Source organism: Hevea brasiliensis, chromosome 10 (genome assembly GCF_030052815.1).
Source record: "Hevea brasiliensis isolate MT/VB/25A 57/8 chromosome 10, ASM3005281v1, whole genome shotgun sequence".
Classification (NCBI taxonomy): domain Eukaryota; kingdom Viridiplantae; phylum Streptophyta; class Magnoliopsida; order Malpighiales; family Euphorbiaceae; genus Hevea; species Hevea brasiliensis.
This window is the reverse complement of record NC_079502.1, coordinates 14,773,699-14,845,787: the sequence shown is the minus strand read 5'-3', so window position 1 is coordinate 14,845,787 and position 72,089 is coordinate 14,773,699. Positions and strand designations below refer to the sequence as shown.

General features: G+C 37.6%; 1 protein-coding gene and 1 pseudogene across 1 annotated transcript in view; both read right to left on the bottom strand.

The window, feature by feature from the left end:
• Positions 1-18,112: 18,112 nt before the first annotated feature.
• LOC110664961 (protein argonaute 16-like) lies at positions 18,113-51,632 on the bottom strand (annotated as a pseudogene).
• Positions 51,633-71,472: 19,840 nt separating this feature from the next.
• LOC131169331 (protein argonaute 16-like) overlaps positions 71,473-72,089 on the bottom strand; it is a 1,178-nt gene continuing 561 nt past the window's right edge. The window contains exons 3-4 of the mRNA XM_058128545.1: positions 71,791-71,987; positions 71,473-71,689 (exon numbers count right to left, since the gene is read on the bottom strand). Of these exons, the coding sequence (XP_057984528.1) occupies positions 71,473-71,689; positions 71,791-71,987 (414 nt within the window). The remainder of the gene's footprint in view (positions 71,690-71,790; positions 71,988-72,089) is intronic.

The following is a 72,089-nucleotide window of genomic DNA, read 5'->3' as shown; positions in this document are numbered from 1 at the left end:
TTAAGCTCTTGATGAGTTGGGCGACTGAGCAGCCGTTGGCCTGTAGCGCTGGACTTCTCCGAGAACCCGATTCCTTTCACGTAACAAGATTCAGTTCGGCCACCCTGTCCTCATAAAACTTCGCCCGCCCCTCAACTTGAGATATATAATCTTGAGCGAATGAGAGTTGGGATCGGAGGGAAGCCACTTCCTGATTTTTCTTCCCGTTCTCCTTGCCCAGACGCTGAACCTTTTCCCAAACCATGGTCTGATTCACCAGGCACTCCACGTTCAGGCTCATGGATTGAGTCAAGATATCATCAAGGCTGTTCGAGGATAGCCTGTCCCGATCCTCCCGAAGGAAGATGGAAGACCCCAAGACTTGGGCAAAACCGGGGTTCTCCCGAACAGTCCGGTTATTCTTCAGGGACTCGATTAGCTTTTGAGCGCCACGAGAAGAGGTCCTCCCAGAAGATTGAGAAGGACCCCTTTCTGTGCTTGGAACAACTGGAAGAGCCGGAGGCTGCTCTTCCAATCTAGGAGGAGATCGGACAGCTTCAGCGGTCGGCAGATCCGAAGGTTGAGGCGGGTCCCCTTGTACTTCCCCAGATTCATGACCAGGTGTTCGAAGCATTTCCGAACGCTTCATTTCCGGGAGATCTCTTTATCCTTCTTCCGCTTCCTAGAACCCTCACCACCCGCCATACCTGCACAAAGAAAAGGTCAGTGAGATCGCTAAGGTCCTGAGAGCTGAGATATAGAAAATACCAATGCCGAGGTCAGAGAGCGGAAGTTCGCGGTCTTGGCCGGTGAGCAGTTGAATGGTCCAATGGTGCAACTCGGCAGTCACCGCATCCAAACAAGAATACTTTTGAGTGGCGGCCAGACTCTTCAGATCCATCACTATTAAGCTTTCCTCCTGGTTCAGGGTAATATGCTTCGGAAGCAAAGGCCCCTGGTACCACCAGCTACGGGGGAAGTCCTCAAAGCAGCTCGGATCTTTGCTCCTCAGAATGAAGAAACGGTTCTTCCAATTCTTAAGGGATGAGGGCAGATCGGAAAAGAGCCCGCAATGAGGCTTCGCCTGAAAGAACCAGTGTTCGTCATCCTTTCGGTGAGTTAGTCTGTGCAGCTCGGCGAAAACCTTAGCCGTAGGTCTGATTCCCTTAGCTCGGCATAGACCTCGGAAGGCTACCAAGATCCGCCACGAGTTAGGGTGAATTTGAGCAATGCACGCTCGGTGAAGTTTTAGGACCTCCTTATAGAAGTCATCTAGAGGGAACCGAAGATCGGCCTTTAACTGTTCCTCGTACACCATAACCATGTCATTCTCTTCAAAGGAGTGATCGACACGAAGATAGCCGTGGCACTTGATTAGCTCGCATTTAATCAGGCCGAATGTTGTATTATTGGCTTAACGTTTGAATATCGGATACTCTAAGAACCGACGGTAGCTCATCTATAGGGAGAGTCTCCCTCCCTGAAACAGGTGCACGCCTTGATGGTATGATCCGCCCCGAGCCGAACGGAGACCCTAGGGGTTCAGTTGCGTGCTTGGCCCGACTACCTCTTCTTCATCTGGACGACCATTAGAACTGAATGGAAGGAGGGCTCGACGCTCTGACCTTCGGCACCGCTCATTTTCAAAAGGAATAAAGAACTTAAACTAAAAAAGAAGATCAAAGCCCTTACCGGAGTCTGATCGGCGTCGGAAGAACTTGAGAAAACGAGAGAACTTCGAAGTTGTGAGCAGGGGATTGAAAATGGAATGAGAGAACAACTGGCTAACCCTCCCACCCCTATTTATACTAGTCCGAGCATTTAATGCTCGCGAGGTTCTAGGCAACGCATCGATTGGTGGGACTCGACAGCTGTTCTGACACTTCTCTCAAATATCCGAATGTTCCGAGATCGGTTAATTGGAGATCGGCATAATAGGTTAAATATTTTGAATAAAGGATCAGTTAAGTGTCATTCAGGTAAAGAACCAGATCGGATAATCACATTAGAGATCGGAAAATAATCAATGCAAAAATAATAAGATGATAACCGACAAAATAAAGTCTTTATTTTCAAAAGATCGGATTACATCATTTGGGCGATCTCTAGGGATCGGATTACACTAAAATTGGATTACATCATTTCTGTGATCTCTAGAGATCGGATTGCATTGAAAACAAAATACATCATTTGGGCGATCTCTAGGGATCGGAATGTCACATTGTGACTGATCCAAAGGGGTGTCACCGACCAGAACCGAGGCGCTGTCGGAACACCCAATGTGGAGGAAAGCCGCTGTCGGAACACTCAATGTGATGAGAAGCCGAATGAACTCAGTTGAGCGACTCGAGATCGGTACAACCGAGGTCCGCAATACAGATCGGTCAAATCCAGTTCTCTCACCATCGATTAGGGTTATGCGATCACCGGATCGTAAATTTTCATTGGTGGTTAAAGAAGCTCATCGGAAGGGATCAAAACCACCATCATGGCCGGAACTTCCACCGAGTAGCTAGAACAGAAAAGTAAGAAGGAAGAGAGGAAAATCAGATGAAGGAAATGTCTCTCGATGTGGGTATATATAGGGAAAATGAGCATTTATTGTCGAGCGTAAAACGGCTTAACGCCTCGAGAATCAAGGGGAAATTAATGCTTTGACCAGACCGGACCAGAGAAAAGGAGAGATCAGAATAATAGATCAGAAGACGGGAGATTAACATGAGAGATCGGAATAGGAGCGTGTCAAGAAGAAGGATCAGAAGACAAAAGGAATAAGACAAATCCCAAATAACCGTTGTCAGAATCAGAGCCGAGGTAGTTAAAGCGTTGCAGGCGAGATCTCCGCCGCACTCCTAAGAATCGCCCGCAATGCTGACAGGTGCCAGGGTATGTCATGACAGTCCTGTATATCCCAATCCCCGCCGTCGATCTCACTTGTAAGGACAAATCCGGAACCCTTGGATCAAGAGAGAAGACGATAATACCAGCGCCTTTCGCTCTTAGCCCTCAGATCGTTTCGGACAAGAAGATTTGGGACCGTTAGATCGAAAGAAGAAAAGGACAAATATTCTGAAGAGAGATCTCAGCCTTTCATTTTGATTCTCTTTAATTCCTGGACATCCGATCATGTCCTTCGAAATCTTGACCCTCCATCTCCCTCAAAATAAATCCTGACCCTTCATGGGGAGCACCCGATTCCTATAAATACCAAAGATGAAAAACTGCTCAAGGACGGACGGACAAAAAGGAGAGGTCATATTATAGCGGAAGAACTCTGAAAACTTCATTTAGTTTGTTATTCCGCTACTTTGAAGTGTTGATTGGAAAAACTTTTGAAACTAGTTTTCTGAAGTGTTTCTTGAAAAGGATTCTGGATACTGGAACTCTACATTTCCAGTTTGTTCATTATCTGGTCACACCCTCACTTTCAGCCCTTTATCATCTCTGTTTTCATTCCCACTGTCTAAGCTAAACTTCATTCCACTCGGCTTTTATCTTAAACTGATTATAATTTAGCAGAGCTCCATTCACTTCCCGACGAACATCAGCTCTCAGGCTAATCAGTCCACTGTCTTATCTCTATTTGCCACCCCGTAGCTATTTCAGTAGATTTGGCTCCTCACAGGTAAGAGCTCATATTGCTGTTTTACTAAGTGTTTACATTTATTTTTCACACTTTCTTTGTTTCTTCTTACGTATGTGATTTTCTCCAAGTTCATTTTGTGCAAAAGGACCCAAAAGAATGTTACTCTCGAGTTATCTCTTTAGTGATTAGTCCATCATTTTATTAATCTTCGTCATGCAAGTTTTTCTGGTTCCTAGTAGCGTGTAAATGGTCAGGCAAGACGTAGGTAACTGCAACTTAGGGGTCTCTTTTAAAAGAGAGAACCTGAATAACGCGTCAGGAAGATAGCCAAACTATTAGGCTGACGTGAACAGCGATTCGATAAAGAGGTCATAAAGTGGAATAAAACCAAAATAAGCAAAACAGAATAGATCGGTCATTAATAGATATTGGTAAAATGAATACATGGAAGGTCGGTAAATCAAGCCTAGTTATCCCCATCTAGCCAAAAGGTATCGAGAAGCCTTATCCCCAGCATCTTTGAATGCCAGAATCCTTAGCTTTAGGCTCTTATGTCATACACCAAATTAAAATCCGAGATCGGAAAAGTCCCTTTCAGGCTCCTGTTAATCTAAAAGAGATCGGAGGAGAGTTCTTATCCGATCTCCCCTCAAAATTTTAATAAACGTTAAAAAGAGATCGGAGGAGAGTTCTTATTCGATCTCAACTCAAAAATTTTGATAAATGTCTAGAGGAGATCGGAGGAGAGTTCTTATCCGATCTCCCCTCAAAATTTTAATAAACGTTAAAAAGAGATCGGAGGAGAGTTCTTATCCGGTCTCAACTCAAAAGTTTTAATTAACGTCTAGAGGAGATCGGAGGAGGGTTCTTATCCGGTCTCCCTCCAAAATTTTAATAAATAACTTAAAAGAGATCGGAGGAGAGTTCATATCCGATTCTCGCACCAAATCTTAACCCGTACGCAAAATAATCTCAGAACTAAAAAATTCGTAACGTCAATTCACAAAGGTGGTCTCATTTACTTGTGTATCTGGGTGATCCAAATTCAGTGAGAAATCAAATGTTCCTTTAGCCAAAAGGATTAACATTTCCATTCAAGCCCTCCTAACTAATTTATAAAGAACGCAAAATTAAATCTACTTACCCTTATTAAGGGACGAGGTGGGGTGCCTAACACCTTCCCCACCCGTTTACGGACCCCGAACCTAGAATCTCTGTTTTGAAGTGGTTTTATTTTTAATTTATTTTCCCAAATGGTTTTCTTTAGTTTCCCTCAAAACTAAGGTGGCGACTCCTCACTTTTCCCACTTCGGTGAGTGATCGTCCAGGCGACCGCAAAATCCCTTGCGACACCAATTCTGCAGGTTTTATACACTAACTACAGGTCAGTTTTTGAATATGTTATGATCAAAATTTGGGTTTGGTTTCTTCATGAAAGTTGTAGGTCTATGTATCAGCTATCTACTGGTAAAATTTCAGGTCAATTGGACCTTTCTAGACTGAGTTATGACAAAATAAATAAATACTATTTATTTGGTTATTTTGCCCAGGCTGAATGCAACTCACCCAGATTAGGGCAATTTTTAGGTCAACTTGGTTTGGTTTTCTGGGCAGGGTTTCTTCACCAAAGTTGTGCCATTATGTGTCTAGTTTCATGTCCAACTATCCTTACACCAATTGAACCTATACAACTCCATTTATAGCTACCCAAACCTACTGGACTCACAACCAGTCCTGCAGGTCACCAAGGGCAGCATGCCTAAGTTCAACTCCAACATCCTTACTCACTTTAATTCCTCCTCACACACATTCAAATGTTCACTAATTGACCATTACAATGTTAACATACCCTTACATGAGCAAATCCTAATGTTGTTCAAGTGTCCGCATTTTCAAGGTTCATTCATGCATCACACTTGCATTTCACTTACTCTTACATGTTCAAGCACTCATCTCATGCTATGGGTAGGTCATAAATACTTTACTTCAAGTAAATTCATCAAACCCTAACCACCCCTAAGCTGCCAAAATTGTAGGGGCGAATATACATAAGTTTTATTTTGTTTTTCTTACAATTTCCATTTATCTCATGTTAATAAACATGAATTAAACAAGAATGGAAGGAGATTGGTCACTAACCTTGTTGGAGCTACTCCCAAGCTTGCCAAAACCTTTCTTTTTCCTCTTCAAATTGTTATCCAAGGCTTGCTCTAGTGGTAGGGATAATTTTTCATGAAGAGAAGTTAGGGTTTAGAGGTGATTTGGTGGGTTGTCTCAAGCTTGCCTTAAGCTTTCATGGAGGAATGGGTTAGGGAGAGGGAAGATGAGAGTCACAGCTGAAAATGGGAAAGGGAAGAAACCGATTGGTTTTTTCAAATTTTCAGTCCATTTTCTGCTTTTTAAGTGGTTTATGAACATGTGTCACAATGTGATTGGGTGGGAGTGCTTTAGTGACATCATGTGATGTCATAATTGACATTTTCTTTCATTTTCTTTTCTTTTCTTCTCTACTTATTTTCAATTTAATTTTTAGCAATATTTATTCACATTTTATGTCATAATAATTATTTATTTAACTGGACAAGTCAGCCAAAAATCACTTCTGAAGGTGAAATGACCAAAATGCCCTCCGTTTGGGTTAACAGACTAAAATTATTTGTACCAATTGAAAATTTTTTCTAAACATTTTCTTGGCATTTTAATGCCATAGAATCCTCAATGACTCTTCTCTGGAGTCTCAAAAATTATTTTATGAATTTTCTCCCGGGTCTAGGGCTCCTAGCTAGTTGTGAGAACCACAACTTCCCACTGGGTTATCCATCGCTAGGGCACCGGCTCATTTAACTTGGTTGTTTTTTATTTCTAAAATTTTTCCTAAATTTGTCTTATTAATATTTGAGTTAATTATAGTTCCTCACTTTAGTTTAAATATTTTTTCAGACGTTCTAGCTATCCAGACCGACACCGGTCACCGGAACAGTAGAATGTACGGAATGGATATATTGAGGGTGTTATAGAAGTTGTCTCAGTACCCGTTTTGTTCTGTCTAGCCAGTTTTCAGCTGTTGGAGGATCATCTGCCTTCTTTCCCAGAAAGTCCACAGCCCCATATTTTCTTAACTTTTCTATATGGGACTTCTAGTATGACTGCTGAAGTGGTGGAAGGGCCCTAATCATTTGTTTGAAAAATTCGGTTATTTGCTGGAATAGGGCCTAGGTGCCTCTTGTGCCGGAGTAGTAGGTTCTCCCCTGCCTCTAGCTTCAGCCATGGGTGAAGCATGACTCTCCACCTCTTCCTCAACGACTCTCTGCGATATCGGGTCCATATCCTAACCAAAATAACAAAAGACAAAAGGTCTGCATTAGTGTTACCTCAACACTTACAAATACAATGCATAATATGGACTCTATCAAAATCCAAAAATGCCTAAACCGTGCTCTGATACCACTAAATGTGACACCCCTTACCCATCTACAGTGTAGCCGAGCGAGGCATGTCACTTTGGGTGCCGGAGCGCCTTAACTTATCTTATTTCATTTCTTAATAATTTTATTTTATTTTATTAAGGTCAATTTATTAACCGAAAAAATTGACGGAGTTTCCCCCAATTTATTCATAATTTTGACGATTTCCACTTGTTAAAAGTCTCAACAATAATTTCAAATATGTATAACTTTTCTCAATCTCAATTCTCATTTCAATATTTCAAACTCAAATCTTCATTCATACATTTCATATATAATCAAAATGGAACTCATTCATAAATGAAATACTAAACTTCATTAATTTACATAATTACAAATAGTTACATAAGTCCATAATTTACATAGCAAAATAAATATCTAACACAAAATACAAAATACAAAATCTTTGATGGAGCCTAGTGGTCCTACCCAAAATACACTGTAGTGGAGGTGACACTGGACTCAATGCAGATCTAAACTCTCATCCAGTTTGAGGTCTGCTGGGCTCTTTATCTGTGTCTCCAGTACCTACGCGTGGCAAGAAGCGACGCGCCAAGTAATACATCTTAGTGGTGCCAATATAAAATAAAAATAAACTAAATAAATAAATATGCAGAAATTATTTTTTTATTTCATGCAGACTGAAATTTTGGTAATTATTAGTAATATTATTAATTTAGTACTTTTAATTTTCATTATTTGGTAATAAATTATTAAGACTCATTTTGGTTGCCCAAGTAACCTATACCAGTTGACTGGATTAGATAAACGGGTAAACTAGCACTGGGTACTAAGTACCTTAGCCGTCATACCATCGATCACATAGCGTCTCCAGGTGTGCAATAGAATGGCTAACATGCCATAATAATCATCGGGCATAAAGCCAAGTAAATCAAGAGTATCAAAATGGCCAAAAGCCATAATATCACAAAATAGCACTATATACCATTAATCACGAAATGGCATGAAGCCATATGCAGTACTGCTATCGGAACCCTATTAGCATGCCAACCTATCCAAACCAATCATTTTAGGCATACTAGGGCATGTTAACAAAGTTAATTGTTTAATTCTTTGCATTTGATGTTTTGTGATTACTATTTACCTTCCTATTCATGCAAAAATGTTGACTTTTTCATAATTAATAGGTATGCAAGTTCTAATTCCACCAAAATACCATATTTTCGATTTTACATTTGTTAGCATTAGTTGCCAATTTCAATTCAAAGCTCATTGGAAATAATTCCAAAAATTCAGATTTAGTCACTTGGGTTTACTGTTCCATTGGACTAATCTACAGTGGAAATTTGGCTAAACTTTCTTCATCAAAGTTGTTCCTTAATGTGTCTAATTTAATTCCTTTTTTAAATCACTCTATTTGGAGTTTTGTAAGTCATGTTATGACATTTTTACCATAAGTGACCATAGTCCATTTCCAGATTTTCTGGGCAAATTTGGTTCTGGCAATTTTGACAATCTACATTTGGTTAGTAATTTGAATTGGTTAAGGTTAGAATTTGGGTTTCTGTTCTACCTGAAAGTTGTTCTACATTGTCTATGCTTTCCATGGGTTCAAAAATCAGGTCATTTGGACCTCTCTACACAAAGTTATGGCCATTTGAACAAATACTATTCATTTGATCATTTTCCAGGTCCAGAATTGAGATGCCCAGATTTAGGCAAATTTTAGGTCACTTTAAGTTAGTTTTCTAGGCAGGGTTTTTGCATAAAAAATGTGACATTATGTTCCTAATTTCACCTCCAATTGGCCTTGTACCAATTGAAGCTACACAAGTTATGACTGCCCAAACATACTGGACTCAAGTTCAGTATTTCTGGCACAAAAGGGCAGCACACCAATTCATAATCCAATGCCACACCAAACTTCATTTTATGGTCAAACTATGCCAAAGGGTCACTAATTGACCATTAGAAGATCAATTCCACAACAATTTGGCAAACCCTAATTTTTTGCCACAAACCCTAACTTCCAAAGTTTCAATCTTTCACCACACATGGAAATTAATGCCTTAGTTCATATGCACTCATCAAACTCATCACAATTTAACCTTAATTTAAATGAAAACCATCCTAACGCTAACCTACCCATGGCTGCCAAAATTCTTAGGTATACATACATGTGGATTTCATTTCATTTTCTTGTAATTTTCTAACTCAAACTAAGTTCCTAAACAAGAATAAAGAGAGAGAGAGAGAGAGAGAGAGAGAGAGAGAGAGAGAGAGAGAATTGGCACTAACCTCTTGAAGCAAGATTCTAGGATTTTCAAATCTTCACTTTCTCTTTGTTTCTTGATAGCCAAACACTTCTACAAGGTGTGAGTTCAATTTTTAGTGAAGACAACTATGGGTTTTGGGGTAAGAATTGAAAGAAAATGAAAGCTTTTAAAGTTAGCAATGGTGGATGGTGAGTTGAGAGGGTTTGACCATCATGGAGAAGAAAGAAGATGAGGTAATTTTTTTATTTTAATTAATCTCTTTTTGTCTCTTATAAGTAAGCTTGCTTAATTTTGATTGGCTAAACACTTTTTAATTACATCATGCCCATGTCATAAATTTGATTTTTAAATTTTTATTTGTTTTATTTTCTTTCTTTTTTTATTCCTATTTCCATTTAAATTTATATCCATATTTATCCATATTTTATGACATAAACCTCACTTACTTGAATGGACAAGTTAGTCAAAAATCATCTCTGAAGGTGAAATGACCAAAATGCCTCTCATTTAGATTATCGAGTTAAAATTGTCTGTACCGATTTACAAAATTTTCTTAAGATTTTTTTAGTATTCTATTTCCATCTAAACCTCAATAATTCTTCACTGGAGTCATAAAAATTATTTTACAGGGTTTCCAATGGGTCTAGGATTGCTAACTGTCTTTACAGTCGCTTTCTATTAGGTCACCCATCGCCGAAGCTACGGCTCATTTAAACTTAGTGCATTTCATTACTTAAAATTTTCCTTAATTTTTCTTATCATGATTTGGGTTATTTACAACTCTTCACTCTAGTTTAAACATAGTTTCAGACATTTTGACAGTTCGGACAGATATTAGTCAACGGAAAGTAGAATGTACGGACTATCTAAAGTGAGGAGGTTACAAAACCGAGAATATTCTATCGGTCATAATTGAATTAATTGGAAAAAATAAAATATATTTTTTATTTTATTAATTAATTATTAATAAAAATTTATTTATAATTTTTATTCATAAAAAATAATAAATAAATCGAATATTAATAAGATAATAATTATAAGTTAAATATTGTTATAAAATCATAAAAAAATATAATTAATATATTAATTAATAGAAATTCAATTATTTTGATTAGTACGGTTATTAAATCAAAAGTAACCGAATCGATAATTGAAAATTAAAAATTTTTATTATTATTAAAAAAATAATTAAATTAAACTTATTTTTATTGAATTACCAAATTTTATCAATTGAGTTTAATTATTGAGTTATAACTGAATGATATAAGCCACTACTTTACATACACTTTAATTATGTGCTTAGATGTAACATTTTCCATGTATAAGTAAAGTTTGAGTAGCGGTTATGGCAATTTCAGTTGTTTTTATAGCCAGGTGTTCCCATATAAGGGTATTTTAGTCTTATCAATATTATGTATGATGTAAATGCTTAAAACAAGGATATTATATATATATATATATATATATATATATATATATATATATATATATATATATATATATATATATATATATAATAAAAATTGTATATTAATCATAAATAATGAGGGGATGTTAACGTTTCAGTTTTATAATTAATTTTTATTAAATAAGGAAGCAATAAAGGAATCGCACGTGAAACAATGAATGTAACTTAATTTGTTTATGTGAATTTACTTTCTAAAATATCTTAACATGTTTTTATTAAGCAATATCTATTTCCACATCCGCATTTGCTAGGATTAATCAATTTAATTAATTATATATATATATATATATATATATATATATATATATATATATATATATTAAATTTTCTTTTTTAATAGTAGCTTTTTAAATTAGTTTATAGCGAAATTATACAAAAAAATATATTTTTCAATTTTTTATATATAAATTAATAGTAGTTTATATAATTAATTTATTTAAATATAATAATATTATTTTATTTAAAAATGGATTAAAATTTACTGATATTATTGGTCAAATAAATTTGACGATACTAAATATTTCCTAATTTGATAAGATTACAAATTTGGACTATTTTAACATTTAATTCATTGACCAAATTATCGTATTTATTTCATTTTTTTATTTCATTTCAGATAATATTTTTAATTAAAATATTAAACGCCTTATATTGGTAAATCATTAGTAATTAAATACTAAATATAATTGCAGTTAATGTTTTGAAATTAAAAATTAAGGAATATGATAGTGGATGATAACTCTATTTACTAATTATATATTATATGAAGTTTACTAGTTATATATTATATGAGAGTCCTAAAAGGGCTAGGTTTTAATGGCCTATATATATGAATAGTTAGTTAGCCATTATATAAAATGCATTGTAGAGAGTTCACGAAGTGGAGAGGTGTATCAAATTTCGAGAGTTTTGTTTGAGCGATTTGTGAGAGTGAAAAAAAAAATAATTAGTAGTTATAATTATTTTTCCTTGATAGTGAATTTATTGGTGAAGTAGGATTGCGCTGAACCACGTTAAATTTTGTGTTTTTTTATTTTGTATTGGTGTGATTTTTCACAATAATTATGTATTTGGGTAACTTAATATAGAGAATATAGGTTGACTTTATATTAATTGACTATAATATAATATTAATTTTAATTTGATTATTTTAATTTAATTCATAATTTATATTAGTTCAACTCTTTTTTTATAAAAAATTAATTTATTTTAATTTTCTTGTGCTTAATGAAAGGAGAAAAGTAAAATAAGAATAAAAATTAAAAGATTTGTGAATTAAAACTAATAATTCTTGAAAGAAATAACAAAAAAAATAGGGCAAATTAAAAGAGGATTTAAGAGCAATTGATGAAGAGATAATGGTTGATGAGAAGAAAAAGGTTTGGTGCATATCAAATGACTGAAACCAAAAGGTATTAAGTTTTTATAAGCAAAGAGATAGAGAAAATTCAGATCAGATTTAATTAGGGCATTAAATCATTATTAACTAAAAAAAAAGCTTTTTTTTTTAATTAAAAGAATTTTAACGTTGCTATTTAAAATATTAAAACTATAAAATATTAGCCATAAACTTTTAACAAGTTAGCCGTTACTTTCAAATTAGTGGCCTTAATGGCCATAAGTTATTCTTTTATTATTATTATTATTATTATTATTATTATTATTATGATTTAATGAAATATTAAAGGCTTTATATTGGTAAATCATTAGTAATTAAATACTAAATATAATTGCAGTTAATGTTTTGAAATTAAAAATTAAGGGATATGATAGTAGATGATAACTCTATTTACTAGTTATATATTATAATTGTTTAGGAAATACAAAAAAAAAAATTAATATTGACTTTTTTTTAAAATAATTTAAAAATTAATGGATAGACATTATCTTTAATAATTAGACATGCTTAGAAAAAAAAAATTCAATCCTTAATTTCTCACAAAAATTAAGTATCCCATGAAACTTGATTCTAATTTAGAACAAATATTTTAAAAAAAATTAAACTTTTAGTCATGGCAATAACTATAGAGTAATATGATATTTATTGAATTTTTTTGAAATTAAACATTTTTTTGTGACAAATTATCAGTAATTAAACACTAACTATTATTGCAGCAAATGTGCTTTAAAATATTATAGTAAACAGCTGTAGTTTTCCTTTAAAATAAATGTGAGTCTCGATTTAAAAGTTATTGAAGTTCTCAAAATAAAAATTAAGGAGCATGATAATAGATGATAATTATATTTAGTAATTAATTTTTTTTTAATATTTAAATTTGAAAGATCAAATTAATTAAGGATTATATTTAAAAAAAATTAAATTATATAATAGTTATATATTATAACTGTTTAGAGAATAAAGAAAAAATTATTATCAATAAATTTAATTAAAAATTAATATTTGACATAAATGTAATAGAATTAAAATGTGATAGGAAAAATTATCATTAATTTATACAAATTTAAAATGATCATTTTACATAAATATAATAAATTTAAAAATTTAAGTGAAATCCTACCTACTTGACACATGGATTTCCCTTCTTCTTTCTTTCTTTTTTTTTTTTGCCTTTTCCTTCACTCTAAGTTTCCAACGTTGTATACCCTTTCCTCCCGGTGCATTCATAATCAAAATATTTAAATGGGTTGTTGCTGCACAGAAAAAAAAAAAAAAAAAAAAACATAATATCGCTAACAAATTATCATATTAATATTTTATATTTTCTTTTATTATTAAATGTAATATAAAATATGAACTCATCATCACTAATAATTTAAATTAAGAAATACAAATTTTAATATTAAGAATTCATAACATAATAAATGAAAATAATCATTAAAACGGTAGCAATCTCCTTTAAGCAACACAACATAAAATGAACAAAAATTGGATAAAGAGAGAAAAGAGTGTAACTTCTCAAATTGTATTTTATGATGCATTTCAACTCAACTCAACTCAACTCAACTAAGCCTTTATTCCAAAAATTTGGGGTCGGCTATATGGATTCGCTTTCTCCACTCTGAATGATTTTGAGTTAAATCCTCAGAAATGTGTAATGCTTCTAGATCATGTTGTACTACTTTCCTCCAAGTCAATTTAGGTCTACCCCTTTTTTTCTTTCTATCCTCTAACCTAATGTGCTCTACTTGTCTAACTGGAGCCTCCGTATGTCTATGCTTCACATGACCAAACCACCTCAATCTCCCTTCTCTCAACTTATCTTCAATTGGCACCACTCCTACCTTTTCCCTAATACTCTCATTACGGACTTTATCTAGTCTAATATGGCCACTCATCCACCTTAACATTCTCATCTCTGCAACTCTTATCTTAGATACATACGACTCTTTCAGTGCCCAACACTCACTACCATATAACATAGCCAAATGTATGGTCAGACAAAGAAAATTTTCCTTTCAATTTATTGGGAATCTTACGATCACATAAAACTCCCGTGGCACGTCTCCACTTCAACCATCCGACTTTAATCCTATGACTAACATCCTCCTCACATCCCCCATCTACTTGAAGGACTAAGCCTAGATATTTAAAGTGATTACTTTGGGGCAGTATCACTCCATTCAAACTAACTCCTTTCCTATCACCAGTTTAGCCTACACTGAACTTGCAATGCATATATTCTGTCTTCGTTCTACTTAACTTAAAACTCTTTGACTCTAGAGTACTTCTCCAAAGTTCTAGCTTTCTATTGACTCCTTCTCGTGTCTCATCTATCAGAACAATATCATCCACAAACATCATGCACCAAGGAATACTCTCTTGTATATGTTTCATCAGTTCATCTAAAACTAATGTAAAAAGGTAAGGGCTTATGGCTGATCCTTGGTGTAATCCAATTGAGATCGGGAAATCTATTGTGTCCCCTCCCACTGTGCCCACAATAGTAGTTGCTCCTTCATACATATCTTTCAATACTTGTATGTACCTAATAGATACCCTCTTTTGTTCTAACACATTCCATAAGACCTCTCTTGGAACACTATCATAAGCCTTCTCCAAATCAATAAAAACCATGTGTAGATCTTTCTTCACATCTCTATATTTCTCCATCAAGCTTCTAATGAGAAAGCTCGCTTCCATAGTTGAATGACCGGGCATGAAACCAAATTGATTGAGAGAGATAGAAGTATCATGATGTAGTCGATGCTCCACAACTCTCTCCCACAACTTCATAGTATGGCTCATGAGTTTAATTCCCCTATAGTTTGAGCAACTCTGTATGTCTCCCTTATTTTTAAAATAGGTACTAAAATACTCTTCCTCCATTCATCAGGCATTTTCTTTGAGTTTAGAATCTTATTAAATAATTTAGTTAACCATGCCACTCACATATCTCCCAAATACTTTCACACTTCAATTGGTATTTTCATCGGGTCCACAGGCTTTACCCACTTTCATTCTCTTAAGTGCTTCCTTTACTTCTAAAGATCTAATCCTTCTAGTATAATTCACATTCTTTTCTATTGTTCTATAATCTATATTCACGCTATTACCATTTTGACTATTATTAAAGAGATCATTAAAATAATTTCTCCATCTTTCTTTAATGTCCTCATCTTTCACCAAAACTTTTCCTTCTTTATCCTTAATGCACCTAACTTGATTGAGATCTTGACATTTCCTTTATCTCCTCCTTGCTAATCTATAAATATCTTTCTCCCCTTCTTTAGTTCCAAGTTTCTCATATAACTTTTCAAAGGCATGTGCTCTTGCTTGACTAACTGCCTTTTTTGCCTCTTTCTTTGCTATCTTGTAATGTTCATATGCCTCATTATTATCGCATTTAGGTAATTTCTTATACCATTCCCTTTTTCTCTTCACTGCCTTTTGTACTTCCTCATTCCACCACTATCTCTCTTTTGAGGGTGGTCCATATCCTTTAGACTCTCCAAGTACTTTTCTAGCTACTTCTCTAATCTTTGATGCCATCTGTATCCACATATCATTGGCCTCCACATCCAGCTTCCACACTTCGGACTCGAGAAGCTCATTTTTGAACTTCACTTGCTTTACTCCTTTGAACTCCCACCACTTTGTTCGAGCTACGCTATTTCTTCTGACCTTACTTGAATTATTCCTAAACTTGACATCCAAGACCACCAACCGATATTGACTTGTTAAAGCTTCTCTTGGAATGACCTTGCAATCCTTGCATAGAGCTCTATTTGTCTTCCTAGTTAAGAGGAAGTCGATTTGGCTTCTATGTTGCCCACTTTTAAAAGTCACTAAATGTGACTCTCTTTTTATAAAGTAAGTATTTGCTAGTATTAGGTCGTATGCCATAGCAAAATCCAAGATGCTTTTTCCCTCCTCATTTCGACTGTCAAAACCAAAACCTCCATGAACATTCTCATAACCTTGTCTATCACTTCCTACATGCCCATTCAAATCTCCACCAATGAAAACATTCTCTTCATTCGGTATGCTTTGCATTAAATCATCCATATCTTCCCAAATCCTTTGCTTACTCTCACTGTCTAGTCCTATTTGTGGGGCATAAGCACTAACTATATTTATTGTTTCTCCTTCTAGTACTAGCTTTACTAGTATAATTCTATCTCCTACTCTTTTCACAGCTATTACTGCGTCTTTCAATGTTCTGTATATGATTATGCCCACTCCGTTATTGTTTCTCTCCTTTCCTGTAAACCATAGTTTGTACCCTGAATTACCCACTTCCTTACTTTTCTCTCCAACCCATTTAGTCTCCTGAATGCAAGTAATATTCACCCTTCTCCTTTCCAAGGTATCCACAAGCTCCATTAATTTTCCTGTAAGTGATCCAACATTCCAAGTACCAACCCTGATCCTCCTCCTATCCTGCTCCTTCCTAATTGGTCTCCTTCTATGATATCTTTTATTATTTTCTATGTCTATCTTGTGTTCTGTTCCACTATTTATTCTACTATCTGTCCTATGGACTAACTTCTTTACCCACACCCGTCCATGATGTGGGAACCCTTGCTCACTTAACACCACACCCGGGCGCCGGCATGGCGCGTCGCTTTCGGTGAACACCCTACACCCTTGCATATTTCTCACTACACCCGGGCTCCGATGTAGCGCGTCGTTAGTAGAGGATGCCCCAACGTTTATATCATTTGAATCCATATCATAGGGTGTGACGAAATTTTTACGCTGGTTGTCACCTACGGCAACCCTCCTCCTTTATCCGGGCTTGGGACCGGCTAAGCGCAAACTACTTAGGCAGAGTTATTTTATGATGCATTTCAATATATAAAATTTTAATTTTTTTTTAATTTTGTTTTAAATTTAATTTTTTGAGTTTATAATTTTTTTTTATATATTTTAGTATCTATGGTTTGTTACAATTTTACATAGAGATCCCCACCCACAAAAATTATAATTATCTAAACTCAAATTTGATTAATACTCAAATTTGTTTTAAAATTCGATTAAAATTTATTCTTAAACAACTCAAACTCAATCATTATTATTTAAAAAAATATCGAATCCATTTAATTTTACGTATTTTAATTAAAAATCTATATAAAAATTATTTTTTATTAATAGTTTATATTTTAAAAATTTAAAAAATTCTATAAAAAAATATGTTAATTTTATTTTATATAAAATAAAAATATAAAAATTTATAAATATTGTTATAAAAACATATATTTTATATTTAATTAAATATTTATATAAATGAATTTGGGTAATGAATACCCAACATATAAAATCTGAACTTGTTACGAGTATTAAAATTTCAATTCAATCCGCAAAGTATTTATATACTACCTAAACCTAACCATATTAGATTGGATTGGATGTCTGCAAAAACTTGACCATTGCCATCCCTAATCTTGCGCCCCAAAAAGCTTTCTAATTAATACGAATCAAATGAATGAAGTTTTGGACCTATAAACCTTTGTGGCAAAATTTTGGGCAAACCAACTTTCATTTGGGAAATGCAAGATTACTATCATTTTCCTTGCATTGAAAACTTCAAAAAGAGACCATCTGGTACAATTTTCACTGTAAAAAATCTCTAAGACATGATCATAGTGAATTTGTAAACCCTTCCTATCATCTTTTTAATTAAATAAAAATAAACACACTCTCTATTTATCATGATCTTCATGTAGATATCTTAATTTTAGAGAAATTTCATTGGTACCAACGATTGTAAAATATTATATTTTAGTTATTAAAAGAAACAGGATAAGCTTTAAGGAAACTTTATTATAATACTGTCATAAAGCATTAAGCTCCACAAGAAACAGTAGTAGTAAGCCTTAGCACACTGGCAGCTATAGCTAACAAATGCACACCTCAGCAGAAGAACATCGAACTAGCAGCATTCTTGTGCAACCCAGGCAGCTCTCGAACTGGACCCTATCTTGAAGAGATTTTAGACAAATTATCCTCAAACTTCATAAACTGCCCCATCTGTTGTGCAGCAAGGTTAGCATAAAGGAGCAACTGCAGACATTGTTAAGGCACTATAAATTATCTTGTTGAGTGCTGAAAAGTGCAGTAAAATTACCTGTTCTGATAGCGGTAGTACTCCTTTGGTTCCTGAAAAATAAGTAAATCCAATCAAATGATCATGGGGATGAAAAATTTTGCATTCAAATGATGGATGAGAAGGAATTCAAGCTTGAAAGCTTACACATAAGAAAGAGCATGGATAAGATTTTGCAACTCATCAGGAGAGAATCCAATCTCATCAAGCAAGATATGATAGTGTGTAGGCCTTGAAGTTCCCTATCATAATAATGGAGGAAAATAAAAATAATGCATACAAGTATGATTCATTATTAAGAAAACCGAGGTTATGCTCGCAGATGTATCAGATCACGCAATGTTTATCAAGCATCACTGTATGTGTGATAGAGAGAGGAGGCAGAATACTTACAGTCATGCTTGCATGAGCGCACAAGTAAAAATCATAGTTTCTGGGATGCACAATCTCTGTATCTACAACGGTCCCTGTGAAATTTTGTGGGGTATTACATCATGAAAAATAAAGAAATGAAAAAATATAAAAATAAAATAGCTCTGCAAACTAACTGACCAGAAGGAACATTTTCAGGGCTAATATCTTGAAATAGCTTAGTGTGGTGATCCTTCTGAGCAACAATTACTGTGAACTTGGGAACGTCTACCTCACTTTTAAAAAGATCCTGATAGGCCTGTAAAACAAGAAAGTTCATCAACTTGAAAATAACAACAATTGGAAAATTCTTTTTATATCTCCCCTTATCAGTGGGTCCTACAGCAGCCCACAAACTTTACAATGGAGCAAAAAGAACAAGAACAAGAACAGTATTACAATAGGCACAAATCTGTAGTAGAACCTTTAGGATCTGCTCCACTTCAACGTTCAAAACCTTACTGAACTGTGACTCAGCCACTCCATTCCTGAAAGCATCAAGTCGAAGTTCATCAACCAAAAGAATCCAGCAGTAGGAAACAAGTATATTTAAATAAATCCCAAATATATCTTATCTACCATAATTAAGTTCTAATTTGCTGTTAATAATGCAAATAACTAAACAGTTTAAATATAAAGAAAAAGATAATTTTAACAAGTAGAATAATCTTGTTCGCACCCATTAATTGTGCTTATAGGTGCAACATTAGATCTCATTGTTAAATGCGCAATCAAGAATGACAATTCTAAACCTCATATTTACTTTCTTCAGGTACTTCAAAGAGAATTTTGAATGAAAGGCACTGATTGAAACTGATAGTTGAGGTACTCTCAGGGCCACTACCAAGTGTTATTATCCCACCAAGGCATTGCCCTATGACGGAAAATAAACAAATTGACAGCAATCCATGTGTCGCCCAAATTTTCTAGAACCTAGACATTTGGAAAATTTCCCAAAAAATAAACAAATTAGAAGTCAAAGTATAATTAACATAATGCAGTGATACCTGAAAACAATAATGTGCTTTGGTTTGTTTCCATTGCTTGTATGACAGAAGTCCTCTAGCAGCTTCCTGCAACAGTGAAAAATTCCTCAACTCAGATGAGTGATAGAATCATGAAAACAACAATTCTTTGCAATGTTTATGTAAAATATTGATTATGGGACTATCTGATGAATTTAAAGACAGTTTTGCTGTTACCAGAAACCATTATTTCAATGGACCCAAGGACATAAATAAGGATTCAAAGGTTGATAATCTTACAAATGTGATGGAAATCTATTTACTACATTACCTCATCATGCCATCATCCTTCCCATTAGCTAAAGGGTTGTATAGAGCATCAATCATCTCCTTAGGAGATTGAGCTCTTACAGAAGCTCTATACATTGAAATATGTGGCCAATATAGAGATCCGACAACCTGAATACAGCAACATTATCAATACTGAGCATGAAAAAATTCATTAGAATTCAAATTTTACTGCGGCTACTGATGGTATATCTGATCGGCCAGGAAAGCCAAGAGACACGCCCATGCCCAAAATCATTGTAGGAGTATCTTTTATGAGGGGTATTTGCATGGAATCCTCAATTGCCAACAGATAATTAATTCCTCCAAGCTATAATAAAAGACTCAATTTTAACTCAATGTCTTAAAGTGTAAACAAATAGAGATACTTCATGGTCCTATTTTCAAGAAATACCTTAGAATTGATCTTAAGAAGTACATTGGTAAGATACTGATCATTCATCGTAGATGGATAAATGCATTGTGTAACAATGCCAAAATCACTGAGACATTTCTTCTTCCATGGTCCTGGGAGTGCAAGAGAACATATTTGTTAAGTAATTTCAATGAGTTACCCTAAGAAATGTAATACAGAAATAGATGACAAATATACCATAAATGTTAGATTTCTTATCTGGCAAGACGCACAAAATAAACTGGGTATCTTTCAGAAGCTTAGCTCTGTTCAGCATCTCAAACATATTTTCTACTCTATCAAGAGGTTTGTCTCCTCTAGATTGTGGGTCCTCCCAAATTGGGGTATGCAGGCTTTCAATTTGCTTCAGGGACACATATATAGGACAGGTATATGAGGGATAGAAACAAAATTTACAAAGGTAAAGATTGAAAATAATAATGTAATTCAAGAACATACTATGCCCATTCTCCTTCCACAGCTTATGAGATCATGACAGATTTTATCAGTATAACAGCGAGCAGAAAAGTTAACCACAGCCCATCGATCAATGCAAGTAGTTTTGAAAAGAGTCTACAATAGGAGAAGATTCAAATAACATTAGACATAATAGATGACAAATGAAATATAAAATCAGCAAAGTTCAGCCAAAATAGAGAGTCACAGTACCTTGTGATTGAAGTTCCACCGACCATTCCTAGGGAGAAAGTCTTCCTTGTTTCCTACCCTCAACTGCATATTACATACAGATGCATTTTATCAATTTAAATGCACAGAAAGAATCACAGATGGGGGGCGTAACAAGAAAAAGAAAGATTTACTATTGGAGTTTCAAGTACGCGACTGTCAACTTGCATCATTTGTCTTTCTATAGAAACACCACTTGCAGAAAGCAAAGAATCATCATCGCAACGGTAGTTTCTCACAGCCTGCCAAATGATACAAATACTTTTACATTAGTTAAGGCCACATAAAAATAGCATACAGATAAAAAAAGACTTACATCAATCACAGTTCATTTTCTATCTTGAGGGTTTTGTCTAAAACTTGCAACCAAAGATGCTCTTAGAGTTGGGGATAGAGCTTTTGCATAACGTTGGAGCGAAACAAGCGTACAAAGCTGCAACATAGGAAAAGCATAGGAAGTAAGACAAGATTAAAGCAACACAAGCTAAAAATAAGAATGTTGCGTAAGAAAATTCAGCATGCCTCTATTGGCAGATAGATTGGTTATTTAGTATTGCCAACATGAAGGCAAGGCAGACATGCAGAGTTGGTGAGTTCTATACCACAGTGTTTAGTAAAATACTCATACACTGTTATCTTCACAACCTGCGGCTCACCATTTGCACAATCATGGCTTTTCACTTTCATTGAAAAACTAGGAAATAAGAGCAAAGTTAGAGGTTCACAATGGATACAAAACGAAGAGTGACAATTCAAAGAAGGAAAAGGCACAGATGGCAAAGAACCACTTACTATTGCTCCTTGCAGACCTTTTGGCTCAAGCCTATAATTTTATATTCCGTGTTACGATGCCTTGGCTTAACTCTCAAATTTTTCAACATACTTTTGGCCTGTAGATCAATATATAAATGAATTTTCAACAACACAAAACTATGCTGGATTTTGCGGATGCAATTTAGCAACTTATTACCTTCACCCAGTCAATATAGCATGGATCCTGTACATTTTGATTAGCTTTCAGAAAATCAATCACTGGTCCAGGGGTTCGGAACATCATTGTCGACACCATATTTTGGCCGATCCCCGAAATCAATAAACTTTGAAACCGATCCCCAGCACTGAGTCTCTCTTTGCCAGCCAATCACATTTCTGATCTCTCCTCAAAAGGAATCGAATCAATACTAAGTCCCCATATCATTTAAAGCCTCACCGATCTCTCAAACCAATCGCCAAGTCCCCTGACTAGTCAATTACATTTCCGATCTCTCTTGTCAAACGAAATTGAACCAACACTAGGCCTTCATGCCACCAGTCTTATTACCGATCTCCCTTTTAAAAGTTTGGGGATAATCGTCTGATAAAGTTAAGGTTCCAATCCGGTTTAATGATGATTCCGATCTTAAGTGTTCAAATCAAATTTCCAATTTTAATCAAGTCCCATTTAGCGTTTGTTCTCAGCCGATCTCATGCTTACAATGTTTTCTGACCTCTTACACTTAGATTAATAATCACTTTTAGTTGTTGTTCTAATATGTTCAGACAATCAAGTGCTTATGCAACTTAGATATTTTCCGATCTCATCCAATCATTGAATAAAAAAAAAGGGAATTTCATTTCATTTCAAATTAAAATATATACAAGTCATTCGGCTGGAGGTGATGTTCTACATTTTGTTCACCCCCTCTCTCTCCCTCGGCCTCCTCCTCGCTATCCTCTTCGTCTTGGGGAACCAGGTCCACCATCCAGGAGAAGTCCTCCTCGGGATAACGCTTCCTGAGCTCGGCCAAGAGATCCCCATGAGCGTTCACATAAGCACCGGCCTCCCTTGTCACTGCCTCTTCTTCTTTTGCTTTAAGCTCCTCAGTGAGGCGAGAGACTTCAGCAGCTCGGAGTGCCTAAACCTCTTCAAGAACATGAGCCTGCTCGGCCAGCTTATCCTCATAGAATTTCATCCGCCCCTCAATTTCAGATATGTAGTTTTGGGCGGACAAAAGTTGAGATCGGAGGGAAGCAGCTTCCTGACCCACCTTCTCAACCTCCTGTCTCAAGCGGTGAGCCTTCTCCCGGATAATGTGTTGGTTCACCAAACTCTCTACGCTCAGGCTCATAGTTTGGGTCAGGATATCATCAAGGCTGTTCGGGGTTAGCCTATCCCGATCCTCCCGAAGGTAGATGGAGGACCCCAAGACCTTAGCAAAGCCCGAATTCTCTCGAACCGTACAGTTCTTCTCCAGCGAGTGGATCAGGACTTGAGCGCCGCGCGAAAGGGTCCTCACAGGTGGTTGGGAAGGACCTCCTTCCGCACTCAAAGCAACTGGAGGGGGTGGTGGCGGCTCTTCTTGACGAGGAGGAGACCAGACCACTTCTATGTCGGGGATCGGCTGTCCCGAGGGTCGAGACGAGCCTCCCTGTGTCTCCCCCGGATCATGCCTGGGCGTTTGAAGCAGCTCGGAATGCTTCATCTCCCGCACTTTCCGGGAGACCTCTCTCTTCTGCTTCCGGCTCTCCTTGGAAGCCTCGCTGCTTACCATACCTGCATAAAGAAAAGGTCAGTGAGATCGCTAAGGCCCAAAGATCAGAGATATAGAAAGTACCGAGGCCGAGGTCAGAGAGCTGAAGCCCGTGTTCTTCGCCAGTAATCAACTCCATTGTCCAATGGTGCAGTTCGGCCGTCACTGCATCTAGACAAAAGAACTTCTGTCTGGCCGCCTGATCTTTCAGTTCCATCACCATTAGACCCTCTTCCTTAGTCAAGGTGATGCGCTTCGGAAGTAAGGGGCCCTGATGCAGCCAGCTACGTGGGAAGCCCTCAAAGCCGTTCGGAATTTTACTCCTCAGAATAAAGAAGCGTTTCTTCCAATTCTTTAGGGAGGAGGGCAGATCGGTAAAGAGCCTGCAATATGGCTTCGCTTGAAAGAACCAGTACTCGTCGTCCTTTCGGCAAGCTAGCCTATGTAGCTCGGCGAATACCTTCGCCGTTGGATTGAGTCCTTTGGCTCAGCAAATGCCTCTGAAGGCTACTAGGATTCGCCATGAGTTCCGGTGAACTTGGGCTATGCACACTTGGTGAAATTTTAGAACTCCTTGAAGAAGTCATCAAGAGGGAACCGCAGCCCGGCTTTTAATTGCTTTTCGTATACCATGATCATATCATTCTCTTCGAAGAAGTGATCGGCTCGAAGATCGCCGTGACACTTAATGAGTTCGTATGAATCGGGATGAATGTTATACTCTTAGCTGAACGACTGCAGGTCGGTTTCTTGAAGGATTGATGCCAGCTCATCCATGGGAAGGTTTTCTCTACCTGAAGAATGCATTTGCCTCGAGGATGCTGCTTGACCGCGGGCTGGAATGGAGGTCCTAGGGGGTTCAGATCGCCCGCTTGTTCCGACTACCTCTACCTCATCTGACGACTATGAGACTTAAACGAAAGGGGGGCTTGCTGCTCTCTGAACCTCGGCGCCGCTCATTTTCAAAGAAAAGAGGAAATTTAAACTAAAAGAAAAATCAAAACCCTTACCGGAGTGTGATCGGTGTCGGAAGAACTTGAAAAAATGAGAGGATTTTGGAATCGCTCGCGAGAGGCTGAAAATGACATAAGGAAGTAACTGGCTGACCCATCCCCTATTTCTACCCGTCTGAGCATTTAATGCTCACGGTGTCCCAAGCGGCGCATCGGTTAGCGGGATTCGCCAGCCTTTTCTGACACGTTTCATGAATATTTCGGAGATTCCATAAAGAGATCGGCTAGTTAGAGATCGGCAGATTGAGATAGATATTTTGAATCACAGATTGGTTAAGGGTCATTCAAATTAAGAGTCGGATCGGGTAAATACTTCAGAGATCGGAAAATAACCAATACAATAATAATCAAATAAAAATTTTATTTCCAAAAGATTGGATTACATTGAAGGTCGGATTACATCATTTGGGCGATCTCTAGAGATCGGATTACATTAAAAGTCGGATTACATCATTTGGGCGATCTCTAGAGATCGGATTACATTGAAGGTCAGGTTACATCATTTGGGCGATCTCTAGAGATCAGCAGTACACCCTATCTAGTGAAGGCCTATGTCAAAGCCTAGTCTCGTAGCTAAATCAAAAGATGTGTCTGATCAGGAGACCGGCCATCGACATCGGATAGATGTACAGCTTAGATGGGGTGACTATGACTCTCATGAGCGTGAGAGAGATCGTCATCAATATTATCGCTCGGAACCGAGCCGCTGTCGGAACACCCAGTGTGATGAGAAGCCAAAAGAGCTTCGAAGGGTAGTCACCAGGGATAGGAGGGAAATTAGTAGTCTTCTCGCCCGAAATCAGTTCGCCGATTACATCGATCAACCAATTCAAGGTCAACACGATCGACATTCTCGATCTGGGTCGGTAAATTAGTCTAATTCTCTCACTGTCATCAAAGGTAGCCATAGTGATCTTCCGATCATCGAGATCGAAAATTTTCAGTCGATGAACAAGGTGAATAGCCAGAAAAAGATCAAAAGCCGCCATCATGGCCGGGATTGTTGCCGGAGTGGCTAGAACAGGAAAAGTGAGAGAGAAAGAAGAAAAATGAAATGCGGGAGGATTTCCCATCAGGGGTATATTTAGAGAAGGTCTGAGCATTTATTGCTTGCAGAAAATGAAGCGAACGCCTAAGAAATCGAAAGAATAAATGCTTTGACTGAACCAAACCAGATAAAGGAGAAGACTGGAGTGGGAGAGATCGGAAGAAGGGGCCTGGCATGAGAGATCAGAAAAAGATCGTGTTAGAAAGATCAGAAGGAAGGGGAGATCGGAAAGCAAGGAGAATAAGACAAATTCCAATAACTGTCGTCATAATCAGAGCCGAGGTAGTTAAAGTGTTGCAGACAAGATCTCCACCGCACGCCTCATTCGCAGAATCGCTCACATTACTGACAGGTGCCAGAGTATGTCATGACAGTCTTGTACATCCCAATCTCCACCGTTAATCTTACTTGTAAGGACGAGCCCGGAGCCCTTGGATCAAAGAAGAAGACGACAAGACCGGCGCCTTTTATTCCCAGCCCTCGAATCGCCCTGGACAAGAAAATTTGGAACCGTCAGATTATAAGAGAAAAAGGACAAAAATTTCTGAAAAGGATCTCAGCCGTTCATTCTGATTCTCTTTAATTCCCAAGCATCAGATCATGTCCTTTAAATTCTAAACCTTCCATCTCCCTCAAAGAAAATCCTGACCCCTTCATGGGGAGCACCCGGTCCCTATAAATACCTGCATGAAAACTGTTCAAAAGAGGACGAAAAAAAGGGTGGTGATTATAGTGGAGAGGCTCTGAAAATTGATTCAGTTTTGCTACTCTGCTATTTTTAAGCTAGAAAGACTTTAGAAATCAGTTTTCTAAAGTAATTTCTTTGAAGAAGTGTTAGACACTGGAACTCTTGATTTTCAGTTTGTTCATTGCTCCGCGATTCCCTTTCTTAAGTTTCAGTTCTGTTTTCATCACCTTTATATCCACTTTTATTTTCTGAGCTCAATCTCATTCATTATCATTTCGGTTCGACTACATGCTAACTAGGCATTCGTCATTTCAAGGCAAGCATTAGTCCCCAGACTATTAGCTCGCAACTCTGCAACATTCGCGACTCCATAGTTAGTTCAATAGGTTCAACTTCCTGCAGGTGAGTGTCTGAACCGTTGCCTTATCCAGTGTTCGTCTTTATTTTCTTTTTATTTATGCTCGTAATTTTCGTTAAAGTTTGTCTTGTGTCAGAAGGTCCCATGTAGGTGGTTATTCTCATGAGTTTATCTTTTGATACAACAGTTCATGTTATTTATTTATTCTTGGTCATTATTTATCTCCCAACGCGGGTGTTCGGGTTACGGGTAATGTATAGGTAGTTTGATAAAGTGCTGGTAGCAGTATCTTAACATAAGAGTTTTTTTTTTTTAAAAGTAAACGTTCGGATAATAAATCAGAGAGAGTTATGAAGTCAAACCACTAGACTAGCTCGAGAAGATGACTGGGCAAAGGTGGAGAGTCGGAGAAAAATTAAATTTCAGGCTAGCAAAGGGAACAGAGCAAATGTTGCTTGTCGAAAGGTACTGGTAAGCCGAGTACATAGGAGATCGGTAAAATTCAGTCCGGTATCCCCTATCAAGTCACAAGGTACCAATGAGTTAAAATAAGCCTAAATCGAGTTCCCAGTGTATTCGGATGCCAGAACCCTTAGCCTAAGGTCCTTGTGCGATACGATCGTGATTAAATTTCAAGAGGTCGGGGGGAGATTTCTTACCTGATCCCCATCCTAACCAAATAGGAGATCGGAGGAGAGTTCTTATCCGGTCTCCAATCAAATTTTAAATATTTAAAAGAGATCGGAGGAGAGTTCTTATCCGATTCTCAATCAAAAATTATAATAAACATTTAAAAGAGATCGGAGGAGAGTTCTTATCCGATTCTCAACCAAAACTTTAATAAATATTTAAAAGAGATCGAAGGAGAGTTCTTATTCGATTCTCAACCAAAACTCTAATAAATATCTAAAAGAGATCGGAGGAGAGTTCTTATCCGATTCTCAATCAAAATTCTAATAAATATCTAAAAGAGATCGGAGGAGAGTTCTTATCCGATTCTCAATCAAAATTTTTAATGAATATCTGAAAGAGATCGGAGGAGAGTTCTTATCCGATCTCCAATCGAAATTTTAATGAACATCTAAAAGAGATTGGAGGAGAGTTCTTATCAGATTCTCAAATCGAAATTTTAAAAAATACGCAAAATAATCCCATAAATGAAAAACCGCTACGCGACATCAATTCACTAAGGTTGTCTCATTTACTTGTGTATCTGGGTAATCCGAATTAGTGAAAAATCAAATATTCCCTTCTATCAAAAGGATTAACATTTCCATTCGAACCCCCCTAACTATCGATTCTAAGTCATAAAGAACGTAAGGTTAAACCTACTCACCCTCATTGAGGTATGAGGTGGGGTGCCTAACACCTTCCCCACCCGTTTACGGACCCTGAACCTAGAATCTCTGTATTTGAATTGGTTTCATTTTAAGTTGCAAATGGTTTCCTTTAATTTTTTTTAAAATTAAAGTGACGACTCCTCACTCTTTCCCACTTCGGTGAGTGTTCGTCCAGGCGACCGCAAAAACACCTTGCGATAGCTTGGCGACTTCGCTGGGGATCGGTTCCAATAACTTGACCCCGGTTCAGAGGCCCAAAAGCTGATTTAATTTTACGATCCAACCATAGTTAGGTGGGCTTAATTTGCAAAATTCCTTATGTTAATTATTGTTATTTTTGCTAACCATTTTGCTTGTTTTATTCCCTACAGCATTCTTCGTCTAAAAGGAAAAATAAAAATAACTCCCCCTATATTGGGAAGAGGTAAAGGTGTCCCTTCACACACTGAACACTCACATAACGTCCTCACACACTTCAGCCCTATAGCCGGGCTTTCTTACCTTTTAGGAAAATAGGAGGGGGTCATGTAGTGGTACCCATGGGTTTTACCCCGTTAGTATCCGTGAAGGCTTCTGCTCAGATTGAAACTCGTTCTATTTACTGTGATACCCGTGGAATTTTCCCGACAGTATCATGGGGGATATAATGGGGCTCTACTATTTACAGTAGGGGCAATTTGAGAACCTGTGGCTTTTAGAAAATTAGACCTTGAGCTAAACTATCACGATAACTGGAAGCCGTAGCAAGCTACCTTATAAGATAGAACTATCCAATTAGGTAGCACCTAGCCGGTACTAGGACTCTCCTTATTTTAGGACAAAAGGGGCATACTTACTCTTACCCTATTCTGCTTGTGTTTTATTTTGTTCTTATTTTTTAGGGTAATCTTGAATCATACTGTTAAGGAAACCTACACACTTTACTACTTTGATAAATGTGTAGGTGTCACTCTGCCGATAGTATAATTCAAAACTACCTGAATTTATCCTGCTAACAAGTTTTTCCCACAGGCATCACCAAATTAAGGTTTGTAAAAGGATAAGTATCATTTTTAACATGGCATCCTCGAGTCAGTCGGTAGAAGAAGTTCTTAGATCAAAACAGAACGCTAAACCGTGGCCAGAACCACCTCATGGTTCAGTGCCCCCACGAAGCAATGTCACCAGGGGACACACTAACCTATTACCTCCACTGGACCTGAGCAAAGTTGAGGTCAGAACGAACAGTTGCGGGGGTCTTTCTAATGGTTGGAAGTCATTTCCCGACCAGGTCAAGGTGCGATTCGAGGAGAAATATGGGAGGATTGCAACCTTGATACGAGTCAAAGTCCAAGTCCCGGCATTAAAGGCCATGCTGTCAGTTTGGAATCCAAGGTATGGAGTGTTCTCTTTCAACGATACCACTATGGAAGAATATCAGGCATTGCTAGAAATTCCTTATGAGTTTCAGAATCGGATCTACCTACACCTTAAGCATAGGCAGACCTGGAAACGGTTCGCACATATGATGGGGATTCCCCCGGAAGAAGCAAAGGCGAGGGAAACTGTCAAAGGGAACACGCATGGATGGTATTGGACTTATCTCAAGAAGTGGTTGGATCAATACATCTAAGATGAACAGTGGGATCAAGCTTCATTAATGCTCGCCTTAGGGATCTACGGCCTGATCTTGTTCCCTGGACCTTCGGGAATTATAACCTGCAGCGTTGCGGAGATGTTCTGGGCAGTAGAAAAATAGAAGGTCAATCCAGTACTGGCAATTCTTGCCGAGACTTTCTTAACCCTTACTTACTATAGACAACAAGGCAAGGGATCTATTAAGTGCTGTTCTCAATTGTTGCACCTCTGGATCATCAGTCATATGTGTCCTGTGGAGACGAAGGGGTTAACATGGTACCTTGACCAGCCTCTCATCGAAAAGATGGCCAGATTAGTAATCAGCCCCAAGGATGAGTCGCAGTAGCGAGAACGGATTCTGAGCTTCAATAGCCATGACTACTGTTGGAGGAAATTGTGGACGTCGGGACAACCCATTTTGGTCAGCACGGGTGGTAATCAATCAGTATCCCTAATTGGAGTGACCGGATACACAAGTTACACTCCAGCATTAGTAATGAGGCAGTTCGGCTCAACCCAGTCCGGAATCAACATAGAAGAATACCACCGAGGTCATTTTTACCATGAGCTCAATAATGAGGAAGAATTGAAAATAGCTCGCAGATCCTGGGAAAATATCACTATGGTGGAAAGGTCGCCTAAAGGTCCAAGTGTCACGGGCGATTATCTTAAATGGAGGGCTGGCAGGGACCAAGGACACCTAACCGCAGATCCAACCAAATTCGAAGGCAGCAACCTCTCAGAAGGAAATAGCGCTCGCTTGGCCGACTCCCTACAAAAGGCAAACACCGAAAACTCGCAATTACAAGAGCGAATAAAACAGTTAGAGGACCAATAGCAGATCCTCAAAAGAAAAGTAAGAAGGCTCAGGGAAAAGGCAAAGACTGAAAAGACAGGGTTTGAAGAGCAAGAAATACGATGGGAAAGGGAAGAGAGCTCTCTCCAAGCTAAAATAAAAGAAGCAGAGATACAGAATGGCAAGCTTCAGGAGAAAATGAAATATTAGGATATACTCATAGAATAGTATAAACAAGAAAGCAAAAAGAAGAAGCTTGAACTGAAGGAACAGCACAGCTTATCAACGATATTCTGAAGGAATGTGCTAAAGAAAGAAAAGAAAAAGAAAGACAAGCCGCTCTCTATCAGGAGCTGAAAGAGAATGTTGACCAGCTGGAGAGAATGATAGCACAGGGGAAACAAGAACTCCTACCTGAATCCGAGTATGCCTTGAAAGTGTTCAACCCTGCCAGACAAGAAGAAAGGCTGTATAAGTATCTCAGGAAATGTCATTACATTATAAAGAACCTCCCTGAGCCTAGGCCGATGTAAAGAATGCTGTGTATGAACTATTTAGTTAATGGAATAACTTTTGGACCATTGTTTAGCAAAATTATGAATGAAGAGTATAACTCCCGTAGGTACCCCCTCGTTAGGGTTATGCGAAAAGTTGGAAGCGTCATATGGACAAGTTCCATAGAGGCGTGTTCAATCCAGTCATTCATCGTCGGACTATCGAACGATGCCATGATAAAACTGATGCAATTATTCTTCTGCAGATTTTATTTTGGCTCCCAAATGCCACTGTATCCTTTGTCCGAACCAGGACCTTTAATTTTTACGAAATTCAAAATTCATTAAAAACTTTTTACTTCCTGCAGAAAATCAACATTGCTTCAAGCAAAGCCAGTCTGACCAAACAAGCGGTTCAACCAAGACGAGTGTACTTAACACGATCACGAACAAAGAAGATAATGGAGGACCAGGAACAAGTCCAGAACCTACAAGGACAGGTTTCCAAATTGAAAGACCAAGTCTCAGAGCTCATGAGACTAATGAGGGAAATGTCCCATAATAAGCCTGCTTCAAAGCCTAACTTACCACTACCTCCCCCACCTCCTACAACGATTGATTCCCATCATGCTTCAACCTCTTTTACCTTCTAGCCATCGATCCTAGATCTGACAATCACTGTCAATCCGGCCCCACTGAATAATGACCCATCTTTCTCCTATTATCCGGCTATCTCGAATGCCGAACCATACCCTTCAGTCCTGATCCCTCCAATTCATTCCACCCCTCATTTCCCAACTGGGGGAGTACCTCTTGCAGTGGGAGGAGAAAATAAGACGAGAGAAAATGAGAAGCTATCCGCTCTAGAAGAGAGACTAAGAGCAATAGAGGGACTGAACATGTATGGTTCAGTGGATGTGGCGTCGCTAAGATTGGTGCCTGATGTGGTGGTGCCGCCTAAGTTCAAGGTCCCAGACTTCGACAAATACACCGGGAACTCAGACCCTCGCATTCACTAGGCCACTTATACTGCCAAAATGTCCACCCTGACAGAGGATGATCGACTCCTGGTTCACTTCTTTCACGAGAGTCTCTCCGGGGCCGCCCTAAGATGGTGTATTCAGTTGGACAGGAGCAAATTGCGCTCCTGGAAAGATTTGACAGATGCTTTCCTGAAGCAATACAAGTTCAACTATGACGTGGCCCCCACAAGGAGAGACCTCCAAAACTTGGTGCAGAGGGACAGGGAAAGCTTCAAAGAATATGCCCAAAGATGGAGAGAGAAAGTGGCAGAAGCATATCCTCCGGTTACTGATAACGAGCTTTGCTCCCTGTTCATTGAGACATTGAAGGCTCCATACTTCAATCTGATGATTGGAAACACTTCCAATAGTTTCTCAGACATCATCCAAGCTGGTGAGAGAATAGAAGCCAACTTAAGGATGGGACAACTGCAGGAGTTGACTGAGAACTCTGCAAAGAAAAATGCTAGTTTTAGCAAAAAGAAGGAGGGTGATGTGCATTCCATCACCCGGCAGAACAATCGCTCTCCACTTTCCCAGAATAACTACCGGCCATATCCTCCCCCTCATGGCCAAACCATTGCAAATATTCCACCCCCTTTCCCAAATTATCCTCACCCACTCCCACAGTATCCACCACCAACAAACTATCCGCCCAGACCACCTGCTCCACCTACCCAACCCAGACCACCTTAAAATAACCCGAGACCACCAAGAAATCCTGATCCACCTCTTCCCCTGCCACTTAGCAAAATATACCGATACCTTGTCGGTATAAACCAAATAGTGCCGATTCCCCTTGACCCAGTTCAGCCGCTATACCCCAGGTGGTATGATACCAGTGCCCGGTGTGAGTATCATGGAGGGGTACAGGGGCACTCGACCGATAATTGCGGGGCACTTAGAGGTAGAGTACACGCCCTAATCCGGAATGGGTGGTTGAAGATTGAAGGGAATGGTTCCCTCCCCAATGTTGCCTCAAACCCATTGCCTAATCATAATACGGGCAATGGTGTGAACATGATAGAGTCAGACGGAGAAGGGTTGACACCGGAGGTAGATGAACTGATGCCTCACTTTGAGGAAATTTTTAGAATGGCAGTGAAGGAAGGTTACCTCCACCCTCAAGCACCAGAACCTGAGGATGAGGCGGGATGCCCCTATCATGGAAGGGCAGCTAACCACGAGCTGCAAAATTGTGAAGAGTTTAAACAAGAGGTCCAGAACTTACTGTCCCTCAAAGTTTTGAGATGCCAGGAAAAGTCAAAAATGGAGGGCAGAGTAAATACAGCCCGACTCGGCCAAAACGCCTTTACCCCTAATCACAGAATCACTTTCTCACCCCCAGCATTGTCACCACCAGTAACAATCATGCGAACCCCACCTCAGCTCCCTGTCACAAACACCCATGCCATACCTTGGAATTATAACTTCCAAGTTTTCACCCAAGGAGCGTCAAGCAGTACACCGGCTCCTAGTCTTGTTTCACCTTCAGCACCTCCTAAACCGTGCTTCACTCCTCATGAGCACTTCAAGATGACTTATGCCGGACCTACCAGCAGTGCTACTCCCCAAGCTAATCCTCAGCCCGTCGCTGCCACAAAATCTTCCCCGCTTGAGCCAGAAGTTGAGTTTATAACCAGAAGTGGGAGATGTTATGGGAGCGAAGAGAAAGAAAAGAAGAAAGGGAAAGTAAAAATGGGAGAGTCACAGGAGAGTACGAAAGAGGAGGTTGAGAAAACGGAGGGAGTAGAACCTACCAGACCAAGAGAGGAAGAGGGGCTGTTGCTTCAAATAATGAAGCAAAGTGAGTACGACGTTGTTGAGCAGTTAAGAAAGACGCCTGCTTGAATTTCATTACTATCCTTGATTCTGAGCTCTGAGGTGCACCGTCAAGCCCTGCAAAAAATTCTGAATCAGGCCTTCGTGAACCCTGACATCACACCGGGGTAGTTCGAGAAGATAGTAGGACAAATTCAGGCATCCAGTTTTGTCACTTTCTCAGAAGAAGAGATAGACCCTACAGGCTTAGCACACACTAAGGCCCTACATGTGACGGTGAAGTGTAAAGGTTGCATAGTAGCCAAGGTCCTTATTGATAATGGATCCGCACTCAATATACTGCCTAATGCCACATTGGCTAGGCTACCTGTTGACCGTTCAAATATACTTCAGAGTGCTATGGTAGTAAGAGCCTTTGACGGTACAAGGAGAGAGGTGCTGGGAGACATTGACTTGCCTCTCCAAATTAGCGCATGCACCTTCAATGTCACATTCCAAGTGATGAACATCGAACCTGCGTACACTATGTTGCTGGGGAGGCCTTGGATCCATTCAGCAAATACCGTTCCTTTGACTTTGCACCAGAAGATTAAGTACATTATGGACGGCAAAATCATCACTGTGAAAGGGGAGGAAGCCATGCTGGTTACCAAGCCACAATCACTTCCTTATGTGGAAGCTGCTGAGGAGTCGTTGGAAAGCTCTTTCTAGGCTCTCGAATTATAAGAAACCATCTCAAGAAATGAAGGGGCTACGGCTATGGTCGCCAAGGTGATGCTCAATAGCGGTTATGAAAAGGGCAAGGGGTTAGGCGCCACATTGCAAGGGATTGTCGAGCCTATACCGGCTATCCAGAAGATTGGCCATTGCGGTTTGGGTTATGAGGAAGATGCCCTCATGGATGGACTATTCTGGATGAGACGTATGCTTCGCGACCAGAGATTTGATCAGAAAATAGGGAAAATGAAGGTAGTCCCGAGAATCACAGAGGTCTTCACCAAACCGGTCATTGAAAATCCGGCGGAAACTGAAGAATCACCCGATGAACCATCCATCGATGTCATCCATCTTGATTCCTTGTATGAGGCTCTAGTCTCGCCAATAGCTGAAGGGCAAGAACTGGACAACTGGACGGCAGAGGACATCCCTATACTCAATTTCGAGTAAAGTACTTTTGGTTATCAACACTTGATCATTTTGTCCATGATGACAAGTGTAATACTGTAAATGGACCCTTTTTCTTATGTCATAAATATTAATGAATTAATAGCGCATGTTATGTCCAATCCTCTTCTTCTTTCCTTTTTGAAATCCATTCTCATAATATATTCCATTTTCGTTTCTTCAGGACCATTCATCAATTAACACCTAATAATTCAATAGACTCAGAAATTCCTCTGGTTAATTTTGAAATCCCCATAACTGCCATTACTTCAAGTGATTCTGAGGTGGAGCTTACAGAAGAAAGGGATGAACCTTCCCTAGTGCCTTGTGGGGACGAAACGCACACCGTGAACTTAGGCACGGAAGAAGTAAAAAAGGGAACTTAAGGTTGTGAAGAGTGAAGAATTAGAAGATATGATCAATTTGCTCAAAGAATTCCTAGACGTGTTTTCATGGAGCTATTATGATTTGATTGGTTTGGACCCTTATATAGTGACGCACAAAATTCCCCTAATCCCCGGGACAATCCCAGTAAAGCAGAAGCTAAGAAGAATGAACCCTGACACGCTGCTCAAAGTCAGGGATGAAGTCAAAAAGCAGTATGATGCTGGGTTTCTGGAAGTGGTCAAATATCCCCAATGGATAGCTAACGTTGTCCCCGTGATGAAAAAAGACGGGAGAGTAAGGGTGTGCGTTGATTACAGGGATCTTAATAAGGCAAGCTTGAAAGATGATTTCCCTCTCCCTCATATAGATGTGTTAGTAGATAATGCTGCGGGATTGGGCAGGTGTTTGTGTATCGATGGGGCATCTGGGTACAACCAAATCCCAATGGATGAGGAGGACAAGGAAAAACTGCTTTTATCACTCAATGGGGGGTATTTTGTTACCGGGTCATGCCTTTGGGGTTAAAGAATGCTGGCGCCACCTACCAACGTGCTATGGTCACATTATTCCACGATATGATGCATAAAGAAGTGGAGGTGTACGTGGATGATATGATCATCAAATCCAGGGGAGGAGAGAGCCATGTGCAGGTGCTGAGGAAAGTATTTGAGAGACTCAGGAAATATCAGCTGAAACTGAACCCTGCCAAATGCATATTCGGGGCTAGATCTGGGAAGTTGTTGGGATTCATAGTGAGTGAGAAGGGAATAGAAGTAGATCCAGACAAAGTTCGAGCTATTCAAGAGATGCCATCCCCAAAAACAGAAAGGGAGGTGCGCAGTTTCCTGGGGAAGTTAAACTACATCTCGAGATTTATTTCTAACCTCACTGCAAAAGCCGATCCAATTTTTAGACTACTCTGAAAGAACAACACTACTCGATGGGATTCAGTTTGCCAAGAGGCTTTCAAGAAAATTAAACAGTACCTGTCAAACCCACCAGTATTGGTTCCTCCGGTGGCAGGAAGGCCACTGATTCTGTATATGGCAGTCCAACAGAGCTCAATGGGATGTGTTTTGGGGCAGCATGATGATACTGGTAGAAAGGAAAGAGCCATCTACTACTTGAGTAAGAAGTTCAATGATTGTGAGTCAAGGTACTCTTTCCTGGAAAAAACTTGTTGCGCGTTAGCCTGGACGGCAAATCGGCTTAAACACTACATGCTGAATCATAAGACATGGCTCATCTCTAGGATGGATCCTATTAAGTATGTATTCGAAACCCCGTTTGTGCCGGGAAGGATAGCAAAATGGCAGGTTATACTCTTGTCACACCCTACCCCTCTGTAAGGCATAACATGATCCCGTAGTATATCTAATGAATTACCAACTCCGTCTACTGATAACCCATTAAATACACTACAAGGGATTTTAAAAACTTTTCTTACTTCTTTTACAGTGGTGAGCACTATTTACAGGTGTTAAAAACCTTTTTGAACTGAAGTGATAGAATTAACTCATTTGAATTATTTGGAATTTCTGTAAAAATTTTGGCAGAATGCCATCTGTATTTTGGATAAAACCGTTCTTCAGAAAACCTGTAAAAAGCACTTCAATAATTTTCCAAATCTCAACCCCAACATTTTTCTCAATACAACATATTTCTCAACTCAAATCCACAGTGATTTTTCAAAAGCTGAGATATAGGAAATATAATACAATTTTTACAAGTCAAAATAACTCATAATTATTTTACAACCTCAAGTTACAATTTAATTTACAACTGCTCAAACCAAAACAATATGTACATACAGTGGTCATACATTTCAGTACAAAATGCAAAAAGCGGTATACTCGTTATACCCGAAAAATCTCTCACTGGAGGTACTAGCAGCCTAGTCTGCTGCCCTGTCTGTCTGTCTACCTGCGACAGCAATAAAAAGCTATCGCTGAGACAATGTCTCAGTGGTGCATAACATTAACCAAATACAACTTTAAATCACAATTCATAAACCATATAAATAGTGGATACGTAAAACCATAGTTAAATTCAAGACAATGAATGTCATAAGGAATTTAAACTCCAATTCACAAATTATCAAATTCATAATAACACAATTTAGTCAAATAGTTTAAGAATACCGTATTGCCAATTCATACACAATTTGATCAAAATACTTAATAACACAGTGTTGCCGACCAATATCACAATTTGATCAATAACTGAATAATATCGTTTTGCAAATCAATAACACAATTCGATCAAATAACTGAATAACATCGTTTTGCAAATCAATAACACAATTCGATCAAATAACTGAATAATATCGTTTTGCAAATCGATAACACAATTCGATCAAATAACTGAATAATACAATGTTACCAATCAATAACACAATTCGATCAAATAACTGAATAATATCGTTTTGCAAATCGATAACACAATTTGATCAAATAACTGAATAATACAATGTTGCCAATCAATAACACAATTTAGGCCATGACACAATTTTTCCACACATGCCGTGTTGTACACCACGACAAGACATACTCACCCCAATAATCAAAATCAATGAGGGAGGAAGCTAGCTATATAATGAGTACTCATCCACACTCACCTCAGACTGGGAAGTCCAGAGGGAGGAACATAATCATACTCACCCCAGACTGATAAGTCAAAGAGGGAGGAATAATCACACTCACCCCATTCATGGAGGAGGAACATAGTAACAGTGTCATGCCAATTGTGAATCAAAACAATTCCAAACATTTTATTCAAATGATCCGAAGAATCCAATAAATTTCCAAAGTTATAATTTCATTCACAAAATGGCAACACAATTCGTAATTCACTTCAATTTCCACAAAAACCATTTACAGTGCTTTTCAATCAATAAGTATCCATCAAATACCATTCAAACAGTTTCTCACAGTTTCAAATCATTTACAATGATTTTCAAGCAATAAATATCCATTCAAGTACATTTCCACAATTTAAAATAATAATATACAAGTAGTCATAATTTATTTCAATTGAAAATAATTCAAAAGAAATAAATATTGTGCATAAACACAATTTAAAACAATAATATACAATTAATCATATGAAATATTATTCAGAACAAAATCAGTTGAAAACTAGTTGTGCACAAACACAATTTAAAACAATAATGTACAATAGTCATAATTCATTTCAATTGAAAAATTCAAAAGAAATAGCCATTGTGCACAAACCTCTAATATTTGTCTCCTGGTCTGGACTCAGTGTTTCCTTCCCTTTTCCTGAGTCTTTGGTAACTGAGAAACACAATTTGAAGTGTTTCAGTGCTAAATTAATTTGTCTCTAACGATAATGTTCGATAAGTAATTCACTGAAAGCTATTATTTGCTTAATCACCTAATATACCGACCCTCGATGCGTTCTAGGTAAATTAGGTTTTAGTGTCATTAATATGTCACATTCGATAGGGTTTTAGGGTTGGTACGTTTTACCAAAGTCATTTCCTTGTTCAGTGCATTTTAATGCAACTTGCTGGATTCCGGGATACTAGTTTGACCTAGCCGGACGACCTAGTTCCCTCGGTTTTCGGGTTTCGGTCAAAACTACAAACTTGTAGATCCATGTCTTATGGACCGCGGTGCAAAATTTCAGGTCATTCCGAGTTATGTAGACCAAGTTATGGTCATTATACTATTGCTGGTCCAATGGTATCAAATTAGGTCAATTTTAGGTCAATTTGGTCAACTCTGGTTCGGCCAGTTTTTGGACCCGAACTTGTGCAAGCTTTTTGACTTGCTTCTGGTAATTTCTGGGCTTTGGTGTCTTCATAAGACTTGTAGGTATAGGTCTTAACTATTTATGGTTAAAATTTCAGGTCAATTGGACCTGTTTTGAGTGAGTTATGGCCTAAACACTCACTGCTGCCCAATTGGTCATTTTTCAGGTCCTAATTGTACCTAATCCGAATTGGTCACTTTCTTAGGTCACCTTGCAAGCAGAATTTTGGTATGTTTTCTCAATGAAAGTTGGCACATTTTGTGCCTAGTTTCACCTCCAATTGGTCTCATACCAATTGAGGTTACACATTTAAACTTATTGGCTAAAATGTACACTGCCCTTAGTTACTTTGCTTAACACACATCAATTACACACATTTACCTTGCAATATGTTTACTTTCCTACCATTTCCGTTTTGGTTCATTACCAAAACCACATCCCACTTTACATTATCCTCACTTTGGGCAGATTACAATTATCTTCAATACACCAAATATAACTCTAATTCCCAAAGTCCAAACACAATTACACATACACATAACATTACTAGTTTTTACATACTCTTTACACAACAAGTTAATATACATATCCATCAATCCTTCTATGTCAATATTCTGCCAACACTTCCATGAATACATACATTTATTCAAGTGTCCCCAAGCTGCCGAAAATCTTCTTCAACACCAAATTGTCCTACAATTCATCAATTCCCATCCAAGTGCCAAAAATCACCATATAAATATGAAGTAATTCACTAGGTTATTAAATCATCATGATCAACATCATTTCTCATCAAACATATGCATAATTATTTCATCAAATACATGACTTCATGGCTGTCCAAAATGAACAAAACAATAACTCTTCAAACTCAAAAAATTTCTTCACAAATCCAACACCCATAACATGCACACAAAATTTAACAAAGCCATCTTCAAAAATGCTAACTTACCTTATGGTTGGAGCTTGTTAAACCTTGCTTAAACTTCTCAAATTTGGTATCAAACTCTTCCTTGTGATGAGTAGATAAACTTTAATAAAGAACCCTAGGTGATTGGAGTTGAAATGGAGGAGTGCATGGAGCTTGAATGAAAAACGTCCATGGTGGTTTCTTCACTTCTTCAATTCGGCAATGTTGAGGAACCTTGGAGAAGATGAAGTTTGATGGAAGCAATCTGCCCACTTAGCATATATTTTAATCCCATAGTGCCCCACTTACTTAAGAAAAATGATTTAATAAGATTTAAGTGCTAATTACACAATTTTCACTCCACTTTTGGTTATTTACATTAGGTACCACTAAACTAATTTTTCATTTTATTTTCTAAGTGTAATGTTATTTATTTTTAATGGACATTTAGGTCAAAAGAAAATTTGGGATGTCAAATGACCATAATGCCCCTGTTCGAGTTGCATTCCCGATTTTTCGGTAACACCGGATTTTGTCCGTTTTTCGATTTCTCACTTTTCTTTGTACTAATTATTTAATTTTTCTTTGATCTTTTTAATGAGATTTATTCTTCAATAAGGGTCTATTTAAGTCCTAAAAATGTTTTCTAGGGTTCCTCGCAGTCCAGGGCTAGTCAACGGTACACGCCGTGACTTCCCGGTGCGGTCACCCATCGCTAGGGTTTTCGGCTCGCTTAACTTGGTTACATTTCTTTGCTATGATTTTTCCTTTGTTTTTCTTGTATTTTCTTTTCTTGTATTTCATTATTTTATGTCTCCTGACTCATATTGAAGTGTAGTTCTAGGCATCCTAGCTGTCCGGACAACACTGGTCACCAGAACAGTAGAACGCACTACCGAACTTAGGGGTGTTACAACTCTCCCAATATGACATTGTCTACATGACCCGGAAGGCGATAAAAGGTAGCATAATCGCTGATCTCCTAGCAGAAAACCCCATCCAAGATTATGAAGCCTTGGATTTTGAATTCCCTGATGAGCATGTTAACGAAGTGGAAAGCGAGGAAAAGGAATCCACTGATGTATGGGAAATGTATTTTGACGGAGCTGTCAACTTGTCCGGTAATGGAATCGGAGCTGTGTTGGTATCCCCAGATGGAAGACACTTCCCGATAGCTATCAAATTAGAGTTTGATTGCACCAACAATGTCGCAGAATACGAAGCCTGCGTGATGGGTCTACAGCTGCTGTCGAAATGAAAATCAGAAAGTTAGAGGTATATGGAGATCAGCCCTAATCATTTATCAAGTCAAGGGAGAATGGCAAACTAAGGATCCGAAGTTAATCCCATATCAGAAGTACTTACTGGAGCTGATTAAGAGATTTGAACAAATCTCTTTCACTCACCCCAATCGAGACAAGAATCAATTTGCAGATGCCTTAGCCACCCTGGCTGTCATGGCTCAAATGGAAGAAGGGCAGATGACTCAGGTATTAAAGATTAAAGCAAGGAGTGAACCAGCATACTGCTTTATGATCGAGGAAGAACCTGATGGTAAACCCTGGTATCATGACATCCTGGTCTACATCAGAACCAGAGAATTACCTCCAGGGGCAAGCAGAAACGAAAGAAGAATGATCCGAAGATTAGCTTTGGGATATTTCCCCAGTTGAGAAATTCTATACAAGAGGAGCTCCAATGGCGAATTGTTGAGATGCGTGGATGCAAAAGAAGCAAAGAGGATCCTTTTCGAGACTCATGAGGGAAATTGCGCAACCCATGCCAATGGGCATATGATGGCCAAACAAATCATGAGATGGGGATACTTTTGGACTACCTTGGAGAAGGATTGCATTAAATACTTTCGAAAGTGCCATAAATGTCAGATCTACGCGGATCCGATAAATGTTTTGCCTCACCAATTGTTCAACCTCGTCTCACCATGGCCTTTCGCAATGTGGGGCATTGACGTGATTGGTCCCATTAACCCCAAGGCATCCAATGGGCATAGATTTATCCTGGTAGCTATCGATTATTTTTCTAAATGGGTCGAAGCAACATCATATGCCCATATCACACAAAACACATTTCTCAAGTTCCTCAGAAATAATATCATCTGCCAACACGGCCTCCCCAGTGAGATCGTCACTGACAACACCAAGAATTTGAATGGTCCAAAGATCCAAAGATTATGTGAGCAATGCAAGATCCGACATCTCAATTCGTCACCATACCGTCCTCAGATGAATGGAGCAGTGGAAGCAGCAAACAAAAATCTCAAGAGAATAATCCGGAAAATGACAGTCAATTATAAGGATTGGCATGATATGCTTCCCTACGCCCTTCACGCATACCGGACTTCTGTAAGGACATCAACTGGGGCAACCCCATACTCACTGGTTTACGGGATGGTGGCTGTGCTACCTATTGAAGTAGAAATTCCTTCCCTAAGAATTCTGAAAGAATCAGAGATTGGTGAGTCGGAATAGATCCAGTCAAGGTTAGACCATTTAAATTTGCTAGATGAGAAAAGGCTAGCGGCGGCATGTCACAGGAAGTTATACCAAAAAAGAATGGCCAGGGCATTTAACAAAGGTATTCGCCCATGTGAATTTCAACCAGGGGACCTAATCCTGAAGAAGGTGCTTCCGAATCAAAATGATACCCGGGGCAAATGGTCACCAACTTATGAGGGACCCTACGTGGTCAAAAGGGCATTTTCTGGTGGGGCCTTGATCTTGACCCACATGGACAGTGAAGAATTTCCAAGACCTGTGAATGCCGACACCGTCAAAAGATACTATGCCTAAAAAAAAAAAAAAAAAAGAGAGAGAGAGGGAGAGTAGGGGGTGAAAACCCGAAAGGGCGCTCCTAGCAAAATGTATGAAAGAAGGTGAAAACCCAGAAGGGCGCTTTCTGTAAAATGAGTGAGGGATGAAAACCCGAAAGGGCGTCCTAAAAAAAAAAAAAAATCTAAGGGTGAAAACCCGAAAGGACGCCTTTAGAACCAGAAAATGGAGAAATAAGGGAGGAGATATGGGACCAGGAAAGGAAAAATAAACCGTCACGGCATGAATTTCCATTAACAGAGTACTTGAAATAATGGCAGTTAAGAGACTTCAAAGCTAACTACAAGGAATATGTGAGATCTATCCTTGTACCCTTTTTCTTTGAAACTGTACCCTTTTTCTTTGAAACTGTACCCTTGTTTCTTAAAGCCATAATAAAGTCATCCTTTTCACTTCAATTTATCTTCCTCACATTTTAATTTGTCTTTTGCTTTATCTTTCCCGCATACTCACACTCTAATGCTGTTTTCTCTGCGCTATTAATCTGTTAAAATTTTGTCATAAGATTAGAATTTGAATATTGATAACCTCATGTACTTTGCTATGAAATTTGTAGGGAATGGCCAAAAAAAAAAAAAAAAACTAGAAGTGAAAACCTGGAAGGGCGCTTTTAGTCAGATGGGCAAAAGGGAAAGTGAAAACCCGCAAGGGCACTTTTCGCAAAATAAGGAAGTCAAGGGCAAGAAGGGGGAACTATGGGAAGTAAGTAAGTAACCAAGGACGATGGGTTAAGTCTTGCAACTCGTCCTTCATTAATCGTCTATCTTCGCAATCCTGTTAAGTACACTTCGTCGCGGAGGGACTTCTCGTTTCGAGTTAGACTTGCTTTGTAAGTTGATTTTAATTTTCCTGCATTTAAATTTCCTATTACTCAACCTCTGGTTCCTTGATCTAAGTTGATTTTAATTTTCAGCATTTTAAATTTCTGTTATCAACCTCTGGTTCCTTGATCTAAGTTGATTTTAATTTTCCTGCATTTAAATTTCCTGTTAATCAACCTCTGGTTCCTTGATCTAAGTTGATTTTAATTTTCAGCATTTTAAATTTCTGTTATCAACCTCTGGTTCCTTGATCTAAGTTGATTTTAATTTTCCTGCATTTTAAATTTCCTGTTAATCAACCTCTGGTTCCTTGATCTATGTTGATTTTAATTTTCCTGCATTTAAATTTCCTGTTAATCAACCTCTGGTTCTTTGATCTAAGTTGATTTTAATTTTCAGCATTTTAAATTTCTGTTATCAACCTCTGATTCCTTGATCTATATTGATTTTAATTTTCCTGGATTTAAATTTCCTGTTAATCAACCTCTGGTTCCTTGATCTAAGTTGATTTTAATTTTCAGCATTTTAAATTTCTGTTATCAACCTCTGGTTCCTTGATCTAAGTTGATTTTAATTTTCCTGCATTTAAATTTCCTGTTAATCAACCTCTGGTTCCTTGATCTAAGTTGATTTTAATTTTCAGCATTTTAAATTTCTGTTATCAACCTCTGGTTCCTTGATCTAAGTTGATTTTAATTTTCCTGCATTTTAAATTTCCTGTTAATCAACCTCTGGTTCCTTGATCTAAGTTGATTTTAATTTTCCTGCATTTAAATTTCCTGTTAATCAACCTCTGGTTCCTTGATCTAAGTTGATTTTAATTTTCATGCATTTTAAATTTCCTGTTAATCAACCTCTGGTTCCTTGATCTAAGTTGATTTTAATTTTCACGCATTTTAAATTTCCTGTTAATTTTCCTACATTTTAAATTTCCTGTTAATCAACCTCTGGTTCCTTGATCTAAGTTGATTTTAATTTTTCTGCATTTAAATTTCCTGTTAATTAACCTTTGGTTCCTTGATCCAAGTTGATTTTAATTTTCTAGCATTTTAAATTCCTGTTACCAACCTCAGGGTTGCCGACCCAAGTAGGTTTTAGTTTCCTGACTTTAATTTCGAATTTCAAATTTTAATTGTCCAAAATATGGGTCTGAATCTTTACATAATCCCTACACGGAAAATTTTTTTTCCAGCCGATCTCCCTTTTAAAAGTTTGGGGATAATCGTCTGATAAAGTTAAGGTTCCAATCCGGTTTAATGATGATTCCGATCTTAAGTGTTCAAAACAAATTTCCAATTTTAATCAAGTCCCGTTTAGCGTTTGTTCTCAGTCGATCTCATGCTTACAATGTTTTCCGACCTCTTACACTTAGATTAATAATCACTTTTAGTTGTTGTTCTAATATGTTCAGACAATCAAGTGCTTATGCAACTTAGATACTTTCCGATCTCATCCAATCATTGAACAAAAAAAAGGGGAATTTCATTTCATTTCCAATTAAAATATATACAAGTCATTCGGCTGGAGGTGATCCTCCAGCCTGTTCTAAATTTTGTTCACCCCCTCTATCTCCCTCGGCCTCCTCCTCGCTATCCTCTTCGTCTTGGGGAGCCAGGTCCACCATCCAGGAGAAGTCCTCCTCGGGATAACGCTTCCTGAGCTCGGCCAAGAGATCCCCATGAGCGTTCACATAAGCACCGGCCTCCCTTGTCACTGCCTCTTCTTCTTTTGCTTTAAGCTCCTCAGTAAGGCGAGCGACTTCAGCAGCTCGGAGCGCCCGAACCTCTTCAAGAACATGAGCCTGCTCGGCCAGCTTATCCTCGTAGAATTTCATCCACCCCTCAATTTCAGATATGTAGTTTTGGGCGGACGAAAGTTGAGATCTGAGGGAAGCAGCTTCCTGACCCACCTTCTCAACCTCCTGCCTCAAGAGGTGAGCCTTCTCCCAGATAATGTGTTGGTTCACCAAACTCTCTACGCTCAGGCTCATAGTTTGGGTCAGGATATCATCGAGGCTGTTCGGGGTTAGCCTATCCCGATCCTCCCGAAGGTAGATGGAGGACCCCAAGACCTTAGCAAAGCCTGGATTCTCTCGAACCGTGCGATTCTTCTCCAGCGAGTCGATCAGGACTTGAGCGCCGCGGGAAAGGGTCCTCACAGGTGGTTGGGAAGGACCCCCTTCCGCACTCGAAGCAACTGGAGGGGGTGGTGGCGGCTCTTTTTGATGAGGAGGAGACCTGACCACTTCTATGTCTGGGATCGGCTGTCCCGAGGGTCAGGATGAGCCTCCCTGTGTCTCCCCCGGATCATGCCTGGGCGTCTGAAGCAGCTCGGAACGCTTCATCTCCTGCACTTTCCGGGAGACCTCTCTCTTCCGCTTCCGGCTCTCCTTTGAAGCCTCGCCGCTTGCCATACCTGCACAAAGAAAAGGTCAGTGAGATCGCTAAGGCCCAAAGATCAGAGATATAAAAAGTATCGAGGCTGAGGTCAGAGAGCTGAAGCCCGCGTTCTTCGCCAGTAATCAACTCCATTGTCCAATGATGCAGTTCGACCGTCACTGCATCTAGACAAGAGAACTTCTATCTGGCCGCCTGATCTTTCAGTTCCATCACCATTAGGCCCTCTTCCCTATTCAAGGTGATGCGCTTCAGAAGCAAGGGGCCATGATGCAGCCAGCTGTGCGGGAAGCCCTCAAAGCCGTTCGGAATTTTACTCCTCAGAATAAAGAAGCGATTCCTCCAATTCTTCAGGGAGGAGGGCAGATCGGTAAAGAGCCCGCAATGTGGCTTCGCCTGAAAGAACCAGTACTCATCGTCCTTTCGGCGAGTTAGCCTATGTAACTCGGTGAATACCTTCGCCGTTGGACTGACTCCTTTGGCTCGGCAAAGGCCTCTGAAGGCTACTAGGATCCGCCATGAGTTCGGGTGAACTTGGGCTATGCACACTTGGTGAAATTTTAGAACTTTCTTGAAGAAGTCGTCAAGAGGGAACCGCAGCCCGGCTTTTAATTGCTCTTCGTATACCATGATCATATCATTCTCTTCGAAGAAGTGATCGGCTCGAAGATCGCCGTGACACTTAATGAGTTCGTATGAATCGGGCTGAATGTTATACTCTTGGCTGAACGACTGCAGGTCGGTTTCTTGAAGGATTGATGGCAGATCATCCATGGGAAGGTTTTCTCTCCCTGAAGAATGCGTTTGCCTCGAGGATACTGCTTGACCGCGGGCTGGAATGGAGGTCCTAGGGGGTTCAGATCGCCCGCTTGTTCCGACTACCTCTACCTCATCTGACGACCACGAGACCTGAACGGAAGGGGGGCTTGCCGCTCTCTGACCCTCGGCGCCGCTCATTTTCAAAGAAAAGAGGAAATTTAAACTAAAAGAAAGATCAAAACCCTTACCGGAGTGTGATCGGTGTCGGAAGAACTTGAAAAAATGAGAGGATTTTGGAATCGCTCACGAGAGACTGAAAATGACATAAGGAAGCAACTGGCTGACCCATCCCCTATTTATACCCATCTGAGCATTTAATGCTCACGGTGACCTAAGCGGCGCATCAGTTAGCGGGATTCGCCAGCCTTTCTGACACGTCTCACGAATATTTCGGACATTCCATAAGGAGATCGGCTAGTTAGAGATCGGCAGATTGAGAAAGATATTTTGAATCACAAATCGGTTAAGGGTCATTCAAATTAAGAGTCGGATCGGGTAAATACTTCAAAGATCGAAAAATAACCAATACAATAATAATCAAATAAAAATTTTATTTCCAAAAGATCAGATTACATTGAAGGTTGGATTACATTATTTGGGCGATCTCTAGAGATCGGATTACATTAAAAGTCAGATTACATCATTTGGGCGATCTCTAGAGATCGGATTACATTGAAGGTTAGCTTACATCATTTAGGCGATCTCTAGAGATCGGCAGTACACCCTATCTAGTGAAGGCCTATATCAAAACCTAGTCTCGTAGCTGAATCAAAAGATGTGTCTGATCAGGAGACCGGCCATCGACATCGGATAGATGTACAGCTCAGATGGGGTGACTATGACTCTCATGAGGGTGAGAGAGATCGTCATCAATATTATCGCTCAGAACCGAGCCGCTGTCGGAACACCCAGTGTGATGAGAAGCCAAAAGAGGTTCAAAGGTCGGTCACTAGTGATAGGAGGGAAATTAGCAGTCTTCTCGCCCGAAATCGATTCGCCAATTACATCGGTTAACCAATTCAAGGTCAACACGATCGACATTCTCGATCTGGGTCGGTAAATTAGTCCAGTTCTCTCACTGTCATCAGAGGTAGCCATAGTGATCTTCCGATCACCGGGATCAAAAATTTTCAATCGGTGAACAAGGCGAACAGCCGGAAAAAGATCAAAAGCCACCATCATGGCCGGGATTGTTGCCGGAGTGGCTAGAACAGGAAAAGTGAGAGAGAAAGAAGAAAAATGAAATGCGGGAGGATTTCTCATTGGGGGTATATATAGAGAAGGTCTGAGCATTTATTGCTTGCAGAAAACGAAGCGAACGCCTAGGAAATCGAAAGAATAAATGCTTTGACTGAACCAAACCAGATAAAGGAGAAGACTGGAGTGGGAGAGATCGGAAGAAGGGGGCCCGGCATGAGAGATCGGAAAAAGATCGTGTTAGAAAGATCAGAAGGAAGGGGAGATCGGAAAGCAAGGAGAATAAGACAAATTCCAATAACTGTCGTCATAATCAGAGCCGAGGTAGTTAAAGCATTGCAGACGAGATCTCCACCGCACGCCTCATTTGCAGAATCGCCCACATTACTGACAGGTGCCAGAGTATGTCATGACAGTCCTGTACATCCCAATCTCCACCGTTGATCTTACTTGTAAGGACGAGCCTGGAGCCCTTGGATCAAAGAAGAAGACGACAAGACCGGCGCCTTTTATTCCCAGCCCTCGGATCGCCCTGGACAAGAAAATTTGGAACCGTCAGATTATAAGAGAAAAAGGACAAAAATTTCTGAAAAGGATCTCAGCCGTTCATTCTGATTCTCTTTAATTCCCAAGCATCATATCATGTCCTTTAAAATCCAAACCTTCCATCTCATTCAAAGAAAATCCTGACCCTTCATGGGGAGAACCCGGTCCCTATAAATACCTGCATGAAAACTGTTCAAAAGAGGACGAAAAAAAGGGTGGTGATTATAGTGGAGAGGCTCTGAAAATTGATTCAGTTTTGCTACTCTGCTATTTTTAAGCTAGAAAGACTTTAGAAACCAGTTTTCTAAAGTATTTTCTTTGAAGAAGTATTGGACACTGGAACTCTTGATTTTCAGTTTGTTCATTGCTCTGTGATTCCCTTTCTTAAGTTTCAGTTCTGTTTTCATCACCTTTATATCCACTTTTATTTTCTTAGCTCAATCTCATTCATTATCATTTCGGCTCGACTACATGCTAACTAGGCATTCGTCATTTCAAGGCAAGCATTAGTCCCCAGACTATTAGCCCGTAACTCTGCAACATTCGTGACTCCATAGTTAGTTCAATAGGTTCAACTTCCTGCAGGTGAGTGTTTGAACCGTTGCCTTATCCAGTGTTCGTCTTTATTTTCTTTTTATTTATGCTCGTAATTTTTGTTAAAGTTTGTCTTGTGTCAGAAGGTCCCACGTAGGTGGTTATTCTCATGAGTTTATCTTTTGATACAACAGTTCATGTTATTTATTTATTCTTGGTCTTTATTTATCTCCCAACGCGGGTGTTCGGGTTACGGGTAACGTATAGGTAGTTTGATAAAGTGCTGGTATCAGTATCTTAACATAAGAGTTTTTTTTTTAAAAAGTAAACGTTCGGATAATAAATCAGAGAGAGTTATGAAGTCGAACCACTAGACTAGCTCGAGAAGATGACTGGGTAAAGATGGAGAGTTGGAGAAAAATTAAATTTCAGGCTAGCAGAGGGAACAGAGCAAATGTTGCTTGTCGAAAGGTACTGGTAAGCCGAGTACATAGGAGATTGGTAAAATTCAGTCCGGTATCCCCTATCAAGTCACAAGGTACCAATGAGTTAAAATAAGCCTAAATCGAGTTGCTAGTGTATTCGGATGAAGGTCCTTGTGCGATACGATCGTGATTAAATTTCAAGAGGTCGGGGGGAGATTTCTTACCTGATCCCCATCCTAACCAAATAGGAGATCGGAGGAGAGTTCTTATCCGATCTCCAATCAAATTTTAAATATTTAAAAGAGATCGGAGGAGAGTTCTTATCCGATTCTCAATCAAAAATTATAATAAACATTTAAAAGAGATCGCAGGAGAGTTTTTATCCGATTCTCAACCAAAACTTTAATAAATATTTAAAAGAGATCGGAGGAGAGTTCTTATCCGATTCTCAATCAAAATTCTAATAAATATCTAAAAGAGATCGGAGGAGAGTTCTTATCTGATTCTCAATCAAAATTTTTAATGAATTTCTGAAAGAGATCGGAGGAGAGTTCTTATCCGATCTCCAATCGAAATTTTAATGAACATCTAAAAGAGATCGGAGGAGAGTTCTTATCCGATTCTCAAATCGAAATTTTAACAAATACACAAAATAATCCCATAAATGAAAAACCGCTACGCGACATCAATTCACTAAGGTTGTCTCATTTACTTGTGTATCTGGGTAATCCGAATTAGTGAAAAATCAAATATTCCCTTCTATCAAAAGGATTAACATTTCTATTCGAACCCCCCTAACTATCGATTCTAAGTCATAAAGAACGTAAGGTTAAATCTGCTCACCCTCATTGAGGGACGAGGTGGGGTGCCTAACACCTTCCCCACCCGTTTACGGACCCCGAACATAGAATCTCTGTATTTGAAGTGGTTTCATTTTAAGTTGCAAATGGTTTCCTTTAATTTCCCTTAAAATTAAAGTGGCGACTCCTCACTCTTTCCCACTTCGGTGAGTGTTCGTCCAGGCGACCGCAAAAACACCTTGCGACCATCGTCATAGACACATCTGCAGCACACCAGAAAAAAGAAGAATGGCAGACATCAATGAATAAGCAGCAACAAATTAAAAACACAGAAATTACAAGTACAACACAACAAAACATTCTACTCAAACCAAGTTTTGATTTAAACAAAAAAATAAAAAGTTAATACCCATATTAAGAGACAAGCCAACCTGAGTGGTACGGAAGCTGGAATGGTATCCCCTAACTCCTGTTATACCTCCTCCTACATTAGTGATGTTCTTTGGATCGTCATGAAAGAATGTCTGCCTTAACAGAAAGCACCCACTTTGCCTGTTCTTCAAGATAGTATCCAGCACTCTTAAAGCATCTCGAGTATTATTATTTGTCTCATTTCCTTGGAGAGACAGAGCAATGGAATTTAAAGGGATTTTCTCCGCATAAACTATTTCCACTTTAAAAGTCTCAGACCGCAAACGACGTTTAAACCTCTTAACTAGTTGCCGCAAAGCTACGACCACCATCAGGGTTGCAACTTCCATTATCATGCAAAGACAGTTTAATTCAACACAAGTTAATTCCAGCATAAAATACTCCAACACACAAATCATAGAAGTGGATGGACAATTCACATACCGTTTTGCAATTGATTCCTTTGGAACTACAGTGAACTCCAACCAGGACTGTGGCAGACGAACCAATGAATAGAGGGTTTTCTCACCATCATATGCGAAGCTTTTACCAGCTAGTTCACATGAGTACGTCTGGCAAAGCCTATCAATTATTTTTCGCTTTTCATCAACAACTCTGTTATCTTCAGCAGTAATAGAAACCTGCAACATTGTAAGGCATAAAGCAAACAATAAGTAGAAAACCACTAGGTGAACATACACTATACTGGTAAAACACGACATCTGTGACATTAACAGAAACTTTGAAGTGGTTGCTGAGCAATGGTATGGGATGCCCGCTACTTCCAAACCCAGGCCTGGCTATGATAGAACGGTTGGTTGGTTTTGGACAGGATCCACTAGATACTTCTTCCATCTTGCAATCAAAACAGAAACGATCATCTCATAAGTGACTTATCAGCTTCACAAAATATAGATGGATTCATACCAAAAATGCTTGTTATTACAGAAATGAAAACACAGATTGACACAGAAATACAACCAAAATCAGAGTATCAGAGACCAATTAAGAAAAAAAATAGACGCTAAACACAAGACTATCAAAGACTCGTTCAAGCAGAGAGCTAAAAAGCAAAAATAACACTAGGGAATGGATGATTATTTACTAAGAGTGAAGGCAGTGTGTATTTGGCTTCTCTGGTTTTCAGAGGTCACCAAGAGAGTGAAGACAATGGAGGAAAAAAGAATACAGAGCGTGCTGTGTTTAAGGAATCGCGTGTATTTATAGATACGTTGCGGGCGATTCGCTGTCCATTCATGCAAAAGGAAAAAAAAAAAAAAAAAAAGAGCTAGAACATGACTTCTAAACACTCAATTAAATGTGAGCTTGATTTAGTGGATTATCACACATTAATGATTAATGGCCAATGATTAAAATATTAAAAATTTATAGTATAAAATTTATTTTCTGATATATATATATATATATATATATATATATAATGCAGATTTTTCTGATAATGCCACATAAAATTATGAAATTATGCTAAGTGACAATTTATTTAATTTCATTAAATTTTCTCTAATTTTCTATTAATTGCTTATTTAATTTCTTTACATTATAATTAAGTTATTAATTACCAATTATGTATATATAAATTGTAAATTATTTAATAATTACTTTCTTAATATTATAATAAGTAGCCATTATTATAAGATAAGTTATAATATATATATTAATTACATATATTTATATTTATATTATGTGTAGATGGATTTTTATTATGAAATTCCTATTAAAAAGTTTGAGAGATAAAAAGTAATAAAAATAAAATATAAAATAAATAATACATAATTTAAGATATTATGTTATTTTTATATATTAAAATTTATATATATATATATATATATATATATATATAAATTAAAATTATTAATAACTACGGGCAATTCCCTAATTAATATAAAGTCTGTATTTAACAAATGCCCTAATTCAATATTATAAATCTAAAAGCTAAAAGCCTAAAGTCCGATCAACTTCAACCGCTAAATTAAACCAACACTAGAACATGCAAGCTCATTGAACGAGCTTCAAATAGATTTTCAAGTCCTTAAGGGTGAATTTAAAAAAATTTCAAATCAAATGAAATCAAAATTCATGAGGTTGGTTCATCAAATCCAAAATTTCCAATTCCAATTAGGTTTTAATTACAAAGAGCAAAAAGCAAAATAAAAGGCTCTATTTATTTCATAGAAAATAATTTTTATATAAAAAAATTTTTAACAAAATTATTCATAAAATATTTTTATTATTTAATTGTAACATTAAAATAATAATATATATTTACATTATGCATAAATAAGTGTTTTCGTATTTTGATAAGATTATCAAAATTTTTTCCTTGAAAATAATTTAATTTTCTCTCTAAAAAATATTTTTCCATTAACTCATTTTCTAAATATCCAAAACGCTAAAAAATAAAAAAATATTTTAAAAAATATTTTATCGCAAAATAAGCGGAGCCTAAAATGGCAAAAACCATCCTTAATCATGGGATGAGGTAATATGGAGATAAAAAAATTTCTCATTTGATTATATTTTCTTCACAAACAAAATATGCCATAAAAATTAAATGTAGTGACCTATGTATTAAGGGGTTCAAACTATGTAGATGTAATAATTATCTTTTAAAAATAAATGGGTTAATTTATTAATTATGCTAAACTACAGGGATGATTTTGTAATTCACCCATTAAACATTCAAAGGTATTGTAGCTAAAAACGTTGGATGCAACGAAGTTGGGTAAATTTTAACAATCGTTCTTGAACTTATATAGTTGTAACATTACAGTCCTTTAATTTAAAAATGTAACATAAAACTCCTTTAATTTTCAAATTTTGCACAGTAAAATCCCTTCAACCTCCAATCACCAGTTTTCCAGTTATATGTTGACCTGGACAGTTCCAGCGTAACTCTTAGTCATCATTTCTCTTTTCTTTCTCAAGCCATGTGTAAATTGAATCTTTTTACTCTCTATAGAGAAAATAATTTTCATGTGTAGAGAGAATAATTCTATACTTTGTATAAGAAAGGAAAGAAAAATGCTAACTAAACGCCACACTGAATCTATTTATATTAGCATCTAACTGAAAAATCAGTAATTGAAAGTCAGAGAGATTTTACTGTACCAAATTTAAAAGTTGAGGGAGATTTTATGTTACATTTTAAAGTTGAAGGACTATAATGTTACAACTATATAAGTTCAAGGATAGTTATTAAAATTTATCCTACCAAAGTTATTGCAATGGGAAAAGTTAATAATGATTCATTGAACATTTTGTATATTGGACTTCATCTCTTGTTACACTTAAACCACCATGCAATTAATTTAATCTTCATTTAGTGGAACGGATTAAGGAAGGAAGGAGATGAGATGCCTAGGATTCTGAAAAGTAGTTATAAGCATTTTTTTTAACAAGGGTGGTTGCTATAAGCTCTAGTTTATATGAGAATTAGTTTAACAATTATTAGATTAAATATTCACATTTACATTAATCAAATTGAATCAAACTTAATTGAATCAAATTAAATTTTTAACTAATCAAATTATTAAATTAAATATTTACATTTACATTAATTAACAGACTCTAAAATTGTTAATCAAATCGAATTGAAATTGAGAGAAAACTAAAATTAGTTAACTTGTGACACCCCTCATCCGTCTACAGTGTAGCCAAGCGAGACATGTCACTCTGGGTGCCGGAGCGCCTTAACTTATCTTATTTCATTTCTTAGTAATTTTATTTTATTTTATTAAGGTCAATTTATTAACCGAAAAAACTGACGGAGTTTCTCCCAATTTATTCATAATTTTGACGATTTCTACCTGTTAAAAGTCTCAACAATAATTTCAAATATGTATAACTTTTCTCAATCTCAATTCTTATTTCAATATTTCAAACTCAAATCTTCATTCATACATTTCATGCATAATCAAAATGGAACTCATTCATAAATGAAATACTAAACTTCATTAATTTACATAATTACAAATAGTTACATAAGTCCATAATTTACATAGCAAAATAAATATCTAACACAAAATATTAAATACTAAATCTTTGATGGAGCCTAGTGGTCCTACCCAAAATGCACTATAGTGGAGGTGACACCGGACTCAATACAGATATGGACTCTCACCCAATCTGAGATCTGCTGGGCTCTCTATCTGTGTCTCCAGTACCTACGCGTGGCAAAAAGTGACGCGCCAAGCAATATAGCTTAGTGATGCCAATATAAAATAAAAAAAAAAACTAAATAAATAAATATGCAAAAATTATTTTTTTTTTATTTCATGCAGATTGAAATTTTGGTAATTATTAGTAATATTATTAATTTAATACTTTTTATATCCATTATTTGGAAATAAATTATTAAGACACATTTTAGTTGGCCAAGTAACCTATACTAGTTGACTGGACTGGATAAATGAGTAAACTAGCATTGGGTACTAAGTACCTTAGGCCGTCACACCATTGGTCACATAGTGTCTCCAGGTGTGCAACAGAACAGCTAACAAGTCATAATAATCATCGGGCATAAAGCCAAGTAAATCAAGAGTATCAAAATGGCCAAAAGCCATAAATCACAAAATGGCACTATAGGCCATAAATCACGAAATTGCATGAAGCCATATGTAGTACTACTATCAGAACCCTATTGGCATGCCAACCTATCCAAACCAATCATTTTAGGCATACTAGGGCATGTTAACAAAGTTAATTGTTTAATTCTTTGCATTTGATGTTTGGTGGTTACTATTTACCTTACTATTCATGTAAAAATGTTGACTTTTTCATAATTAATAGGTATGCAAGTTCTAATTCTACCAAAATACCATATTTTGGATTACATTTATTGGCATTAGTTCCCAATTTCAATTCAAAGCTCATTGGAAATAATTGCAAAAATTCAGATTTGGTCACTTGAGTTTGCTATTCTATTAGACCAATATACAGTGGAAATTTGGCTAAACTTTCTTCATCAAAGTTGTTCCTTAATGTGTCTAATTTAAATCTCTTTTTGAATCACTCTATTTGGAGTTTTGTAGCTCAAGTTATGGCATTTTTTCCATAACTGGCCGGATTGGTCCATTCCTAGATTTCTGGGCAAATTTGGTTCTGACAGTTTTGATAACCTAAATTTGGTTAGCAATTTGAATTGGTTAGGGTCAGAATTTGGGTTTCTATTCTTCATAAAAGTTGTTCTACATTGTCTAATCTTTCCATGGGTTCCAAAATCAGGTCATTTGGACCTCTTTATACAAAGTTATGGCCATTTGAATAAACACTGTTCATTTGGTCATTTTCCAGGTTCAGAATTGGGATACCCGGATTTAGGCAAATTCTAGGTCACCTTAAGTTAGTTTTTTGAGCATGATTTCTTCATAAAAAATGTGGCATTATGTCCCTAATTTTACTTCCAATTAGCCTTGTACTAATTAAAGCTACAAAAGTCAAGTTATGGTTGCCCAAACACACTAGACTCAAGTCCAGTATTTCTGGCACAAAAGGGCAGCACACCAACTCATAATCCAATGCCACAACAAACTTCATTTTATGGTCAAACTATGCCAAATTGTCACTAATTGACCATTAGAACATCAATTCCACAACAATTTAGCAAACCCTAATTTTTTGCCACAAACCCTAAGTTCCAAAGTTTCAATCTTTCACCACACATGGAAATTAATGCCTTAGTTCATATGCACTCATCAAACTCATCACAATTTAACCTTAATTTAAATGAAAACCATCCTAACCCTAACCTACCCATGGCTGCGAAATTCTTGGGTATACATACATGTGGATTTCATTTCATTTTATTGTAATTTTCTAACTCAAACTAAGTTCCTAAACAAGAATAAAGAGAGAGAGAGAAAGAATTGGCACTAACCTTTTGAAGCAAGATTCTAGGATTTTCAAATCTTCACTTTATCTTTGTTTCTTGGTAGCCAAACACTTCTAAAAGGTGTGGGTTTAATTTTTAGTAAAGACAACTATGGGTTTTGGGGTAAGAATTGAAAGAAAATGAAAGCTTTTAAAGTTAGCAATGGTGGATGGTGAGTTGAGAGGGTTCGGCCATCATGGAGAAGAAAGAAGATGAGGTGATTTTTTTATTTTAATTAATATCTTTTTATCTCTTATACGTAAGCTTGCTTAAATTTGATTGGCCAAACACTTTTTAATTACATCATGCCCATGTCAGAAATTTGATTTTTAAATTTTTATTTGTTTTATTTTCTTTCTTTCATTATTCCTATTTCCATTTAAATTTATTTCCATATTTATCCATATTTTATAACATAAACCTCACTTACTTGAATAGACAAGTTGGTCAAAAATTATATCTGAAGGTGAAATGACTAAAATGCCCTTCGTTTAGCTTATCGAGTTAAAATTGTCTGTACTGATTTACAAAATTTTCTTAGCATTTTCTTGGCATTCTATTGCCATCTAAACCTAAATAATTCTTCCTTGGAGTCTCAAAAATTATTTTACAGGATTTTCCATGGGTCTAGGGTTGCTAACTATCTTTGCAGTCGCTTCCCGTTAGGTCACCCATCGCCGGAGCTACAGCTCATTTAACCTTAGTGCATTTCATTACTTAAATTTTTCCTTAATTTTTCTAATTATGATTTGGGTTATTTATGACTCCACACTCTAGTTTAAATATAGTTCCAGACATTTTGGCAGTCGGGACAGATATTAGTTATCGAAACAGTAGAATGTACGGACTATCTAAAGTGAGGGCGTTACAGCTCTTCCCCTCTAATAAAAATTTCATCCTCGAAATTTACCTGATGCAAACAGTTGAGGGAACTATTGCCTCATCGTCTCTTCACATTCCCAAGTTGCCTCTGCAGTGTTGTGGTGCCTCCAAAGTACTTTTACTAGTGGAATCTATTTGTTCCTCAATTCCTTCACTTCCCAAGCTAGGATCCTTATTGGTTCCTCTTCATATGTCAAATCCGGTTGTATTTCAATTCTTCCATGGAGATGACATGTGAAGGGTTTGATTTGTACCTTCTCAGCGTGGATACATGAAACACATTATGGGCCAATGAACCTAGGGCTTAACTTACCCTTTCTTCCAAATCTCAATACCTTCTCCATGGTGAGACTTTGAGAAATACCTTGTTGCCAACTTTATATTCTATGTCTTTTCTCCTCAAGTCAGCATAAGACTTTTTCTATTTGAGGCAACCTTCAAATTAGATTTAATCAATTTTACTTTTTCTTCAGTCTGTTTCTCCAGGTCTGGTCCCACAAGCTTATCTTCACCTGGTTCAGTCCAACATATCGGTGTTCTACACCTCCTCCCATACAGTGCTTCATATGGAGCCATTTGAATGCTAGCTTGGTAGCTATTATTGTAGGCAAATTCTGCCAGTGGGAGATATCTGTCCCAACTTCCCTCGAACTCAATGACACAACTCCTTAGCATATCCTCAGGCACCTATCACATTTTTCATGTTATTACTATCATTTCGATTTATTGTTTACAATAATTAAATGAGTTTTAAGGTTTTACCTGAATCACTCGTTCTGACTGTCTATCCATTTGAGGATGAAATGCTGTGCTAAAATGGAGTTGTGTGGCCAAGGCTTCTTGCAACTTCTTCTAAAATCTTGATGTGAACTTTGGGTCTCGATTAGATATAATGGACAGTGGGATTCCATGCAATCTAACTATCTCACTGATATACAACTCTACTAGCTTCTCCAGTGGATAGTTAGTTCTAACTGTCAGAAAATGGGCTGACTTGTTTAATCTATCTACTAACACCCATACTGCATCATGTTTCTTCTGGGTGAGTGGTAGACCACTAACGAAATCTATGGTGACCCAGTCCCATTTCCATTCAGGTATGCTTATAGGTTGCAACAAACTTAATAGAACTTGATGTTCTGTCTTGACTTGCTGACATGTTAAGCATCTAGTTACATAGTCAGCTATGTCCTTCTTCATACCAGGCCACCAGTAGTGAGGCTTCAAATCATGATATATTTTAGTACTTTCTGGGTGCATAACATAAACACTGTGGTGTGCCACTTTCAGAATGTTTATCTTTAATTTCCCATCATCTGGTATACACACTTTTCCTTTGTAATACAAACACCTGTCTTCTTTCACTTCACATTCTGTCTCCTTCCCTTCCGTGATTCTGCCTATAATAATCATTAGCTTCTCATCTATCTTTTGTCCATCATGTATCTACTGTAGCAGGTTTGGCTCTACTTGGAACTCAGCCAAAATAGCTCCATTATAAGTTAAGGACAAATGGGAATGCAATGAACTCAATGCTGCAATGGATTTTCTGCTCAAGACATCAGCAACTACATTTGCCTTCCCAGGATGGTAGTCTATCACACAATCATAGTCCTTCAGGAACTCAGTCCATCGCCTCTGTCTAAGGTTGAGCTCCTTCTGGGTTGGCAAGTACTTCAGACTTTTATAGTCTGTGTGTATATAACACTTTTCACCATACAAGTAGTGCCTCCATATCTTCAGTGCAAATATGATCGCTGCTAGTTCAAGATCATGAGTGGGGTAGTTCTTTTCATGTGGCCTTAGCTGTTTGGAAACATAGGAGACCACTTTCCCCTCTTGCATCAGAACACACCCTAACCCATTATGGGAAGCATCACTGTAGACCACAAAGTCTTTTTCGGATATTAGCTGTGTCAACAGCCTCTATCAACATAGCCTTCAATCTCTCAAAACTGGCTTGACACTTATCATTCCAGTCAAATCTTACATTCTTATGTAGCAACTTAGTCAGTAGAGCAGCTATCAAAGAAAACTCCTTCACAAACCTTCTGTAATACCCAGCTAATTCCAAGAAACTTCTGACCTTAGTTGCATTTCTGGGAGGCTTCCATTCCATCACTGCTTCAATCTTCTTGGGATCCACTCTAATCCCATCAGCTGGCACTATGTGTCCAAGAAAGGCAATCTCATTCAACCAAAAGTCAGACTTTGACAACTTAACATACAGTTTCTTCTTTCTCAATGTCTACAGAACAATTCTCAAATGCTCATCATGCTCCTCTTTGTTCTTGGAATACTCTAGTATATCATTAATAAAGACCACTATAAACCGATCTAAATATGGATGGAAGATGTGATTCATAAGGTCTATAAAAGCTGCTGGTGCATTTGTCAAACCAAATGGCATCACTAGAAATTCATAGCGCCCATACTAGGTTTTGAATGTAGTCTTAGGCACATCTACATCTTTTACCATTAGCTGATGATATCTTGATCTGAGATCAATCTTAGAAAATACGCCTGCTCCCTTCAATTGATCAAACAGATCATTAATTCTCGGTAATGGGTACTTATTCTTCACAGTTACTTTGTTTAGCTGCCGGTAGTCAATGCGTAATCTCAAAATTCCATCCTTCTTTTTCACAAATAACACTGAAGCTCCCTACGGTGACACACTGGGGCATATGAACCCCTTATCCAGTAACTCCTACAACTGGATTTTTAGCTCTTTCAATTCAGTGGTGCCATTCTATAAGGAGCAATTGAGATTGGTGCTGTACCCGGCATAACCTCAATAGCAAATTCTACTTCCCTTTCTGGGGCCCAACTACATAATTCTTCGGGGAACACATCAGAGAAGTCACTTACAGTGGGTATGTCATGGAGACTAGATCCAGCCTTTCTGGTATCAATAACATGTGCTAGATAGGCTTTACATCCTTACATGATTAGTCTCCTTGTAGCAGTGGCTGAGATGACATTAGATAGAAAATCTGTCCTTTCCCCCACAACTATTATCTCATCATCTTCAGGAGTTTTTAGTGTAATCCTCTTCTGTCTATAATCCACTATTGCCTGATGACGTGACAACCAATCAATTCTAAGGATGACATCAAACTTGTGGAAGGGCAATTCAATTAGGTCTGCCGAGAACTCATACCCTTGAATCCACAATGGGTAACCTTTGCACACTCTATTTACCACAACACTGTGGCCTAGTGGGTTAGTGACTAGAATATCTTGGTCACTTACCTCTACTTGAATTTCCCTCTCCATAGGTAACTCAATGCAAATATATGAATGTATGGATCCCGGATTCACCAATGCATGCACAGGTATGTCATAGATAGAGAACATATCCCTGATGACATCTGGAGCATCCTGCTCCTCCTAAGCCCACATAGCATACGCCTTTGCTGGTGCCCTAGCCTCTGGCCTCTCAGCTGACTTTAATATCGGCCTCTATGAAGTTCCAACTGCCTCAGATTTACCCAACCTTCTACCCCTTTGAACTATAGGGGCAGGTCTATCTGCTGGTGCTAGAGCAGCTGTAACAGTCCTCCTTGGGCAATCTCTGATCTGGTGCTCAGTAGACTTACACTGGAAGCAACCCCCAGTCACTCGCTAACATTCACCCTTGTGCCACTTATGGCAGTGTGGATAGGCTGAAGAGACTGCTAGGGCTGGTCCCCTATACACTGTCCCTAGAGAGCTGCCCACTGATGGTGTGGACTAGCCTCTCTTCATTGTGAACTGAGATCTGGGCCTCTGGGACTGGCCCTGACCTTGTGTCTGACTCTGACCCTGAGATTGAGGACCCTTGAACTTCTTACCAGGTGCAGAAAGAGAACTGGTCTGACCCGGACCTCTCTTCTGCTGTCTATCCCTTCTGTTCTGCTCATTAATTCTAACCCTTTCCACTTTCAGTGCTGCTTCAACCAATGTTGCGAAGTTTGTAATCCCCAAAGCTGTTATCATGAGCTTGATATTATCGTTCAACCCCTCTTCAAACCTCCTACATCGGTCTGCTTCAGTAGGGACTATCTCTCTCCCATATCTGCTCAGTCTGACAAACTCTTTCTCATATTCTGCCACTGATAGCTGTCTTTGCCTCAGACTGATAAACTCTGTTCTCCTCTCCTCCAGGAACACATTACTAACATACTTCTTTCTAAACTTTATAAGGAAGAATTCCCATGTGATTTGATCTGGCTGCACCTCCCTGGATACTGTGTCCCACCACTGATAAGCATCATCCTGAAGTAGGAACACAACACCCTCTAGGTTTTGCTCTGGGGTGCAGTGAAGTTGTGACACCCCTTACCCGTTTACAGTGTAGCCAAGCAAGATATGCCACACAGTGTGCCGAAGCACCATATCTTATTTCATTATAATTTACTCTTTCTTAATTTATTTATTTATTCATTTATTAGTTACAAAGTGAAATTTATGCCACTTAATTTATTTATTGAAATTATGAATTAATTTAAGGTTCCAAAAATTTTTCAGAAAATCCGATAGAGTGCCGGCTAAAAATGGAGAAAACAGTTCTTCAGAACCTATGAAAAACACTTCCAATAATTCTCAAACACCATTTGTATCACATCAATTTATAATAATTTCTTAACAATTCCTCCATTTGTCATTCATTCATTTCACATCATCATCAAGCTCAAATCATAAATAAATTCTCATATGTTATTTATAAACACAAAGTTACAAATACTTACATTAATACAAAATTATATTACATAGGTTTCAAATATACATGATAAAATAAGAGTTTAATTACAAAACTTACAAAAATCACAAAATACAAAATGAGATCTAGTGTCATACTAATGCACTGAAGCCTTTAAGGTGACACGGACACTAAGCAGAACTGTGAACGGCCTTACCCAGTCTGTGGTCTACTGGACTCTCTGTCCAAATCTTTAGTACCTACGCGTTGCAAAAGCGACGCGCTAAGCATAAAGCTTAGTGGTGTCAATAATACAAGAAAATATAATATGCGAATAAAAGTAAAAATTTCCTAGTTATTGTGTTCATAAGAAATGAATATTTACTAACTTATTGTTTAGTTAAAGGCTAATTATATTTTATAATATTAACTTCTTCATGCATTTTGTTAATTGTTTTATTGATGATTTTGAGCTTCTTTATATTTTATTGTAATCACTCTTGATCTTTAACTTGATATTTCATTTCCTTATTTTCTTTAATAATCAGTTCAATTACAGTTATACTTTTCCATGCCCAAGTAACCTATACAAATTGACCGGACTGGATAAACGGGTAAACTAGCACTGGGTACCAGGTACCTCGGGCCGTCACACCATCGGTCACAATGTGTCTCCCGGTGTGCAAACAGAATGGCTAATAAGCCATAAAAGCAATAAGGCATAAAGCCAAGTAGAACATCATAATCAGTATAGCCATAGGCTATCATCACAGAATGGCATGGAGCCATACATCATACGCAGTACTGCTATCAGAACCCTATTGGCATGCCAACCTATCCAAACCAATCACATTAGGCCTACTAGGGCATATTACAAAGTCATTTCTTGAATATTTGTACTTTATATGTAAGGTTACTATTTATTTTATTAGTCAACTTAAATGTTCACTTTTTCATAGATAATAAGTGTATTGGTTCAAATATCACCAACATACCACATTTTGCATTCCAAAGTTGTTGGCATTGGTTGCCAATTCCATTTCAAAGCATAGTGTTAGTTATTCACAATTTTCAGATTTCAAGTACTAAGTTTACTGTTCCTTTGGTCATATGTACAATAGGAATTTGGCAAAATTGTCTTCATGAAAATTGTTCCTTATTGTGTCTAGTTACATTTCGTTTTTTGAATCACTCCATTTGGAGTTTTGTAGCTCAAGTTATGGCCTAAACACCATAACTGGCCAGATTGTAATTTTCCAGATTTTTCTGGGCAGAACCAATTCTGCAGGTTTTGTACACTAACTGCAGGTCAGTTTTTGAACATGTTATGATCAAAATTTGGGTTTAGTTTCTTCATGAAAGTTGTAGGTCTATGTATCAGCTATCTACTGGTAAAAGATCAGGTAAATTGGACCTTTCTAGACTGAGTTATGACCAAATGAATAAATACTATTCATTTGGTCATTTTGCCCAGGCAGAATGCAAGTCACCCGGATTAGGGAAATTTTTAGGTCAACTTGGTTTGGTTTTCTGGGCAGGGTTTCTTCACCAAAGTTGTGCCATTATGTGTCTAGTTTCATGTACAATTTTCCTTGCACTAATTGAACCTATACAACTCCATTTACAGCTGCCCAAACCTACTGGACTCACAACCAGTCCTGCAGGTCACCAAGGGCAGCATGCCTAAGTTCAACTCCAACATCCTTACTCACTTCAATTCCTCCTCACACACATTCAAATGGTCACTAATTGACCATTACAATATTAACATACTATTACATGAGCAAACCCTAATGTTGTTCAAGTGTCCACATTTTCAAGGTTCATTCATGCATCACACTTGCATTTCACTTACTCTTACATGTTCAAGTAATCATCTCATGCTATGGGCAGCTCATAAACACTTTACTTCAAGTAAATTCATCAAACCCTAACCACCCCTAAGCTTCCAAAATTGTAGGGGTGAATATTCATAAGTTTTATTTTGTTTTTCTTACAATTTCCATTTATCTCATGTTAATAAACATGAATTAAACAAGAATGGAAGGAGATTGGTCACTAACCTTGTTGGAGCTACTCCCAAGCTTGCCAAAACCTTTCTTTTTCCTCTTCAAATTACTGTCCAAGGCTTGCTCTAGTGGTAGGGACAATTTTTTATGAAAAGAAGTTAGGGTTTAGAGGTGATTTGGTGGGTTGTCTCAAGCTTTCCTTAAGCTTTCATGGAGGAATGGGTTAGGGAGAGGGAAGATGAGGGTGACGGCTGTAAATGGAAAAGGGAAGAAACAGAGTGGTTTTTTCAATTTTTCAGCCCATTTTATGCTTTTTAAGTGGTTTATGGACATGTGTCATAATGTGATTGGGTGGGAGTGCTTTAGTGACATCATGTGATGTCATAATTGACATTTTCTTTCATTTTCTTTTCTTTTCTTCTCTACTCATTTTCAATTTAATTTTTAGCAATATTTATTCACATTTTATGTCATAGTAATTATTTACTTAACTGGACAAGTCAGCTAAAAATTATCTCTGAAGGTGAAATGACCAAAATGCCCTCCGTTTGGCTTAACAGACTAAAATTGTCTGTACCGATTGAAAAATTTTTTTAAACATTTTCTTGGCATTTTAATGCCATAGAATCCTCAATGACTCTTCTCTGGAGTCCCAAAAATTATTTTATGAATTTTCTCCTGAGTCTAGGGCTCCTAGTTGTGAGAACCGTAACTTCCCACTGGGTTACCCATCGCTGGGGCACCAGCTCATTTAACTTGGTTGTATTTTATTTCTAAAATTTTTCCTAAATTTTTCTTATTAATATTTGAATTAATTATGGTTCCTCACTTTAGTTTAAATATTTTTTCAGACGTTCTAGCTGTCCGGACCAACACTGTTCACCGAAACAGTAGAATGTACGGAATGGATATAGTGAGGGTGTTACAAAAGTTGTCTTAGTAAACATTTTGTTCTGTCTAGCCAGTTTTCAGCTGTTGGAGGATCATCTGCCTTCTTTCCCAGAAAGTCCACAGCCCCATATTTTCTTAACTTCTATAGATGGGACTTTTGGGATGACTACTGAGGTGGTGGAAAGGCCCTGGTTATTTGTTTGAAAATTTTGGTTATTTGCTAGAATAGGGCCTGCTGAGGCTGTGTAGGTGCCTCTTGTGCCAGAGGAGTAGGTTCTCTCCGACCTCCAACTTCAGCCATGGGTGGAGCATGACTCTCCACCTCTTCCTCAATGGCTCTCTGCTATGTCGGGTCCATATCCTAACCAAAATAACAAAAGACAAAAGGTCTGCATTAGTGTTACCTCAACACTTATAAATACAATGCATAGTATGGACTCTATCAAAATCCAGAAACGCCTAAACCGTGCTCTGATACCACTAAATGTGACACCCCTTACCCGTCTATAGTGTAACCGAGCGAGGCATGTCACTCTGGGTGCCGGAGTGCTTTAACTTATCTTATTTCATTTCTTAGTAATTATTTTTTTTATTTTATTAAGGTCAATTTATTAACCGGAGAAACTGACGAAGTTTCCCCTAATTTATTCATAATTTTGACGATTTCCACCTGTTAAACACTATAAGTTTCCAACATTGTATACTCTTTCCTGCAGCTACATTTATAATCAAATATTTAAATGGGTTGTTGCTGCACAGAAAAAAAACATAATATCGCTAACAAATTATCATACACTGTTATCTTCACAACCTGCGGCTCACCATTTGCACAATCATGGCTTCTCACTTTCATTGAAAAACTAGGAAATGAGAGCAAAGGTAGAGGTTCACAATGGATAAAAAAACGAAGAGTGACAATTCAAAGAAGGAAAAGGCACAGATGGCAAAGAACCGCTTACTATTGCTCCTTGCAGACCTTTTGGCTCAAGCCTATAATTTTATATCCCATGTTACGGTGCCTTGGCTTAACCCTCAAATTTTTCAACATGCTTTTGGCCTGTAGATCAACATATAAATGAATTTTCAACAACACAAAACTATGCTGGATTTTGCGAATGCAGTGTAGCAACTTATTACCTTCACCCAGTCAATATAGAATGGATCCTGTACATTCTGATTAGCTTTCAGAAAATCAATCACTGGTCCAGGGGTTAGGAACATCGTCATAGACACATCTGGAGCACACCAGAAGGAAGAAGAATGGCAGACATCAATGAATAAGCAGCAACAAATTAAAAACACAAAAATTACAAGTACAACACAACACAACATTCTACTCAAACCAAATTTTGATTTAAACAAAAAAATAAAAACTTAATACCCATATTAAGAGACAAGCCACCCTGAGTGGTACGAAAGCTGAAATGGTATCCCCTAACTCTTGTTATACCTCCTCCGACATCAATGAAGTTCTTTGGATCATCATGAAAGAATGTCTGCCTTAACGGAAGCCACCGGCTTTGGGGAAATTGACCGTACAAGGGTAACTTAAAAAATAATATACTGAAATGGGTTAGCATGTTGGATAATTACGGGAAGGGGGTGAGGAAACACATAAATGTTGATAAAAATAGCATCCCAATAGAAAAACGCTATTTAAAATAGCGTCCCAAAGAAAACGCTATTCAAAATAGCGTCCTGACGTGAAAACGCATTTTGACGTGAGGACGCTATTTTGAATAGCGTCCCCACGGTCCCAGCGTCCCAGTGGCCCTCTCTGTAACACCCTCATTGTAGCAATTCCATACATTCTACTGTTCTGATGACCGGTGTCAGTCCGGACAGCTAGAACGTCCGGAAAAATAATTAGACTAGAGTGAGGAGTCATAAATAACTCAAATATTAATAAGAAAAATTTAGAAAAAATTTTAGAAATAAAATACAACTAAGTTAAATGAGCCGGTGCCCTAGCTATGGGTAACCTAATGGGAAGTTGCGGTTCTCGCAACTAGGAGCCCTAAACCCGGGGAAAAATTCATAAAATAATTTTTGGGACTCCAGAGAAGGGTCATTGAAGTTTCTATGGCATTAGAATGCCAAGAAAATGCTTAGAAAATTTTTTCAATCGGTACAGACAATTTTAGTCTGTTAAGCCAAACGGAGGGCATTTTGGTCATTTCGCCTTCAGAGGTGATTTTTTATCGACTTGTCTAGTTAAGTAAATAATTATTATGATCTAAAATATGAATAAATATTATTAAAAATTGAATTGAAAATGAGTAGAAAAGAAAAGAAAAGAAAAATGAAAGAAATTGAGAATTATGACATCACATGATGTCATTAGTGTGCCTCCACCCAATCACATGGTGACACATGGCTATAACTCACTTAAAATGAGTTAAATGGGCAGAAATGAAAGAAAGAAATCAGTTTTCCTTTTACTTTCTTCTTCCATCCGTAGCTCTCCTAACCCTTACCACCATTAAAGCTTATCCAAGCTTTATAACCCACCCAAATCTCACTTGAAACCCTAAGTCCACTTCAACAAAATTTTTCTCTACATCTTAAGCAAGTGTTTGGCAGCCAAGAAAATTAAAGAAAGTGAAGGAAAAATCTAAGTTGGGTTAAGAAAAAATTCTGCTCCATTCAAGGTTAGTGCCCTAAACAATTTCTTTCTTTCTTTAATCTTGTAAGCATGCTAAATCAAGTAGAAAATTATGTGAAATTAAAAGAAAAACTTGAGTAAATGAAATCTCTAAATTTGGCAGCCATGAGAAAGTTTAAGGATTGTTGGTTTTTGATGAAATTAAGTGGCTTAATTATGTTATTGATGAGTATAGATGATGGATAAAGTGATTTGGTATGAGTTTGGTGTATGTATGCCATGAATTGGAAATTGGAGTTAGGGTTTGAGCATGAAATTGAGACTTTGATCATGTAATAATAAAAGTGAGTTTTAATGGTCAATTAGTGACCATTTGGTAATTGGTAAACAAGAAATGAAGTGTGTTTAGTGATGGGATTTAGGTTTAGTGTGGCTGCCCTAGGTGACCTGCAGAATTGGACATGAGTCCAGCAGGTTTGGGCAGCCATAACTTGAATTGTAGAGGTTCAATTGGTGTTTGGCCAATTGGACAAGAAACTAGACACATAATGGCACAACTTTGGTGAAGAAACTATTCCTAGAAAACCAAACCAAGTTGACCAAAAGTTTGCCCTAATCCCGGTGACCTTCAATCTGCCTGGGCAAAATGACCAAATGATCATTTGGCCATAACTCAATGTAGAAAGGTCCAATTGATCTGAAATTTTACCAGCAACAAGCTGAGATATAGACCAACAACTTTCATGAAGAAACCTGACCCAAATTATGACCATAACCTAGTCAAATTGCCAACCAAACTTAGGTCACCAAATCTGGCAGAACCAAATTGCCCAGAAAATCTGGGTACAGGTCACTCCGACCAGTTATGGTAAAATGGCCATAACTTGAGCTACAGAACTCCAAATGGAGTGATTCAAAAAGGGAATTAAAGAAGACACAATAAGGAACAACTTTGATAAAGAAAGATTAGCCCAGTTTTCACTCTAAAATTGTCCAATGGAACAGTAAACTTAGGTAGTAAAAACTGAAAATTTAGAAATGCATCTATGGGACTTTAAATTGCAATTGGCAATTAATACTAGCAAATGTAAAACTCAAAATGTGGGATCTTGGTGTACTTAGAATTAATATATCCATTAAGTATAAAAAAGTCAACATTTTAGTTGACTAGTAAGGTGAATAGTAATCAAAATGATTAGTAAATTAAGATGAAGACCTAGAACCAATTCTAAGCTTAAATGCTTAGAATTGTATGACAAATGTGGACTATGCATCCTAGTCAAAATTGTTAAAAAGAAATTAAGGCCATAAATTTGAAATCCATGAAATATTCATGGATTACTTGAAACATGAAAAATAAGTCACCTAATTGATGTGAATAGATAGTTAGGACTTATATGCCCATCACAAATGGAATTCATAAAATATTAGTAACTCAACTTGAAATATAAAATTTGTAATTACATAAGTAGATTCTTGAATGTATAAATGAGAAAGGAAAAATGTTTTGAATACAATGGTACATGTGAACCATTGTTTAGAATTGTGATCAATATGAATAACATAATGAATGAATAAATGAACCATATTAATGTATGAATGAGACATTAGTTCTCATTATTGTAGAGAAGAGAAGTATTTTGAGTACAATGGTATAAAAGGATAATTGATGTGAATTGTGATCATATAAATGATCAAATGAATGTATGAATTATAATTGAAATTTATCATGAAATAATGAAGTCATAAAACACAATGTATTAATATTTAATGATATTATGTGCCCTTGTATTGCCTAGATACGTGTGTCAGATTGGATAGATTGGCATGCCAATAGGGTATTGTTTTAGCAGTACTGCGAAAGGCTTTATGCCCGCATTCATGGCTTTATGCCCGCATTCATGGCTCTTATGCCCGATTATGTGTTATCATGGCTTTTTAGCCATCTGACTGCATACGTGGTTGACGTTCTGCGTCCCATGGTATGACGGCCCGAGGCACCGCGGTGTCCAGTGCCAACGACCCGTTATCCAGTTTAGTCAGCCTGTCATAGGTTACTTGGGCAGTGAAATTTATTGAGATAAGTTAAGAATATTAGCAATTAAAAATATTAGAAATTAAAAAAAATAAATGAGTAAGATGACCAAAAATAAATTAGAATAGTTATTTATTAGAAAGAATCGAAATAAACTGGACCGATATCAAAATTTACTTATTATGAAATAATCTGAGACAACCTAGAAAGTATTGAGAAAATGCTAAAAGATTAGCAAGAAAATTATAACATAAATAAATATTGCAAATGTGACTTATATAATAATATAAGCATAAATTTATTATTTTTAGATCATTTTTTTCTTTGTACATTATTACTATACATTGGCGAAATAAACACTTTCAAAGAAGACTAAATTAGGATAAAACATATTAAATTTTAGAAATCGCATGTGAAGTATAAATAAATCTTAATTATTTGAATTATGTTTTATTTCTATCTTTATTTGTATATTATTTCCTTGTTATATTATTGCACCACTAAGCAGCCATGCTTAGCGCGATGGAATTGTTTCCTTCGTGCAGGTACTGAAGCTAGAACTCAATGGACGTTTGACTGGGAATTTTGGGAGTTTTGATCTGCAGAAGTATCTGAAGTATTCAAGGTTGTCACCTCCTCAGCAATGCATGTAGATAGGGCCCATATAGAACATATTTTATATATTGTATAAATTGCTTAGATATTGTATTGTAATGTATATTATAAACAGGTAATTAATAGGAATGCGATGTAAATGAATAAATTTGCTTTTTCATATGTAATTAATTTATATATCATGTAAATTATGAAATTTTGTAATTATTTTGTAAACTATGTAAATTAAGGAAATTTGAAAATTTGGCTTATGTAATTTGAGAATGTTTACATATGAATTGAGTATGAATGGAAATGTATGGAAATGATTATGAAATTGAAATGTATGGATGAGATTTGAAATGATGAGATAATTATGATTAACATGGATGAGATTTTTATTTTAAAATATTGTTGAATTTCAAATAGGTGAATATTGAAATACGCCAAACGAAAATAAAATAGGGGAAACTCCGTTAGTTTCTTCGTCAAAAAAAAATAATCGATATTAAATATAACGAGAACAAAATTTTTAAAGAAATAAAGTAAGGTAAGTTAGGGTGCTCCAGCATCGAATGTAGCACGCCTTGCTCGGCTTCAATGTAGTCGGGTGCGGGGTGTTACACTCTCTGCCATGCACCCCAACTCAGGACGCAGGACGCTAATAAAAATAGCGTCCCGCTTCATTAGAGATTCGGCTACCTGCAGATTGGATTTGGGACGAGACTGGAGATGCGCCACGCCACGAACACAAGATGCTAATTATATTAGCGTCCGGAGCTACAAGATGCTAATATAATTAGCATCCGGAGTTACAGTTGCACACAGGACGCTAATAAAAAAAGCGTCCCGCGCCCTGTTACAGATGGGACGTAATATTCCATCTGCAGGGGTGCGTGCAGGTGGCGTGCGAGGCATCAGGACGCTATTCAAAATAGCGTCCCAACTTCGGATGCTAATATGAATAGCGTCCGGAGTTCAGACACTATTTTGAACAGCGTCCGGAGTTAGGGCGCTATTTTGAATAGCGTCCTATGCGCTGACTACTGACACCCACCCCCTCTTCGTAATTTTTGGAGTTGTTAGCCCATTTCAGTATTTTTTGTTTCCGAGTTACCCTAGTACGGTCATTCACCCCCGGCTTTGCCTGTTCTTCAAGATAGTATCCAGCACTCTTAAAGCATCTCGAGTATTATTATTTGTCTCATTTCCATGAAAAGACAGAGCAAGGGAATTTAAAGGGATTTTCGCAGCATAAACTATTTCCACTTTAAAAGTCTCTGACCGCAAACGACGTTTAGACCTCTTACAAGTTACCGCAAAGCTACGACCACCATCAGCGTTGCAACTTCCATTATCATGCAAAGACAGTTTAATTCAACACAAGTTAATTCCAGCATAAAATACTCCAACACGCAAATCATAGAAGTGGATGGAAAATTCACATACCGTTTTGCAATTGATTCCTTAGGAACTACAGTGAACTCCATCCAGGACTGTGGCAGACGAACCAATGAATAGAGGGTTTTCTCACCATCATATGCGAAGCTTTTACCAGCTAGTTCACATGAGTACGTCTGGCAAAGCCTATCAATTATTTTTTGCTTTTCATCACCAACTCTGTTATCTTCGGCAGTAATAGAAACCTGCAACATTGTAAGGCATAAGGCATATATATATATATATATATATATATATATATATATATATATATATATATATATATATATATATATATGTTGAAATAC